Genomic DNA, 72,089 nt, shown 5'->3' on the forward strand with positions numbered 1-72,089 from the left:
GAAAGTGGAATGCTCTAGACTTGTGGTCACTACAGTATTCCAAGTTTATTATTAGTTTTGGTGAAACTCTAAATTTTCTATTTTTACTTATTATTAGAAAAGTCAATAAAAATGGGTTAAATTTAATGTTATCCGGTTCCGTAGTCCGGTTTAACCGATCCGACCGATTCGACCAGTAACCATTAAAGAGACGGGTTGGCCATCCGGTCCGGTTGTGAAAACATTGGTTTTAAACCATTTACTTGTAAATTGGTTGATTTGGGTTGGTAATCTTCTCTTTTATCTTTTCTTAAAATTTCTATTAGGCTTAACAAAAATTCATCTTACATGGAAAACAGGTCAATTTGTATAATGGATCCAACAAGAGAGTGGCAATTTTTGTGCCCTGGATCATTTTACTAAAAAGTTAGATTATTGCTGACATGAGATAATTTTTGCAACCATATACAGAAAATATCAAAAACTTTGATAACAACGTGTCTGAGTGAGCCCGGCCCAACCTATATATACTAAAAACTACTCTTATTGACAAGAACCTGTTATGCAATCCACATGCTCATTTGAAACCTCTATAATCATATGTCATTGCACCCTTACCTCATGTATTCTTCCATGCAGGAGTCTCTCTAGAGATCTGCAATTACGATAATTATGTCTCGGTGCTATTTATTAAGGGTCTAGACTCTTGGAAGACTAGAAATGGCTTGTTGCGGTCTATTGTGGGGTGAGGAAAAACTTAAGACAAGTAGTCAGCAAAAGATGGATTCCTTTTTAATTATTCAGCGTAGTCCTTTGTTCTGTACTAGATTTTTATCCCGCGAAAAAACCAGGGTTTAGTTCAATAGAATTGTTTTAATAAAATTGGGTAAAGAATTATTAAGAACAAATTTATTTGAAAGTCAATATCAATTACAACAAAAACTGAAAATGTACAAAAATTGTGTTAAAGTCGGATTTCATAAAAAGGAATTGGAGTTTAATCACTGGATGACCAACAAACTTTTCCTTTTATACATAGTTGCCCAGTAAACATTTTTATTGATATATATGCCCTACAAACTTGTACAATTTGTACATGGTTCACCAATTTTTGACCTATTACCCTTGATAGCCGGTTAAATGCATTTTTCCTTTAATAAAATTATGACGTGGATATTACGTGGAAGAAAAGTTAAAGAGTTCAGTCATCAGATTACCAACGAACTTTTCCATTTGTACATAGTTGCCCAACAAACTTGTAAAACTTTTGTACATACTTCACCAATTCACGCGGCTACCCTCTTTTTAGGTGACGTGACACTAATTAGTTGATAATGACGGGTACTAATAAGATATGGATTCCAAATCACCAAAGATGTATATAAGAATTAAATGTTCATTCTTTTTTCCTCAAGTTGGCATGAATCCTGGGGTGAAGGGGGGGATATCAATTGTTTGAGTAGTCCAAATCATTACAAGATCACCTAAAATGATATTAATCTGTAAACAGGTCAACAATTGGTGAACCATGTACAAATTTTACAAGTTTGTTGGGCAACCATGTACAAATGCAAAAGTTCGTTGGTAATCTGGTGATTAAACTCTTTAGTTTTTTTTCCACGTAATATCCACGTCACAATTTAATTAAAGGAAAATGCATTTAACCGGCTATCAAGGGTAACAGGTCAAAAATTGGTGAACCATGTACAAATTTTACAAGTTTGTGGGGAATATATATCAATAAAAATGTTTACTGGGCAACCATGTACAAAAGGAAAAGTTCGTTAGTCATTTGGTGATTAAACCCCAAAGGAATTAAACCATTTTGAAGAAAATATTTATTCACAAAGTTAATATCAATTACGTTTTGAATACCAATGAAAACGTGTTTGTTTTAAACTCTTTTAGTATCAAATCTATAGATTATTATCAGTATAATATCTTTGTAATAATTTTTATAAGTTTATTTGTAAACTATGGTTATTAATTGACTAATAAGTTGACATGCTTAATAATTATCACTTATCAGCAAATTTGAGACACTTCAATAGTTCAATGGCAAGTTATATGAAAGTTTGATAATTTAAGACTTCAATGTAGATAGAAACTCAAAGATCAAACCAGTAGTTCAATGGCAATCAACAATGTGCAATCGAAGAATAAAAGATTGACAAGAAACATGGGGTAGCACCATTAGATTTGTTTCAACTGCCCGCTCAAAGAGGATATTTTCTCGTCAACCTCATGTACAAAATATAGAGCTCACTCTCATATTTAACTTCTGCAAATGTCCACCTGAAATTCCAGTCCATCATGGATATAAATTAAGCATAGTAATTCAAAAACTCAAAATTCAAATTTGACAGAGTTTCTACTAGTGTTTGTATCAGCATTTTTACGTAGTAAAGGTTACCAATACAACACATATGAGCTCTAAAACAATTCCTTGAGCCAACTTTTTTACCCTTCCAAGTCATGTCTAAGAGAAGTATTGGAGTGAAGTAAATGACTGAAGGAAGACTGGTAACTTATTCTGACTGAAGTAATTCACTACAGGGATAACCGGTGACCATAATCTGAAGCTTCAAGTCTGAAGAAACTCACTGGAGTTATTCACTGAAAGTGTCCAGTGGTTACCTTCACTGGTGGAGGATTAAACCATGACTGAAGTGACTCACTGGTGTGTTCCAGTAAACTTCATCCATGGTGGATACTCGCTGAAGGTTATTACTGAAACGGGTCACTTGAGCTATGGCTAAATCTGGTGAGCTTCATAATTGGCAGATGCTTGCTCATAGCATACTTACTGACAGACTCCAGATTACTAACTAACACGTAGTGCATTGCTATCATGTTCATTTGTTTCTCTCATATGCTAATGCTCAAATACAGTTGACCCGTTTGAGATTAAACACTACCTAAACCGGCCCTTTTAGATATTTCGGATTCTTAAATAGATTTTGCTCCTGTTTTTCATATCTTATCTAAGCAATGTTATCAGGTGTTCAAGAAAGGTTTGCTGTTGACCAAAGAGATGTCAGCTGCTGAGAAAGCAAAGCTGTGTGAAGATGGGACACTAAAGGCACATGAGGATAAACGGTTGAAACATCCTTCAATGATGTCGGAAGACTCTTCTCCCCCTCCACTAATCATTTTGAATCTTGATGGGTTTCGGGGTTTATTGCTATTTGCTAGTAAGCCGGTGTCAATGGTCTTGGTACTTTTAGTGTCTTCAGTTTATATTCTCCATGAGAACTATTATGGAGAAAGTATGGAGACATTGAGGTCAGATCTTCTGAAATATATGCAAAAGTTATACAAAGATCTTCTTAAATACATGCCAAAGGTGATGACGTTGAAAAGAGGGTTCTAAAATTCCATAAAAGGAAAAAAAAATAATAATAAAATAAAAGGTAGCGAGATTTGAACATGTGACATTGCATACAATGTCAAATGGGTTCAGTAAAGAAATGAAAATAGGTTTGAGTTCAAATGCTATTTTTAAGTAAGGTATGGGTTTTGAGTCACAAATGGGTTTTGTCCGACCAGCCAATTTCTTAGATTTTGTAAATGACTAATGTATTATACAGTATATCATTACAATATAAATTTTACTTTATGTAAATTTAAATAAGCAGTAGGCAGTTTAGACCCATTTGCCCCATTACTCTCCTGCTACTCTATATTTTTTTTAAAGCTTACCTGCTTGACCCATTTCCAATTTTCCATGTATATAGATTAGAATTGCCAGATCTAATCTTTAATAAAAGCATGTTATATTATTGTTTAACAAAGCACAAATGGTAATCTATTTTGTACCTTTTCTCTCAAAGCATTTTTATTTCCTGTTCTGTCTGCATCAGTCTGAATCAACCGCACTACCCTTCCACTCCCATTTCCATTATTTTCATTTTCAGCAACTCCGTTATCACCTCCTTCAGCCGAGATAACTGTTACCCTTGCCACCCTCAGAAGGACCAAGAAGAATTGCTTTGGAAAATGCGATGTTAGTGCTCGTACTAAGCCAGCTCTTTATACTAAGGCATATCAAAAAATGGGGTTCGATGTTGAGCCCATATCATCATTTTGAGAACTACTCCCATTAGATGGTTTATTTGGCGCACCAATTTGAGTTAGATTGCAAGTCTGTAGCATAATTCAAAGAGTTAGAAAGAATGTATGAATAAACAAATTGATAGTTCCGTTGATCATTTCTGTAGCCATCGCGATCTTGCCTCATATCCGCAATGTTAACGAATGGAATTGAACTTTTTTGTTTTTCTTTTTATTGATTCTAATCGACTTACATGATATCTATATTTATACAAGAATTGAAAACTATATATGGAAACTTAGGTCTAAACCAACCGACTCTAATTATGGACCTTGGGCCTTGTTTCTTGATTCTTGATGCTGTGGGCTTTTAGTCTCGACTTTGTATCTTAGGGAAGTGATGAATTGATTTCTGATCCCACATTGTCTAACACTCCCCCTCAAGTTGAATATCGGGGTTACCGAAATTCAACTTGCCTAGACATTTATGAAACATAGATGTTCCCACTGCTTTGGTTAGAATATCAGCGAGCTGTTCATCAGACTTAACAAACAGAAGCTTGATAATTCCACTTTCTAACTTTTCTTTTATAAAATGACGATCAATTTCCACATGTTTGGTTCTATCATGTTGAACTGGATTCTCTGAGATCTGAATAGCAGCTTCGTTATCACTCATAATTTGAATGCTTTCTTTTGGAGCGAATCCTATTTCAGAGAGAAGTTTTCTTAACGACAACGCTTCTGCTAATCCTCTAGCTATACCTCTAAACTCAGCTTCAGCACTCGACAAAGAGACGACTTTTTGTTTTTTACTTTTCCATGTAACCAAATTTCCACCAACCATTGAAAAATATCCAGAAGTTGACCTCCGATTACTTTTGTCTCCTGCCCAATCTGCATCTGTGTATATTTGGATCTTGAGATGACAATTAGCTTTAAATAACACCCCATGACCTGAAGTTCCTTTAAGATATCTGATAATCCGCAAAACTGCATCCATATGATCTTCCTGAGGTTGGTGCATAAATTGACTAACCACTCCAACAGCATATGCTATGTCTGGACGAGTATGAGCCAAATAAATAAGTTTCCCTACCAACCTTTGATATCTATCTTTATCAGTGGTTTTAGCATCTGTCTTTATAAACAATTTCTGATTGAGGACCATGGGTGTGTCTGCTGGTTTGCAATCAATCATTCCTGTTTCAGCTAAAAGATCCAAGATATACTTCTTCTGACAAATAAAAATTCCACGTTTAGACCTTGAAACTTCTATTCCAAGAAAATACTTCAGATCTCCCAAATCTTTCATTTCAAATTCTGCAAACAAAGCTGTTTTTAGTTGATTAATCTCCTTTTCATCATTTCCTGTGATAATCATGTCATCAACATAAATTATTAGACATGTTACTAGATTCCCTCTATGACGAAGTAACAATGTATGATCAGAATTGCTTTGTTGATATCCATATTTCTTCATAGCAAGAGTAAATCTTCCAAACCACGCTCTAGGTGATTGTTTAAGTCCATACAAGGACTTCTTCAACCTACAAACTTCGCCATTTTTAAAATTATGGGAAAAACCTGGAAGAGGGTCCATATACACTTCCTCTTTTAGTTCTCCATGCAAAAAGGCATTCTTCACATCGAACTGATGAAGGGACCACCCCTGATTTGCTGCTATTGAGAAAAGAACCCTTACTGTATCTAGCTTTGCAACTGGAGAAAAAGTTTCTGAATAATCAATGCCATAGGTCTGAGTGTACCCTTTGGCAACAAGTCTTGCTTTATATCTTTCTATATCTCCATTTGGTTTATATTTGATGGTATATATCCACCTGCACCCTACCGGATTCTTTCCTATTGGAAGAATACACTTCTCCCATGTATCATTCTTCACAAGAGCCTCCATTTCACTATCCATAGCATCCTTCCAATTTTTTAATTGCAAAGCATGCTCTACTCCTGAAGGTATCTCTTCTGAATATAATTTCGCTGCAAATGCCTTTGCTTCTTTGGAGAAAACACCTTCTGCAATATTAGCAATGTTGTCTACTGGATACTTAGTAGATCGAGAACTCTTTTCTGGAGAATATCGCTTTGCAGGTATTCCTCTGGTAGATCTTGGTGGGAGAACATATCTTTCTGGAGCACTTTCAAGAGTGACCTCTGGAGCACTTTCAAGAGTTACTTCTGGATTAACATTTTCCTGCAGTGTGTCATTCACTGGAACATTCATATCATTAACTGGTTCAGAAACACTTACCTCGGATATCAGGTCTGGACTTGGGTTTTCACTTTGAGAGAAGGACTGTAAATCTTTATCTGTAGTCTGGACTTCTGATAGATTAGTGATATGAACTTCTGATGAATATTGAAGCCAACTCAGTGTGTCACTTTGTTCCTCCCCCTGACCACTGAATTCTTGAGAATAGTAATACTTGGTTTCCAAAAAATCACAATTCATCGTAGTAAACATACGACGAGTTTTAGGATTGTAACACCTATACCCTTTTTAAGTGATCCCATATCCCACAAAAACACATTTTTCAGCACATGGTTCGAGTTTATCACGAAAGGATTTTGGAATATGAACAAATACTGTACATCCAAATACTCTAGTGTGCAAAGTAAGAACCGATGGAAGCTTATGAAACTCAGAGAGGACTTTCAAAGGGGTTTTCATATCGAGGATCTTTGTAGGAAGACGGTTTGTCAAGTAGGTAGCAGTAGCTAAGGCTTCGGGCCAAAACTCTTTGGAACTAAGGACTCAATAATAATTGCCCTAGTCATCTCTAAAAGTATCCTATTTTTCCTTTCAGCTACACCATTTTGTTCGGGGGTATGAGGACAAGTAGTTTGATGAATTATTCCTTTGGTTTGAAACAACTGGTCCAGTTTTGAATTCACATATTCTCCACCATTATCTGTTCTTATTATTTTGATAGATTTTTGAAATTGAGTTTGAACCATGTTATAGAAAACAATGAATCTATCATAAACTTCATCTTTATTTTTCAAAAAATAAATCCATGTCATTCTGGTGCAATCATCAACAAAAATCACAAAATACTTGAAATTATTACCTCCAACAATTGGTGCAGGCCCCCACACATCTGAATGAACTAATGAAAAAGGAAATTCAACTCTAGTATTACGAGGTTTAAAAGTTTGCCTATGACTTTTTGCTAAAATGCAAGTTTCACAATCAATCTTTTTATTCAAAGGAAAAAGTTTCGGAAACAAAACATGTAAATAACTAACTGACGGATGCCCCAATCTTCTATGCCATAACCATGCTTCTCTTTCACTAGTCCCATGAGCAAGCATGACACTGCCACCTTGAGTAACTTCATCAACATAATACAGTCCTCCTCTCTCAGTACCACGCCCAATGATCCGTCCCGTCCTGATATCCTGTAACAAACAAAACGTTGGATGCATGAGAACTGAGCAATTAAGTTCCTTTGTCACATGACTTATGGACAAAAGTTTGTGAGACAAAGATGGAACATAAAGACAATTAGTTAAATTTATGTTTGGAGAAATCATAACAGATCCTCCATTCATAACATCCATTTTTCCCTTATTAGCAGCTTCAATATGAGTTTTCCTAGGTTTCGAAAAAACAGAAAAATCTGATATATCATAAGTCATAGTATCGGTAGCACCACAATCGAAAATCCATGACCCATTCGATTTAGAGTGATCAGATCGGGCCACGATCCCCTTTGCTAATGACTTTGGCCTAGTTATACTCCCTGGCCCAATATAATACCCGAGCCCAACACATGACCCACTAGGGCTTTCTATACACTTATTATTATTATAGGTAATGGAAAAAGATTTTTTTTGTTGTTTTATCACTCTTGAAACCGAATTTATATGTGTGTGTGTCTGGTATTGCTTTGGCCAAAAAACACACTTTCTCTTCTTACCATTCATCACCGAAAAACTTCCCCCATCTTCAACTTCGGCCGCCGCTACCCCACCGAAACCCTTCTCCTTTTTCCGGCCATCAATACTGCTGCTTTCTTTTGTGGGGCTAGTTCGAGCGGTAGAGGGTTTCCCTTTTTCTGATGGGTTATATCGACGGCCTTTATTGTTTTCATACCACCATGCCGGATAACCGACTAATCGGAAACACTGTTCTTTGGTATGTCTTTTCATACCACATTCATCACAAGTAAGATTCGATTTGTCATCTTGAACCACGGGTTTTTGATTGTCATGAACCCGATTAAACCTTTTGGTGGCGAACCCGAATCCATTTTCTTCTTTGACCATTAATCCGGCGGCAATACTGGACGATTCTCCGGCGGAGTGAGTTGCTCCCAGAATATTCTGGTGAGCGGCTTCTTTTCGAACGGTGGCGTAAGCTGCTTCGACCGCCGGTAAGGGATCGGTTCGAAGAATCTCTCTTTTGATAGACTCGAACTTCCGATCTAACCCATTTAAAAATTGGAATAGTTTCTGTTCAGAACGAATCTCTGCATACTTTTTGATATCATCGGCACACTTCATCGGGTTTGGATCTACACGATCTATCTCACCCCAAACTCCTTGAAGCGAAATCCAAAAGTCTTCTAATGCTTTATCAGTTTGTTTGATTTCATTGGCTTTGACATGGAGGTTAAAAGCTTGCAATTTATCTTTACCACTACTATACGTAGTGACCAAGGCATCCCATAGTTGCTTGGAGGTGGAAAACTCGGTCAGATTTCCGGCAAGGTTCGGTTCGATATTTTGTATGAGCCAAGAGAACACAATAAGGTCCTCTTGCTCCCAAACTTCATATTTTTCTGATGTTGTCTTCTCAGGAGGTACGTCTGTTAAGTGATTTTAAAGATTCTTTGATTTTCCGCCTATGGCGACTCGAACGACTCGAATCATTCGAGTCCACAAAGCATAGTTTTGACTATTTAACTTCAAATTAATTGTAAGATTATCGGAAAGTTTTGGAATTTGTGGTTGATGATTTGAATTGTTTTGTAAAAGATTAGTTAACTGTAAGACTGATTCTGAGTCAGAGCCGCCGGGTTTATCGCCCATGGTGGCTTAATACTGACGATGATGATTTTGATGATTTGTATGGTGAAACTAAAAAGTAGATGATGATGCCAGAATTAATCATGGCTCTGATACCATGTTAACGAATGGAATTGAACTTTTTTGTTTTTCTTTTTATTGATTCTAATCGACTTACATGATATCTATATTTATACAAGAATTGAAAACTATATATGGAAACTTAGGTCTAAACCAACCGACTCTAATTATGGACCTTGGGCCTTGTTTCTTGATTCTTGATGCTGTGGGCTTTTAGTCTCGACTTTGTATCTTAGGGAAGTGATGAATTGATTTCTGATCCCACATTGTCTAACACGCAACTCACTATTCTCTCTTGATGTGTCTCATAGTTTCCTTGATCATTCCTTAAAACCTTATTATAGGCATTCCTAGATCTTTCTCTAGCTTCTTTTATAGCAGTATTAAAACCCACAACATCAACCTCAAATCCCTCTTTCTTCTGCCATCAACTAGAATTGGACAATTCTATGCTTACGATGGAATAAATTAATGTTAAAAAGATGTAAAGGGACAACCCAGAAAAAACATTTCACACACCTTAGTCAAATCCAATGGAAATCCAAAGATATCCCACAACACAAATGCATCCTTCAACCAAGATATTGTTCAAAAAGAAAAACAAAAACAGACAACTAAATACCTAAAAGTTAATAGATTTACATCTAATAAAATAAATTATGCCCTTAGATAAACGAATGAAGATAAACATTCTAAAGCATATCAAAAGGTGATTAAAAAAGATAAGTGTGTGCAAGTCCCAACATATTTATCAATGAATATGCATTGAATAATCATCAAACAATAGGAAGAATAATAAAACACCCTGTCACTAAATTTCTTTCCCTTAACATCTTGAGGAGTCACTTCTCAACAAAATATATATATTAGAACCCAAACTTGAAAGTTACATAATTGTGTACATAAAATATAAAACAAGCATGATTAAGAACATGCATCTAGCTACTTGTGGGATCTATCTGTCCGCTGCGAATGTTGTCGAAATTCTCCAATGGTATCGATGCGGGACAGGTGATCTCTGCTACACACTTGTACTTATCTTGACTGTACTTTTCGCTAATTGCTTTTAAACTAGAAGCCGAGCTTTCAAAAACAAGAACACGCAGGGCCTCGACACATTCTTGTAAATCGGATGGCTGGTACCGGGTATAATACATCAACGTCAAATTCCATGGTTCTTGGGTAAGTAGAAATCTTGCTAAGAAGATAGCCGATGAAGCAATGAGGGAAGGAGGATAACGTAGCATATTATACTCGATAAGAGTCAACTCACATATGTACGATGCCAAAAACTGTAATTTCGGTTGATGATGGGCCAAATTATCCAATTGCGCAAAAGGAAGCAATAGCATTAAGAAACATCTTACCGTAGGAGCAGTCATCTCAAACTTCAAATAATGCAGAACAGAGAATTCCATTTGCAATACCTCATTTTGGGAGTACGTGTTATCGGTTATGTAGCAGAAATCTTCCACATGCGGTGCAGATATCTCCTCATACTTTGCATCAATCATCATACAAGTAACACCAAGCAACTGCAATCTTTCCCTGTCAATGGGAATAACCGAAAGGTATCGGTCAATGTAGTTGACAGCTAAAAACAAAGTTTCAGGCAGGAGCTTATATTCAATAGCAACCTCAACAAGCCAGTCCATTAGGATTGCACGCATGCACCGAGTGATGTCTTCCTGGACCATCTCCATGAAATCAACAGCAGGCCTTTTGTCTTCCTCGGACTCTCTAAAATTGTGATAGATGTCACAAGCCATATATATGGCTTCAAAAATCTGTTTGTGAATTTCACTGGCCATGGCCATAGGAGTTGGACGGTCCTTTAAATCAACAATAAACTTATCGTCATTAGTAGTAGTCCCCATCTCCATAAGTACTATCGATCGATTAATCCTTGACGAACTAATGACACCTACCTGCCTAAATATAAATTCGAATAATATATAAACCCACCCACGCTTTTAAGGCTGCTATATAGAATGAAACAAGTAACCGAAAAACTCTTGCTTGCTGCTTTTAAAAAATAAATCGAATGAAAGATATTCGATCGAGAGGAATAACTGAATAAGAGATTTATATTTACGAATGACAATTGTTTGCTTTTCAATGTATCATGATTTATTCTCCTAGCTAGTCTTTTTATATAGGAGAGGGAGGAACCCCGTACTTACCATATATAATTCTATTTCCTAATTCGATTTTTTACATAGATACATATAAAATTCGTTTTTGGAATATATAACTTGGACTACAAGCATATAAAAAAATACGTCTACAATGTTACCTAGTTAAAACTACAAGGGGTATATACTAATTTTGGTTATGTCATTGGTAATCCTATATCCATTTTATTATTTTTAATTTAATACATATTTTAAAAAAAGTTGTTTTAATACTTATTGGCGAGTCACAAGTTTCTATTTTGTTATTAAACTATCAAAAAATTTGTGCATATATATAGTCACTAGAAAATTTTAGTTATATCACCAAGTCACCAAAGCTTAATAGTTAAAATGTAGTATCAAGTTATTCATGTCTAAAAAAACTATTATTTTAACTTCATATATTTTATAAAAATCAACATTTTAATACATAGACTTAAGTATTAAATTATATAATAAATCACTTAGTGATAAGCTCTCTTTTAACTTCAAAATAAGATATATGTTGGTGAAAAAAATCAAAAAATTAACCACTTTGGTATGTCGATAAGTGGTATCATTAGTTAATTATATTTTTGACAATGATAATTTTATACAGTATTAACTAGTCCTAATACCTATACGATGTACGGTAGCTATATAAATTGTATCATAAATAAATTCGAATATGCCTCATACATGATCCGTGAGTATGAAATAAATTCAAGTTAAAGTAAATAGATGATCGAATTGAAGCTAAATTATAATAAACAGTAATAATAAACATAAAATATGTTTAGTTAGAGTTTTGAATTTATCTTAAATTTTTAAAATAACATCAAAATCGAAACTTGTAAGCATAGTAGATGACGACAAATAGTCTTGTGATTTCAGATCGTAAACTCAAAATTTTGAAATCCTCATGTTAATAACTTATCATACGTAATATAAGTAATATGAGTTGAAGAATTGAGAAAGAAAAAAAATTATTAGTGAGAAAGAGATTAATCAAATAAGGTTATAATATCTTTTGTATTAATAAGCCAAGAGTTAAAATTTATATCTAAGTCTAATAAGAAATTTGAATTTATATACAATTGAAAAGACTAATTTAATAAAATCAATTAATTAAAAATACACATGTCGATCAAAGATTACGTCACGTATCGTTTCAAGAACATTTCAATTCTATCTTAGTTTATTGGTAGATGAGATGTTAAAAAAAGGAAATTGACAAAGTAAATTTATAAAAGGGCTAAAACATTTCATTTCATCAAATATGACATCACCAAGTTTAATGAATAGTTAGATCATCAAGGTGAAAATCATCTAACGGTCAAAACTTATTACTTTAAGATTTTATTATTTTCTAAGAAGGTTTAACTTTTGTTAGAGATTAGATGTATTATCATCTTTTTATAAGCAAATTGTTAAGTGTTTGAACATAATCTTGTCTGTCTCAAACTGAATGTTTCTTTAGGGTGTTACAATTGCATCAACATGATAACTACTACTTTGAAACCTTTAGTGTAAAATAACTCTCAATGTCGTTTTATACGGGTTTTGGGTTCTAATACTATCTTCGATAGTGTACGAGGGAGGTAGAGATGTAGACAGTCTTACTCCTACCAAAAGTAGAGAGACTGATTCAAGGTTCTACACTTCTACCAAAGGTAAAAAAGGACCTCCAGCCTTCCAGAGCATTATGATCGAACTCTTAACCTTTGTTTCCAGAGACAATGGTTTTAATCACTTGATCAAAGTATTGTGTATAAACCAGAAACAATAACTTTAACCATTTCAAACCTCCGTTGTATATGTGTTAAAATATTTCTTTTTGTGTAGCTTAAAAGAGTGTTTAGTATGAGATTTTAGTGTGGTGATTAATATCAAAAGTGTTTAAATGTGCATCAATATTGTATTTTTAATGTAATGAAAGAAAGAAAAAACTGTTTAATGTCGTTTTTTGTGTGTTTGAGGTGCAATACTTTGACGGTGTATGTGGAGGTTAAAATTTTTAAAATGTAAGCAGACCTTACATCTACCAAGTTATAAAGATTGCTTCTAGGTTATACCTAAATGGTAGAAAAAGACCTCCGGTCTTTACATGAGATGAAGATCGAATAGGTCAGGATATTACCACTGATCCAGATTATGTTAGTATCATGTTATATTATTAATGTAAGACCAATAATTCAATAAATCACGAATAAATTGAGTTTGAATGTAGCGGGTTAAAAATGGTTTATACTCGGTTTTACCACTTTCATGAATATTTTTTCTTAAAACTAGTATGACAAAATATCCGCTAAATATATCCGTTTCAAAATAATTTTTCGGAAAACTGAGGTGATAACGGTTAAAAAGTAAAAAAAAAATAAAATAGAAAGGCCAAATTTGTGGTCTCTCAAACTCAAACAAACGTACAGTCAAAAATTCATTCTTTCCTTTTTCCTTCACCAACTCTTATCCAAAAATCTTTACTTACAAATCATCAAATGTATCTATCTTCCGAAGAATCACAACCCCAAATCGATTTCTACCAACCACCCAACAACACAAACATGTTACTCAAACAACAACAACAACAAATGTTAATTATGTCTGAAACCAACAACAATAACAACAGTAGTGGTCGGTCATCCGATCAACATCAACAAAATCTAAGAGGAGGACCTAAAAAACGAGCTGAAACTTGGATACAAGAAGAAACCCGGATATTAATAAGTCTCAGACGTGAAATTGATCGCCTTTTTAACGCCTCAAAATCGAACAAACATTTATGGCAACAGATTTCTGCTAAAATGAAAGATAAGGGTTTTGATAGATCACCCGCTATGTGTACGGACAAATGGAGGAATTTGTTGAAGGATTATAAGAAAGTCAAGTATGAATTTGGTGGTAATACTAATAATAATAATAATAATAAAATGTTGTATTATCAAGATTTGGATGATTTGCTTAGAAATAGAGTTACAAGTAATTGTGCTAGTAGTTATAGTAAGGGCGGCGGTAGTGGTGTATCGTCTCCTCCTAGTTGTTCTAAGCTCGATTCGTTTATTCAGTTTTCGGATAAAGGTTGATTCTTTTTTTTTTTTATTCTTATTGTTTTTGTGGGCCCTTTTTTTGTTATTCTTTGAGAAAATGTGTAAAGTTGTAGTTCATTGACTTGTTTGCAGGGCTAGAGGATGCCGGTATGCCGTTTGGACCTATGGAAGGTACATTGATGTTATTTGAATAAACTTTTACTTATGAAATTAGAATTATGGGTTATGTGTGGGTTTATTGCCAAGAAATGGAAATTAATAATACTATTTATCTTTTCTTGACTAAGAAAAGGCACTTGTTTCGATTTAACTAAAAAAATTTAGTGTCAAGTTGAAACCTTTGCTTCGATTTAACACCTTATATATTCATGTCTTTTTGGTGACTTATTTATTGTCTATGGCTATGGAACGAGGCATTAAGGACTGTTTGTTTAGATTAGGGTTTTTAACAAGCTGAATTGTAATTTACGGCATATGTATGTTTAATATATTATTAGATAACTCCTAGGGTTGTGCTTGCTAGATATAAAATCCAAAATGGGTTTTGGAAGAATATAAAATACAGGCATTGTTTGGGATAATATAATCATTAAAAATAAAATTCAGATAGTGATTGTGAAGTCTTTTAAGTATTGACCCCAGTTATTGTTATGCTAGTTGAAGTAAGTATTGGGCATTCAAGCTTGAAACAGTCTTAGCACATTTGCTAGATATAAAATCCAAAATGGGTTTTGGAAGAATATAACTGACCCATGGACGTCACTCTAATGCCGAAAGATGGTTACAAATAGGAAGTGAAATAAGGTTACTTTATATCATTCTAGGGTGAAATCATGAACACAAATACTTTACTAATGTAAGTAAAACAAGATAGTTATCAGCCTTAGCTGATACCGAGGGCATTGAAAATGAGGACTCACCGACTCAACTTAAGTATTTTTGTTTACATTTTAAGCCAATGAGCAGAGTGTATTCGGAGACCAACAGGCATGTTTTTAAGCCCGGTTATCGTCATTGTAAGCCCCGGTTGTTAGTTCATCAATACTGAGTCATTATGCATGGACTCTGTTAAGTTATAGGATTGCTATTCTGATTTTCGCATACATTATATGTCCTCTGTATCGGTGTATTTTAAGTCTTCGGTTCGTTTGAGTATTAATACCCAAATTGTACAGAATTTATTACTGCCATGGATTGTCACCAAGTAGATTAAGCATTACAAAGTGTACTTAGAAACATAAAACTGGACTTGCTTGCATAAAGTGGAGTAACCTATAAAGAAGGTACGTAGCTGCTTAAGGCCAAAAATCCAATCCAAAATTCATGTCGACCCAAAATGGTCTCACGTACCATTAACACCAGCAACATATGCAAATGGGTCAAATTGGGTTACAAATGTAAATTCTGGTTATAAATTTAAGTATGGACCCACAGATGCTCATTAAACTGTAGTACTTGGACGTTCACCTAAATGTAGTACTTGTGACCTTCCTTTCATTTTAAATACATTTGTTATGTCTTTTTGCTTTTTGATCTATAGTGTATTGGGTCTCTTTCCTCCTATCATTCTTTGGTGCTTGTTACCATTTTACCTTTTTTTCCATTGGTATAATTCTGTGTGAGAAAGTGAACACGATCATTGAGGTTCCAATCTGCAAAGTACAGGAAAGAGTAGTAGAAGCGATCAACCTTAGACTGAGTATACTAATTAAAGTTTTTGATAATTTTTTGAAGAGATGGAACTATGGAAGCCACACACACACCTACTCAAATAGTGTTTTGGCCTTTTATGCTGTTCACTCTCTTCTGTAACATTTTCATTCTGCGTATCTTTTCCTGACGACTTAAAAGGTGAAGTTTCTTCGGTGGTGAGAAATCTACTTTGTTCACTCATTACTGTATCTTTTTCCTTTTGCAGCTGTTTCTCCTGATACTAGCCATTTCATCCTCATGACACATTAATCGCACGGATTAGATCCATGCGTACCTTCTCAACATGATACTGCATTTCCTTTGTCATCTGATATCTTTTCCTTCACTTCTGTGCGCCTTGATTGTAGCTCTCAAGCTCGCATATTCTTTGGCAATACTACCAGATTCTGAAAAATCGATACTCTCATCTTAGGAACAATCGCTGCACTCCTGGAACAAAAGTAATCTTGGAACAATCTATTTCCATGTCAGAGGTGGGAACCTCATGAGTATAATTTAGAAGGTCTTTTAAGTCTTAGACTTTGTCTTCCTGAATCCTGACATGAAGTCTGACATCTTTGTCTTTCTGAGTATAATTCAGAAGGTCCCTTAAGCTTGAGAACTTTAGATTTTTGTACCTGAGGATGTAAATAAGGTATCATCATATTTTTTTCTTTTCATTATGAAGATAAGCCATCATCTGGTTTGTCGACAATTGATCATTTCCATCTTCAAGTGATCCATCATTCCATCTTCATGGTGGATTTGTTATTACAATGAACCATTTGGTGCAATAGGAATATCTGCTGAATCTTTTTTGATATATGTAATGTTAATTGACTTGTTCATATTTAATAGTTAGATTAGTCACAAGTTGAGTCATCCATATTTTGATGAGGCAATACATTGTTCGTTTTACTACATTCGTTATAATATTTTAGTATACCTACTTATTTTTCAACTTAAGTTACTACTGTGCCACAATACTGAAGTTAGATCCATTCTGATATTTGCAGACTTATAAATGTCCGTTTGACCAGTATAATAGTTGTTTTTTATTCACCATTGTGCCATGAGTGGTCTCCGTGGACAAAGAAGTGAGCCTGCAAGCAAAGTGGGCAAGTCTATTATGAGGTTCATTTGGGTTTTCGAATTGTACAGTGTACACCCACAGACTTATGCTTTAGCAATTAGCATCGATTGATCAAAAGTTTATACAGCTTATCGTTTTAGCATTTATTGCTATAGCAAAATAGTAGTGACTAGTTAGTATATTCAGTTGTATCTTTATTTGTATATCACATGGCAAGTATCAAATAACAGTATTTAGATTTATAGCACTGTTAAAGAACCATAATGCTGCAACATGTTACTTTATAGTGTTTAGTGTTATGATATTGTGCCCTAGTATCCCTTTTTTTCATAGGATGTCTCACATTTAGCTATATCATTTGCCTCTGTTTTTGACAGTTGATGCTTGCAAAGTGATAAATAACATATGGCTGTTTCATACTTCTTCCTCATGATCAATTTTTTATAAATTATACTATTTGGTGTTCAGATAATGACCAGTCAACAGTGAATCTTGAAACGCCTTTGGATAATGGTGGTGATCCTCTTGTCATCACTACAGATGAAGCAGTTGCTGCACATGGTGTCCCCCCTTGGAACTGGAGAGAAAACCCTGGAAATGGTATATACTTTATCTTCCATCTGATACAAATGATAGTTCTTGAATCATAAATATATGCTCTAGAAAGCGTGGTTGTGGTCTATTTATATGGAAGATGTTCAAGCGTGGTTATACTTGGGTGCCAATGGTTTGAGGGGGAAAAAAAGTCCAAATATGAAACGGCATGAAATTTTTGAAACGTTTAAAATTTATTTCATCCAGGGTATATCTAGACACGTAGTGTTCGTTTTTATGGAGCAACGGAAAGGATTACTTTTTTAACTAGAGTATATTATTATGACATGGTTTAGTGTGACCAAAAGATAAAAAAGTGTAGGTGGGTTAACTCAACTTGTGTTGACAAAGGTCTAAACTAAATCTTATTGACCCAACACAACCAACCTTCATGAGCAGATAGCTATGAACCATGTAGATTTCATGTGTAAAGGGCCCATTTTGTGACCTCTACTAAGTTCCTTGTATTAGAAACAAGGGGCTGAGTTTTCATGGATTGCTAAATAGATCCACCCTCAGCTTTTTAGCATCTTTCCTGAGCAATTTTGCAGGTGCTGAAGGTCAGTCGTCTTATGGGAGGATAATAACTGTGAAATATGGAGAGTACACAAGAAGGATTGGTGTTGATGGATCAGCAAAAGCAATAAAAGAGGCAATAAAATCTGCTTTTGGCTTAAGATCAAAACGGGCATTTTGGTTGGAAGATGAAGAGAGTATCATCCATGCACTAGACCGGAGCATGCCTGTGGGGACTTACAATCTTCACCTAGATGAAGGTACCCTTACAATGTGTATATATAGCTAACGTATCTCATGTGGATGTGGCAATTGCAACCGTTTACTTGTAAATTGGTCGATTCGTGTTGGTAATCTTCTCTTTTATCTTTTTAAATCTCTAAAGAAGACTTGAAAAAATTTCATCTTACATGGAAACTGGTCAAGTGTTATAATGGGTCAAATAGGGAGTGGCACCAATGTTATTTGTAATGCACAAAGCCCTGGATCATTTTATTATGAAGTTAGATTATTGGTGACATGAGATTATATTTGCCATCATATGTGACAATCATAGACAGAAAATTTTAATATTTTGGATAACAAAGTGTCTTGTGTGAGCCGGCCTGACCACTTAAAACCACTCTTATTAACAAAAACCTGTTAGCAACCCACTCAGTTGAAACCTCTATCATCGTATGTCATCGCACCCTTACCTTATGTATTCTTCCATGCAGGAGTCTCTATAAAGATCTGCCACTACGATGAATCCGGACGTACAGCAGTTCGTACTGAAGACAAAACCTTTTATACAGAGGAGGATTTACACGAGTTTCTGATTCGTCGCGGGTTGTCAGGCTTAAGAGAGATAAATGGGTATCGAAGTGTTAACAATGTGGATGATTTACGTCTCGGTGCCGTTTATCAAGGTCTGAGACTCATAAAGGACTAGAAATCATTTGTTGCCATCTATTTTTTGGGGTTACATTGAGAAATAAAGTTAAGTAGACAACCGAAGATGGCTTCCTTTTCTATCATTCAGTGTAGCTTGAAGCCCTGGATCTCTAGGAACTTTTTGACATGTATTTTGTGTTGTACAGAACTACAGATTTAGGAGTAACTTTTGTTAGCATAAGATCTTCGCAATTGATTGGCAATGACGAATGTGGAGTTGTTATTTAACCCTACATATTAAAAAAGATGTTAACGAGGAAGATCATGTTCTTTGTCAACATAGGTATTTGACCCGCTTTATAACCCTACTAATCCTTTATTACATTGTCATGCAGTTTTGTACATAAAATATAATATAAATAAAGATAAAAAATAAAAATAAAAATTAAAAAACAAAAAAAAACAGTATTACCCAAACATGAAAGAAACATAGTTGTGTACATAAAATATAAAACTAGAAGAAAAATATACATCCATAAGTAACAGGCTCTAATTATTCATTCGCTACATTTGGTATAATTGTAAGTAGAATGATACAGTATAAAATAACAGGCTCTAATCATTTATTCATAGTTGCGGATTTCTTCGATCTGTCATTACGACGGCTGGTAATGTCTTTGAAATTCTCCAATGGTATCGATGCAGGACAGGTGATCTTTGCTACACGTTTGTAGCTATGTCGACTGTACTTTTCTCTGATTGTTTGCAACTTAAAATGCGGGCATTTACAAACAAGCTCGTGCAAGGCCTTGACACATTCTTGTAAATCTGATGGTTGGTACGGAGTATAATTCCTCAATATTAAATTCCATGGTTTACGTGATGGCATAAATAAAAATCTTGCTAAGAAAATTGCCGATGCAGCAATGAGAGAAGGCGCATAATGTAGCATCCTATACCTGAGAAGAGACAAGTCAGATATGTAGCTTGCCAAATACAGTAATTGCATTGGACGAATGCCCATATTATATATATCCATTTGAGCATTAGGAACCAAAAATAGCCTTAAGAAACATCTTGCGGTAGGAGCAGTCATCTCAAACTTTAGGAAATCAAGAACAGAGGATTCCATTTGCAATACCTCATCGTGGGAGTACGTGTTATCAGTTATGTAGCAGAAATCATCCACCTTCGGTGCACGTATCTCCTCATACTTTGAGGCGATCATCATGCAAGTTACACCAAGCAACTGCAGTCTTCGAGGATCAATGGGAGTACAAGAAAGGTATCGGTCTATGTAGTTAATAGTCAGATACAATGTTTCGGGCACCAGCCTATAATATTCAGAAACTTCAACAAGCCAGTCTATAACGACTGCACGCATCCTCCGAGTCATGTCTTCCTCGGACTCTCTAAGATGATGATAAATTTCACAAGCCATGGTTTCAAAAAGCTTATCATGATCGATACTCCCCATCTCCTTATTGATCCCTCTTGCAATATTGTGATATTTAGTATACATATTATCAGCAGTGGATTGATAATAAGAACAAACAGAATTAATTCGAACGTAAACTTAACCCCTCACAATTTATGTTTATCGATCCGAATTAGATGAGAAATCTACAATGAAAAACCCTTGCGATTTAGAAAAGAAACCGAAAGAAGATATTCGAGAAAGGATAATATTTAATTACCAATGATCGACCTTTTTTGTTATTGTATTAATTGCTTTTCAATTGGATGGCTCCTCCGCCTCTTTTTATAAAGAGAAAGGGAACTCTTAGCTAGTTACCATAATTAAGTGGGTAATGATATATATGTCTAAAAATAGGCCTAAAAACATGTCTAATACATGATACTTAGATACCACTTATTGACTTTCTTAATCTACACCTTCAATCATGCTACATGTCAACCTTACATTTTTAGGCATATCCTTAAGCCTATTATTTAGGCATATCAATCATTTTCCTAATTAAATTTCCTAATTAGAGTCCACGTAAAATACATGTAAAACCAGTTTTCAGATTATTACTTGGACTCCAAGCATCCCGATGTTGTCTTAAAACTAACACGGGATCTCTAATCTATTAAATAAAAAAAAAAAATTTTGCTTACATCATTATTTGTAATTGTTATAAAATTTCTTATAACCTTTTTCGAATCTCCCCTTAAATATCCAATTCAAAATGTTATACCTTCATTAAAACCTTATTGCCTCATGAATCAAAAATAGTACATAATAATGTCAATGCACGATTGATGATGTTTCTTTGTCAAAGACAAGTAAAGAAATTATAACCTGTGATTTATGTGTGAGAATAGTTAATCACTGGGCTCGACTTCTAGGCAATGTGAGCTCCGATTATCAAGACGGTACATGATACCATAAGTTCTCATCCACTTACCCTTTTCTTTTGCAATGTTAGATGAAAGGATCAGTTTTTCGTACCATGGGGACTATAGAAATTTGAGAAGTTTATTTGATTATTTGGATATGTCCAATTTTAGTAGAAGAGAATTACGCCGCAAAACTCAAAGTACATACCCCAATACCGAAATGGAGAAAAAAAAATGGAGTTAAAAGCGGTTCAGACTTCAGAGGCCACATGAGCAGATAAATTTTGGTGATGAGACCTAAAAAGCATACAACCCATATTTGTCTAGTATTCGTTAACAACGGATCATACTTGATAGCTTTTAAATACATCTTTCAGCATACGAAAAGCAACTTTGATACTAACAACAAACAAGAGCAAACACAATGTAGCAACAAAGCAGACACAACTTCATCGCAAACACAAAAGTGTGAATCATCCAAAAGTATTGACAAGAATATATAAGCAGATATTAAGACCTTCCAATATTAACCGTAGATTAATCAAATTGCACTCAAGTAAAATAGGACAAACATTTGACAAGTAGCAAATGGTCACGGTCTTGTAACTCTTCTCACAGGATGGTAGGCACCACATAACACGATCACATGAGTAACGAAATTTAGTATACAGATTTATTGTGAATTCTGCTCAAGCAGTGAAACATCCTCTCATCACATGAAACTAGCAATGCAAAGAAAAAACACAAAGTAAATCATAATTCAGAGTAACTGTCATACTCCACCTACAATTCCAAATCACCAGCAACACCAGCTCCATATTCTCTTGTAACCACAACAAAAAGGATAAAAATATTTTCAAAGTTTCAAGTTCTAATTAAACCACCATAAACGATCGGTATAGGATGCGCAAGAGATGGGTTCAAGACGAAATCTGAATTTTAAGCATTAATCCACTCCGCTTCAATCAACAAATTCCTGTGAGCAAATACAAGAGGCAGGATAACTGAGAACATGTTTGATAAAACCATAAGATTCAATCAACCCCATGATACGAATAAAAAACCAATTTAATGAATCAATTTTAAATACTATGATCAAAAAATTTGATATTTATAAAAGGGCAAACTCACACTCCAGAAACTACACCTACATCCTTGTCCCAACTGGGACTCAATTCCTCGACGACTTTGAGTTGATGTAAACTTCTAAGAATAGAAATGTTTAGTTCTGACTACATAAATCCATTTGAAAGATTGATTTTTGGTACAATATTTGGGATTTTGGTTCATCAGTAAAGCCCACTTCACCTGAGTGATATTAAGTGTTTAAACCTCATCAATAGCATAAATAATGGCCTGACAGCCTGGAAGATGATAACTCATCAGATAAATAAAATAAACTATACATATTTTTCAGATTCCTAAATCTCAGGACTATACCATTCTATTGTAAAATCTTCATATATACCATAATGTCATTGATATAACCATGCATTTCTTATTTATCAAAACCCTAGCTTAACACTTCTAAATCGTGTCCCGTCACTTGGTCCTGATAATGTATTACCTGCTGAACATATCATATACACAATCTAAAAAGCCGTGTGGGTACCATGCATGTAAATTCCAAAGTCATATTTACACAAAGAGAGCTGAAATATACTTATTTCTGTTAGGAATAAACTGCACACACACACAAACACAAGAACCATAAAATAACAAGAAGGAAGGACACGAGAGATTTAACGTGGTATCTCACACTAAACTTTGTGAATTAATCCACAGGGGAAACTGGTTTTTCTTTATTGAATCCCACAACCCAAATTACATGTACAAGAGATAAGAGATTATATAGGCTACAACTAGAGTTGCTAAACTTGCTCCCCAAGTTTCCTAAAACTAGAACGGGCCTATGTAATGGGGTTGGCTGCCTCAGGCCTGCTTAGCTTATCAATAATTAAGGTCTGCTGCCTAATTAATGTCTTAACTCAAGCAGCCTTAACTGGGCCGTAGATAACACAATACCCCAACGATCTCCCACTTGCTGTCTTCGGACCTCAAACTGCACCATCGTCGATCTCTTTTTTACATCTGTAATTAGAACTCCTCATGTTCTTCAATGCGCCCTAGTTACCCCCGACCTTCTCATCAGATAAACCCGAAGGCCCGTCAAAGCTTCCACCGAGCTTCAACCCATCAGTCATGGTTGTCTTGGCACCTAACTCGTTCTTTGTCTCTACCGGCTCCCACCGAAACGAAGTGCCAAATCCTGAGAAATCGTGAGAACAAACACTCTCCTTTAAAGCAGATAATAAACTGGAGAAACTTTGAGAAACTTTAACTGGAATACTGGTTCACTTGAACTCACTGTCTTGAAGCTTTGACTGAAGTACAACACCCATGCTCCAACTGTCAAAAAATCCCTGACTAGTTTCTCTGAACCTTTCCTAGCACGTTCAACCTCAATCTGACCTGTAGCTCTGGGTTTGCCATCTGCAAAGCAAACCTTCTTCTGCCACGAGATTCTGTGAACTGGATTTTGTTTTTCTTCTGAATTGGGATGGTCACTCCCTCAGACGGTAAATTGACCATATACGTGAACCCCGTTTCTTAGCTCGAGCCATGACTAGAATTCACTTGATAACTCTCCACTGCTCGTTCCCGAACTTACCTCATGCCATGTTCATCCAACTGTCCGGCATAATCAAACTGTCCAGACTTGGAGTAACTAGGACTTTCAAAGTCCATGAACCGGCTGGAGTCTTCAAATCTATGTCACCCATGCCCTATACATCAAGAAATTCATGTTCGTCGGTCTTACGATTTCAAAATCCCCAACTTTCAGATTCCGAAGTGCTTCACTGCTGTGGGTAGCATTAAATGAAGCACTGAAATCTACGACACGGGAATCCACACTACTCTATACTCTGCAATCTCTTCTGAGTTGAAGTCTTCTGTAGTGTTCAGTTCTTTGAGATTTTCCAGGCATTGATTCCTAAAATGTCCCACCTCTTCTGATTATGGTGGTTCAACAACGTATCTTCATCGAACCAAAAACGAGCACCTGCTTCTAACGTTTTCTTTCACCTTGCTAAACGAGACAAATCCTTTAATGGATCCTTACTGCCTATTTTTCATGGAACACAACGGTCTCCCTTATCATGAACAAGGCAATCAAGGCCCGCAGAGAACTCAACATCAACAGGGTGCTGTTGACAAAATTTGATTTGATCTTCACTACCCAGTAATTCTTTCTCAACAACCACCAACCAAATAAAAAGAACAAGAGTTGAGCCTTCTGCAGAAGCCTTCTGCTTCGTCCCCTTTTTTTTCTAGCTAAGCGTGACCCGGTTCAAAGCCTCCTGCTTGATGAATTTTTCCCATTCGCTTCTGCTCTTCTGGTTGGAATGACTTCTGCCTCAAAAACAAATTCTCTTGCTTTTCTGTTCTTATACTAGGCACAAAAGAAAAAATAAAACTTCGTTTGAAGATATCTGATCAAAACAGTCCCACAAAAACAGACTTGAACACCCTCAGAGTCTCTCTCGTTTTCTGCTGTAAACACACTCCCGGAACAACCCCAGCTGTCCCCGTAACCAATTCTCTTCCTCTTCCTCCCGTTAATTCACCGACCGTGAAAAACCCCAATCTGCCAAATCAAGCCCTAATCCGCCCAACTGAAACCTGATCTGCCAAAGTCAGACCCTGAACTGCCCAAAACATTATCGCCGGAACCCTAAACTGCCCAATTCAGACCTTAATCTGCATAAATCAAACCTGATTCTGACCAATGCAGACCTAATACTGCTTAAATCAGCTTTGCCCGAGCTCTAATCGGTAGCTGTGGTGACTGATGTGGCTGTTCTTGTTGATGGCAGCTAGTCTTAGCCAGAACCCTAATCTGGGTGACGGATTTGTGTGATCTGTGTGAATCAGAACCTTGGGAGCCGTTAACCATGGCTCTGATACCACTTGTTAAGAATGAAACTGCACACACACAAACACAAGAACCAGAAAATAACAAGAAGGAAGGACACCAGAGATTTAACGTGGTATCTCACACTAAACTTTGTGAACTAATCCACGGGAGAAACTGGTTTTTCTTTATTGAATCCCACAACCCAAGTTACATGTACAAGAGATAAGAGATTAAATAGGCTACAACTAGGGTTGCTAAACTTGCTCCCCAAGTATCCCAAAACTGGAATGGGCCTATGTAATGGGGCTGGCTGCCTAAAAAAGATCAGGCCTGCTTAGCTCAATAATTAAGGTCTGCTGCCTAATTAATGTCTTAACTCAACATCCTTAACTGGGCCGTAGATAACACAATACCCCAACAATTTCTAACTTCCTACTTTTCTCAAACAGTACCATGCATGTAATGTAATGTCCTAATGAAACTGAAGCAAAAATAATAATATGTAAAACAAAGATTATTTTCTAATGAGAAAATTACATTTTTGGTCCCTCAAGTTGGCAGGATTTTCAGTTATTCCCCTTAAGTGAATTAATTACAAATAAAACCCTGAAGTTGGTCCAATTTTTCACTTTTTACTCAGTGACTAACAGCCGTCTATTAGGTCCGTTAAGTGAGGGGTAGATTCGTCATTTCATAATGATCCCTTCTTCATCTTCTTCTTCCAAACTCAAACACAAACTCAGATTCGTCAGGTTTTGCAGAAAACGAAATGTCAACTGAAATCACAGGGACCGGAAATTTGAAAATCATGCTGCAAAAATTAAAATCTAGATTTATCTTATGTTTCTTCGAATCAGAACATGAAACATGTTGCAATCGACTCAGAAATCAATCGCGCACGAACCCTAGCCAAAATAAATCTGGTTTAGACTTCGCCGGAAAAACTTGACTCGCCGTAAAAACTTGTTTGAATCGAAAATAAAGACAATATAAAGCAATAGCACTTCGAATCCAACCAAATTTAGCGAAAACCGATTCCGATCCAAGCAATTCCGAATCCAAAAATCCTTGTTTCCGATCTCAGATTTGTGTTTCGAGTGTGTGTGCTCGATGTATGTCTTTCAGTTGACATTTTGTTTTCCGGTCGCCGTGATTTTCAAAATCTGGGTTTGTGTTTGAGTTTAGAAAAAGAAGAAGAAAGGAGCGTGGTGAAATGACGAATATGCGCCTCACTTAACGGACCTAATAGACGGCTGTTTGTCACTGAGTGAAAAGTGAAAAAATTGACCAACTTCAGGGTTTTTTATGTAATTAATTCACTTAAGGGCAATAACTGAAAATCCAGCCAACTTCAAGGACAAAAAATGTAAAATTCTCTTTTCTAATTGTTTCTCTTTAGCCTTTTCTTATTTTTGAGTTGCATAGATGTCATTTACAACTTGTAAGAATTAAGATAAAATACAATATCATCTACATTTCTAATCACTTCATATTAAGTTGGAACTCTAATCTGCATTTCTTATCTTACCACATTGAACAAACGTCAACTACACTCAATCCTCCCAATCAAACATTTAAACAGATGAGAACAGATAATAGAAACGCATTGGAACATCTTCATATTATCATATATTAGAAGTAAATCAATAAATGGGTAGTTCTTCTATCATACCATATTTATTGTAACCTCATAAACACATATACGTTTATCTACATACAAACACGATAGTATACTGCATCCAAACAAAGAGGTCTATTCTTGTCTACTTCATCAAAAATCATTATGCATGTCAACTAAGTTACTATACTTCCATTGTCAGTAAGCTGCTCTGGTTTAGGTTCTCTAAGTTTCATTTGCTGTAATATTGTCGACACAATTTTATTTTAGAAATATTTCTATTTTTACTTGCATACTCGATAAATGAATTGGGATATACCTGTCAGTTTTATGCTTATACGAATCAATATAGCATTCAGAATGAAAACGATACGAAAAAAACGATATTATAAATATATGTTTAATAGAAAACTAATAATAAATGGATAAATATATGATTGAGCAAAAGTTGCATGACAATGTAATAAAGGATACTACATTTCCATTACAAGACAAATGTTTTGAGACAATAAAAATTACAAACATACATCTTGGATAAATGTGAGAAGAAAAACCGAGAGTTTTCACTCCACCCAATTTGCCAGGGAAGGATTCATTGCTCCCATTCTTTTTAATCCATAACACTCAACCAAGCAGGACATAAGCATTTGGAAAACATATTAGGGCAACACAACAAAGTACTACATAGTATCTTTAAAACACATGTCAAGATGCATCAAGAATATCAATCGAAAGCTTATCTTTATTATATTTAAAAACTACAAGAAATTCAATAAAGTGAACACCCCATGAGGTGAGACAACCAAATTTTAAAAGGATCCATGTCATTTATATGAAGTCTGTTAAGTGCCACATATTATATTACCACTTTTCAACATAGTCACAAGTTACTAATATTGAGTAACTACTAAACTATATTTCCAAGTGCAGCCTTAACTATAATCCAAACATATGATACGCTATCAATCCACAAACCAGCTTATCGTTTATTTCAAAACACTAACATTTAGTAACAGACATCATTACCGTATAAAGCATAAATAGAAAGAAGTATATATTACCAGTTTAACGAGACGCATTAAGACCAAGAAGCATCTGACTCCCACTATTTGGAAGATACATAACATTTCCACTCCTAGCCAAAGTCGAAGATATCTCCCTCGACGCCTCAATCCTCCTAAGCTCAATCAACCCCATTCCAGCAGCTGAAGTCGCATCAGAAATCAACTTAGCAGACTCACTCTCACCTTCCGCCCTAATAATCGCCGCTCTCCTTTCCTGCTCCGCTTTCGCAACAACAAACTTAGACCTCTCAGCCTCCTGTTGAGCCACCTGTTTCTGCTCAACCGCCTTAGAAAACTCAGCACCATACGACAAATGCGTGATCGCCACGTCATCAAGCACGATATTAAAATCCTTAGCCCTACGAACCAAACTCTCTCTAACTAACGCGGAAACCATAGGCCGCTCGGTTAAAAGCTGATCAGCATTAAACTGAGCAACAACCGCTTTCAAAACCTCGTTACCTATTGACGGAAGAACCTTCTCGTCGTATTCGAGTCCTAGGGTTTTGAAAATATTAGGCAGTTTGTTTACTTCAGGGCGGGATAACACACGTAATGTCAAATTAACCATTTGAAGATCTTTAGTACCGGAAATTGAGGAAAATGTGTGGGGCCTAGTACGGATATCAAATATAAATGGCTTTTGAAGAACTGGAATTAAGAAATGAGTACCTTCGCCTACTGTTTCGTCGATAACACCGCGAAAACGGTCGAATAGAACGGCGCGTTGGCCGCCGTCGACCGTGTAAAGAGATGAGCTGAGGAAAGTGGCTGACGCGCCGAAGAGTACGGCGGTGCGTGCCACATTTGTTAGAAAGTTACCAGCCATTTTTTATTGTTAAGACTTACGAGTGTGGAATGAATCACGAAATTGGGGAAGACAAGGGTTTTAGAAGTGAGAAACTGAAACAAGGAGGGGGCGTTTGGTGACTTTTTTTTTTTTTTTTATATCTTTGTTTTTCAAAAAAACATGAAAACCAATGAGTTATTTTCTAAGAAAACAAAAACAATGTTTTCTATTTTTTTATAGATAATTTAAAAATATCTTTTTTTTGTTTTTCATTTTTCATTTCATTCATTCTCCTCTCACATCTCTAACATGTTTTCTAGTTTTCTAATTATAATACGTTTTCAAAATTTTTATTTGTTTTCTAGGAAATAAAAACTCATTTTATTTTCTAAAAAATTAGAAATAAAAAACTAAAAAACATTTTTTACAACCAATTGACTGATTTTTGAACCGGATAAGTTGGGTCAGGTATGGACATGTAATATTGAAAAACTTATATAATTTATAAAGTTTATTATATTGAAATCCAAATTTTGTGTTAGATTCTTAAAATCACAAAATATTATCTCATTTTAACATTTACGGAAAAGCCAACAAAATAGAAGTTTTTAAATATGGAATATTTTTATAATTTATGCAATAAAATTTTACATGTAAACTTAAAATCATAACATATTACAACATTCTTCTTGAGAAATGAGAAACAAACAATTGTACTTGCATATTAGTTTACTTTGTTCACTTTATGTAATATATTGTTGAAAAATATTTATTTTACGTGATGTATTTATTTTGAGACAAATACATCATCGTATTTACATTGCTAGTTTATCCATAATATATTATAAAGCAAATTTACTTTTCAACTTTCAACATTTAATTTCAACAATATACACATATTAATGCATGATGTACCATACATCAATGCATACAACTTTCTCTCTGCTCCATAAATCATTTTATTCACTCTAATTTTTTCAAAATCTTTTATCTCAGAAACCGTACATCGATAAATTATAAAAATTATATGGGTGTTCTTAAAATTTCATGCTCTTTTATTAGAGATGTCATTCGATATATTTTCGATATTTTTAAATCCGAGGGTTGAGCCCGTACGAAGGCATTTGGCTATGACACTCTATGACATATAACCTCCTATGACCTATGACACTTTATGACCTATCACCCTCATCATTTTACCGCCACAACGTGCGGGTACTTACTCTCATTTTGTATAATGCATTTTCTAAAAAAAGTTAACTTTGCAAAATGAACAAAATTTCACGAAGAACAATTTAGGGAGACTTTTCGGGAAGTGCTTCAAGTTCAATAGATATAAATAAGTTTTGAAGGCAAAGAACGTGTGATGTGTTAAATGGTCGTGTAAGTGTGAAACCACTTGTTTGAATAAAAAATTGTTTTGAAAAGCAATCAAAGTTTTATTTTCGTATCTATATTTAACAATGTTCACACTCCTACAACCATCATATACATCATATGTCATTAGTCACCAAACCTTATTTACATCTACCGAATTCTAAAACACTTCTCGAAATGAGAAGTTTTTTTTAAGGTTATTAATGAGAATATGTACATTCCACAAATCGGGGAATCGAACTTGTTTGAAAGGGACATTACATAAAATGAACTAATATTGTAAGTACATTAGTGTTGTATTTGTATTTAAAAATTCAAAATTGTAAATTGTACAAAATGAACCCTTTTTTTTAAAGTACATTATACAATATGAATTATTATAATGATGTGTTTGTTCATAAAAAAAAAAAGAACATTACACAAAATGAACTTTTTCAGAATATACGTTACACAATTATGACTTTAACCCGCTTTTCTTTAAACCAGTACAATCCACCCATATTTTAACTAATCATTGCCATATCAATTTTACTATTTTCAAATCTCCAATCCACATTTGAAGGACATCACCTAACCCTCAAACCCCTTAACCCACACTCATTACTTCATAACAACGTTTGGATTTTTGGCGGGTTAAAACAGTTTCACAGCCGGCATGGGTTTAACCCACACCAACCCGTGAGGGTCGGTGGTGGTGTTACCATGTGGGTTAACTCAAACTGCGCCCTCAACCCGTGGGTAATGGCAACACCCCAAGTCGACATCCTCACCAAATACAATATAGATATATATATTTATTAATATTTAGTTAAAAAAAGCTAAGGAAGTGGGAAACAGAAAAGAGGTAATATTTTGCATACATATAGTTGAGCATTAATGCACATATTTTCTGCATCTCAAAGACATAGTAATAAGAAACATTTATTTGCATTACAGGCACATAGACATTTCACAACTAAACATCACAAATTTAGATGAAACAAGCATAGACTGAAAAGAAAAAAACTACTAACTAAAAGGTTAATCAAGTTGCTACGAAACTATTTTAAGTTGTCGACAGAACATAACGATCATAGATCTCATGCTCCTGTTGACCAGCACTCGAGCCTTCATAAGATACCCTCTGTGCACCAAAACACAGGAACTGGTTCACCGATGACTTGCTGTTCACCACCCCTTGTTCTTCACTAATTCCATCATCAAACATCTGAGTAGAGCTTGATGTACCCACAACATCAATTCCTGTATGTTTGTTATCTAACGAATTCTGTGATGATAATGATGATTTAGAAAAGGAATTAGAACGTGATCTTCGGTCTGAATGTGGCATTGCCTGCATAACACCATTAACCAATCCAGAAGCAAGTTTCTTCTTAACAGTTGGACTAGGAAGGTTACTTCTTGCAGCAAGTGTTCTTTTATTGCTTGGGAGTGATGATGATTTTGAGTATTGTTGTCTAAGTGAAACCGGGATTTCGTTCAAGTTTTTTGTCAAAACCAAACCTTCATTTCCTCCTTTAATCGTTCTGATCCACCGTAGGAATCGTTGCATGCCTTTCTGTTTACTCTTTTTAGTATTCTTAGATTCTATGTTAGAGTTTGAACTTGAGTCAGCTTGACTCAGCCCAGGAGAATGCATACTGAATACAGGAGTACCATAGGCAGTTGAGGAAGTACTATTCACTCCGGTGTGCAAAAACATTTCTGAATCGGAATGTTTAAAGGAAGTTCCAGGACTAGTACCGCCTCCATTGCCGCCCATTTTCAAATGGGAAGCAATAATTCTTCTTGCTGTATAATCTTGGCTACCGAGAGTCGCCCCAGCTGAGATCAGTTGTCTTGAGAGTAGTTCAGATGACGCTGATTGTGGGTGTTGCTTAAGAAGATCAAGTGGGGCCATACCCTTGTTATCACGAATGTTCACATCGAGTGAACCCACAATCATAAGTAGTTGCACCAAGTCACTATGTAGGTTCCCATTAATGGCTAAATGAAGAGCAGTTCTTCCTTCATTATCTGTAGCGTTGATGCATTCCTCAACTTTGAATGTTTTCGAAAAAACTAGTTGTTTCATGAGCATAATCTGGCGGTCAAGTCTTCGGAAAGTGGGAGTTTGGAAACCTGTTACCGCTTTGTGTAAAAATGTCTCTCCTAAATTGTTTCTTGTATGTATAGAAGAAGGGGATGCTTGGATCAACACTTCAACTGTTGATAGTTGGCCTCTGTAAGCTGCTATATGCAAAGCCGTGTTGCCTAGTTTGTCTGTAGAGTTTATTATTTCAAAAGATGAAATGAGATCTTTGACAACCTGCAGTTTATAACCGGTTCCAGTTATTTACACATATATGTTTATGTATTTATAGACAATGAAGATCACACATATATGTTTATGTATTTAAAGACAATGAAGATCAACAAGTATAACTTTTACTTTTAAAACAAATGAGTAAAGATTGTTCAACATGTTTTTTTGTAGAAAAACTGTTTGATAGATTAACTAAATACAGATAAGTCCTATAGTTGTGAATCAACAATAACTTCAAAATTTGGATATTAATGGGCTTGCCTGCTGTTATAGTCTTGGAATGTTCCATTAACAATTATATAACAAAACCAACACCATTTCCTAGCCTAAGTCACATAATGAGTATATTGAAGATGATCAATGTCTACTTTATTCAAATCCAATCTAACTGCAATCAACGTTGAACGTTACTATTATTATCATGGCACTACATAACACAACGAACATGTCTTATAAGTTATAAAGGATGGTCCCTCAACAGAAATAAAATGTGGTCACTTTTAAAAACCAATCAATGTTTATTTTTTGTGTTCTCCTCAACTTCAAAAACTTTAACTATGGTAAAAATTATGTTTAATTTTTGGGTTCTCCCTCAACTTCAAAAACCACAAATAAGACACTATTTCTATTTACTGTTTGAGAGACAATGTTACGGGGCGCTGTTAAAATGGTCTCTCAAGAGAAATAAAATGCGGTTGCTTTTAATTGTTGCTATAAAACATGGCAAAAGTGGAGCATAGTGCCTTGTATGGAGACTAAATGAAGTGCTGTACAAAATGTGTGCCGAAAATTTTGTTAAAATAAACATGGTCCCTAAAAAAAGTTGGCACGAGAGTGTAGACCCACTGTTAATTTTTAAAAGTACAAAATTTTAAACATAAACGAGCATAAAATACAACACCTTTCACAGCAAGGAAGTAAAAAGGCAAAATAAAAACCAAACATCATACTCAAAAGGCTGTAAGGCAACATGGGTGGGTTGGGTAGCAGAGCAAATCAGAGGTTGTGAACAGGTGTATTCAATTTGTTCGCTTTTTCTTTCTAATGTTACAAAACCTGTTGTAAAATTAAACCAGCCCGTTTAGATATTTAAACAGCTTATGATGATGTAAGCAGTTAAATCATGTCCTGATCATTTCAATTCATACCCCCTCTTACTCGTGACTTTATTAGTTACTTTCAGCTTATTCAACTGTTCCTGATCATATATAACAAATATGGACCGACCCATTACATGTTAAAATTACCCACTTTACAGGAAATGAACTCCGTCAAAGAAAATCTTACCTCAACCTGTCCTCGTGCAGCCGCAGTGTGCAAAATCGTCGAGCATTGAACATCTCTATAACCCAAAACATTTTCATCACAACAATCACGAAGTACCTCCTTCAATATCTTCAAATTACCACCTCTAGCCAACGCATGAACCGCTCTATTCTTCATTTCCTGCTTATAACCATACGGAATCTCCCCAACATGTTCATCCACCCGGCTCCCATTACCACACACGAACCGTGGAGACAGTGCAAAATCATATATAACCCAAAAAACCTCACTCTCTTTACTCCTAGCAGCCGCATACAATATATCTGTCACACCATACTCTCCTTCCCCAAATACTAAAAGCGGATCCTTTTGTAACAATTCTTGCACAAAATGCAAGTCACCAGCAGAAGCTGCAGTATACAAAAGCCACCCTCCATACCCCGACCCAATCAACGAATTTTTCCCTCTTTTACATTCACCCTCAAGTAACAATTTCTGGGCAACCAAAGACCGGTTTTTTGCCACATCATCAAACTGTTCTTCATCATCCCAAACAACCTCAAGGCGACGAATACGCCTTAAAGATGTTAACTTTATTAAATGGTTTCCGTCCATACGAAGCAGCTCACGAACCAAGTCATAGTGACCGTTCGCGGCTGCCCAATCGATGGGAGACACGTACCACCATTGGTCCCCTGTGCTCTCCCATCTAAGTGGAAAATATATTGGTGCCATTAATAACCCAAAAATTATTTCAAAACCTTAAATGGTATTATTTCACAACATCTCTGCAACAAGAAAAAAACATATACAATTATTTTTACTTGGCCAAAAAGTCTTAAAAAGGGGGAAGTAGAAAAAAACACAATCAAAGAATAAACAGCATGTGAAAATAAGCACTATATGTTGTCAGAAGAAAAAAAAATTAGTATAGCATGCTAACACTAGTACAATTATTATAAATATAACATTAAGACATAATTATGGTAACTACATGTAATAATTAGAACAATTTTTTTACTTTCTCCTACTCTAATCTAAACTACCCCAAATACCAAGAATTAAACTATGGACTAATGATTATACCCAAAATACCCCCTCCACCTGACCCGCACAAATTTGAGTAGTGAGTCTCGAACCCAAATGGTTGATCAAGATAACCCCGTTGGCAAATACTGTAAATGTTAATAGTAGTAGTAACATTCAAATAAAAAACAGTAAATATGGGGTGGGGTTTTGGTAATAATCATGATAATTGATTTTTAATAATGGTAACAAACAAGAAAGTGAAACATTACCTTATTACGCGTATTAACCTTCAATGAATGATTATTGATTAAGTAAAAAAAAAAAAAAGGAAACTTTTTAAAGAGCAAAGATAAAATGGTTGTGTAAATATATGTAAATGTTTAATTAATACGGGGGTGGGTAAATAAAATATGGCGGGAATAGAATAGTGATGGGAGAAAGATTCGGGGATGGTGGGTGGTGAAAACTGTAAAACTTGGCAGAAGAGAAAAGGTTAGTTTGACTGACGGGGAATGCTTGAAAAGAAGACAAAATGTGAAAAAATAATAGAGAATTCATACGAATAAAGTGAGAGTTGAGAATATCGAGAAATTGTTTGCCTGCATTGAGGCATTGTCATTATCGATCACGGGAGAATATCAATACTCTTCATCTTTGTTGTTAGCACGTCGATTTTATTATATACCAGTGCTTACACCCCGTGTGATGCACGGATAAATTATTTCTTTTAGCTTATAATAAAATTTTAAAAAATTACTATGTGTAACGGTTTGGTTATGATTTTCAATATTCATTACCCGCGGTTAACCGAACCGAACCGATGTCCAATATATTAACAATTTTACTAACTTTCTTTCACAATTTATGATTAGTTTTGGATATTCTAAGCAATTTATATATATATATGTATACTCTTTTTAAAAAAAGTTGTTAACTTTGTTTAAAATATTTATCAAAATATTAGTATTATCATATAAAAGATATTTTAAGTAGTAATCATGATATTCTTAAATAGAAACTTGCATTGCATAAATCTAACGTTAGAAAAAAGTAATTCAAAATTAAATAATGTGATGTATATTGACTATTATAATTGAAAACTTAAATTTTATATTAGCAATACTTTAATAAATGGTTAACCGAAAATAAAACCGAAATTAACCGACTTTTTCGGGTAACCGATTTTCGGGTAACCAAAATTAATGGTTCAAAATTTCTAACTAACCAAACCGAACCGAAACCCGAAAAACGGTTCAAAATTTCTAGCTAACCGAACCGAACTGAACCGTTCACAACCCTATGTGTTACGTGTTAATCCAGAACATTTAAGGTTGGAGGATGTGCCACAACTCTCGGCAATGTTTTTCCATATCCATGCCGTCCTCCGAATCAGATCACCAAATGATTATATATAAACTAAAACATCACTCACTGACTCACGTACGTGGTACCATTCACACACATATCTTTTTTTTTGAACAACAATTTCATTAATAGATTGTATCGGTTAAAAAGGGTACAAACAAAACCAAATTGTTACATCGATAAAAGTGGGTTTTTAGCTTTTAAGCCACTCGATCCAAGACAAATTCGACTTATTACATCTAAATGAGAACCAAAAATAAGATAAGCTAAATAACGTATAAAAAGAGACTTGTTTCTTCGTTGATGGTTACGAAACACCGCCTCATTTCTTGTCTTCCAAATGACCCATAGACAGCAACACAAAATCATCTCTATAACCTTCCTTTTGTTTTGGTTAACTCGTAACCCATCAACCCATGACATCGTGTCCCTTGGTGTTAAGTAAGCGAGCGAGTCTACCTCAAGCCATAACTTGTTTGCAAACAAACAGTGAGAAAAAATGTGGCACCCTGATTCCTCATTTTCAAGACATATGGGGTAGAGAATAGAAGGAACATCAAGATTTCTTTTCACCAAGTTCGTACGGGTAGGTAAGCAATCCATTGAAACTCTCCAAACGGGGATGTTAACCTTTCTGGGCACCGTGGAGTTCCATCTAGTTGCAGGTTGTTCACTCGATAAAGAAGCAGCATCAATGGCAAGGTGTAAATCCTTAACTCAGAAACTCGAAAACCCGTTAAAGTTCCAGCTCCACTTATCATTACAATTAGACCACGAAAATGTAGACAACATAGTTGACCAACGACTTAAACAAAGTAATTCGGATTATTTTCTAATCTAAAAGGCTAGGAGATTTCTTTCCTCGTACTGTTTTTATCTAACTCGCACAGTCTATGGGTGTTCATTATTTGGATTAACCGAATAACCCACCCAATCCATTTGACTTGTGTACTATTCGGATTGGGTTATTCGGATTTGGTTTGGTGTTTGGGTGAAACCGATTAAGGGAGTTCTTAAACGGTTCGGTTTTGGTTTAAAAGTTTTCAATTGGGGCCCAACCGAAACCCAATTAAACATTTAATATTTAATAAAACTATAATAACCTAATTTAAATGACATAAATATAACTTCAATTATTATAATAAATTAATCCAAATTTTCTTAATACACGTAGTTATTTGAATAACCTCACCATGAATAAAAAAAATGGTGTACATTAACATTCAAATTGCATGATTATTCATATATACTAAATTAAAACTTGAAAACTTTTTTTATTTGGGTAATCCAAAACCCGACCAAATAACCCAAACTTTATTTGGGTGGTTTGGATTGGGTGGCCACATATATAGATTGGGTAATAGACGGTTTATTAATTCTTAAAAAACCGAATAACCCAAACCGAATAACTCTATTCACCCAGAACCCGACCCAATGAACTCCCCTATCGCACACTACTCGACCAATTCCATTCCAGATTCCCATCTTCGAGGCTGCAAAACAGTCCCTTGGCCCTACAAAATTCTAAATATACAAACATTTTAGCACCTTTACCCAAAGGGCATCAGGAGAATTCACGAATCTGCATCTACACTTGTATAACAACGCCATATATAATGCGGCGAGCCTATTCCGAGGCCTCCATCTTCTTTTTTCGCTAACACTCTATCCCACTTAGTCCAATGAATCTTTCTTTCTTCAAGTTTCTTTCTTACCGTGGCTGGTAAAAGGAAATAGAGAAAGAAAGTAACTACCTAAGCTCGTAATATCAATAAAGCCTTTCATTTTGATAACTTCTTTGTGAACTTCTCAATAATAGGCATCCACAAACTTATTGTTTTCATGTGAGCCCCAATCGGAATCCCAAAGTAATTGAAAGGCAGTTTATCAATCCCATACCCCGCCAAGCGTCCCAACTTCTCAACCTCTTCTCCAGAATACCCACACCATACAACTTAGACTTTATAGTATTAATAAGAAGACATACATATCTTGTACTCTTCTTTGCGATGACCATCAAAGCCTGATATTGTCGCCTTCATTAACAATGTGTTGAGCAGATTCCCAGGTCAATGACTTAACCTTAATTGGAACAATGATAAGCGGTCATATTAATTATTCTTTTCAAGTTAGCAAGGTCAGGACTCGTCCCGGGCCATTAAATTAGCCTAATTATCTCATATATATACATGTTGAAGTACACAGACATTTAATATTAATGTTAAATACTCTTTTGGATACCCCATTTGAATATGCATTTACAAAAACATGAGAAGAAAAAAGGGTGGTAAACCATAAACATTTAACAAAAACATAGGAAAATACAAATATATGTAAAATCTTACCATACATGAAAAGAACCACCACGCATGAATTTTCCAACTAAGTTGATCGTCGGTAAAGCCAAAAAGTAACAGCAACCTGATGTGGTTTTTTTACACAAAAACAAACCAAAGATTAGATTAAATTATAAACTTTAAATTGTGTAGGCATCGGAAAACTTCAACACAATAAGGACCAATTATAAGTTAAAATTTCAATTAGATTACAAAGACCAAAGCCACCAATTGAAATGGAGATCGAGTCCATATACAAAAATAGTATAAAAAAAAACATTAGGCTTTAGATAGCATAGCAAACAAAAAAAAAAATTAAAAATTTTATATTTAACATCATAAGTTCTATATAGAAAAATATATTATAAAAAATTTGAAAGTTTGAATCATTAATGATCACACTCTTAATGAACATAGATTATACCAAGTGTGTCCCATAGAAATAACATGTTATAATACACAAAAGCTATTGACCATTTATTCATGTTATTGTAAATTTTTAAGTATCTAAAACACTATAAACAATTTCACCTCATATTAACTAACAAACAAACAAACTAAACGCAGAGAGTGATTGCATCAAAAAGATTTCCATGGACAAATCATCATACTTTAGTAATAGATAATGCATATATCCCTCTACTTTATTGCAATATCACCCAACTCGATCATACGCACAAAAAATAACACATAAGTTGATTTTTTTGAAAATAGCTCAGTTGCAATGATTCAGTAGTATCCTTGTGATATATATAATCATCTTAAAAATATCGTTAATAATGATGGATGGATCATTGGCGCTTTTAAACTAATAATCAAAAAACAATTTACAACATTATTAGGTTGTAACAAAAAATGACAATTATTATTATTATATATTACAATAAAAAAAACATAATCATCAAACTCCAAGTTCATGGAGTGTAGAGTCCCTGTCTAATTATCTTCACTTGCATGTTTATTTTACTTTTAATAATATTATTATTATAGATACAAATACATAAGAATCTTAATAGATCATTTAATAAATCATTTTGGACAGAATAAAATACCTTATATTCCAAATAAGACTTACATGAAATTACGGATACATATGGAAGAATTTCATTCTGTATGTGGCGTTTGCATTTCATTCTGTAACATATAACAAAATTGTGTTATTTATGGCGTTTGCATTGCATTTCATTCAATATATATCTGCACAGTATACAATATACAATACAACAAAACAAAATTGTGTAAACAAATAAGACCATAAATAATGATTACAATACAAACGATGAATACTTACATGTTCGTCCATCAGGATCATTTCAATACTACCTAGGTTATTAACATCTCTATATAGAGGTTGCAATTGCTTCCATAGCCGCAAAATTCTAACCGTTATCGTACATGGCTTATTATTTCGACGCAAATTTCTAATTGAAACATGGTTTAGTGAAGCCATGCTAACTTGGATGTTATGTGTTTATGTTTTGAAATGTGTTTTTGTTTTGAAATGCCTTAAAACTGAATGGAAGTGACCTTATATAGAGATAGACACGCAAGGAAGTAACCGCCACATCAATACACGAACGGTTACACTTTCAAATTTTCAAAAATTTTAACTTCTTGAAAGTATAACTAATCCGTAGACCTTGTATGGAGAAATATTGTATAGATTTTTGGACTTTCTTGCATTTTTAAACATGCCACATAGGCAATAACTAACAAATTTTGAAGTGACATTTATATAATGTAGGGATTATTATCACCTTTAATATACGGTAATTATATAAATTGTATTATAAATTTTTTATGAATATTCCTCGTACATAATTCGTGAGTATAAAATATATTGTGCTTAAAGTAAATTGATGGTCGAAACTAAATTATACAGTAATAAACAGTAATAATAATATAATATATGTTTAGTTAGAGTTTCGATTTACCTTAAATTTTTACAATCACTTCAAAATCATAACTTGTAAGCATAGTGGATGACGACAAATAGACTTGTGATTTCAGATCGTATGTTAATAACTTATTATAAGTAATATAAATAATAGGAGTTGAAGAGTTGAGAAAGAAAAAAAGGCAGTTTTATTAATGAGAAAACGATCAATCAAATAAGGTTATAATGTGTTTTGTATTTATAAGCTAAGAGTTAGAATCTAATTATAAGTCTAATAAGAAAATTGAATCTAAATGTACAATTAAAAAAGATAATTTAATAAAATAAGTAAATTAAATGAACACGTATGGATTAATGATTACGTCACGTGTTGTTTCAAGAATATATCAATCATATTTTAGTTTATTGATAGATTATTATAAGTATTATATTAGAGTAAATTATAAGAATGATAATGAAGTATACGAGATTACTTTTTAATACAATCCTTTGAATCTTTACTTCAAATCCTAAAAAAAATTCAATATAGAACGATGTGAATTAAAGAACTCACCTTCTCAAGATGTCTATCTCTATGCCAAATAAAATAAGATGGTTATGACATAATTATTTTTATTTGGCACCTTCAAATTCATTTGTACTAGACTTATGTCCGTGTAATGCAGCGGTATGGGAGTGATGATGGCAGAAGTGGTGGTGGTGACGGTGGTGAGGGCAGCAGTCAAGACGACGATAGGGGTGGTGATTGTGATGAATGTAAAAATAATTTATTTTTAAAGATAGTATTATAATTATTTTAAGTGTTGAGAGATGTACAATTTATTTTCGGTTACAAATCTCTAACTATGATTCTGAAAACACTGCCAAATACACTTCGCAATTATATCAACAAAAAGTTTGCATCATTTAACACTTTATCAGAATATGCCAAGGATATGAACTATAGCAAAGGTCGCGCGAGCATCTGCCAGCAAGTGCCAACTTTTTAAAACAGTTTCTAGCATTCTTATCACTAAATCAAAACCATTTTAGTACTCTTTAAACTTTTGTGGTATCCCAGTCCTCCTATGAGGGTCTTGGGCCTAGGGAGACCCAGGTTCGAATCCTAAGAGGGCAACTTCTATTTATCGTCGTCGTGCCATTTGGTGTATTAATAGGAGGTTTTCCTCCCTCCGTGGTTTCCTGAAATTCGAATGTCATTCTGCCCGAAGGATGTAGAGGCCGATAAGTGGAATGAACCGGTTCTGACCATTCAAACGTTCAAAAGAAAAATATCTTATCAGAAGACATCAAATATTTATAGTTTGATAATACTATCTAGGTATTTAAAGACTCCTAAAAAACCTCCTAAAACCTTTAAATCATGTGGATTTCACCTACTCTTTTTCCTATTTCCTAACTCTTAATTTTGACACATGTATGATTTAATAAGTCTGGGATGCAGTCTTTGCCTCCCTCATCAATCACCTATATTAAAAATCTAAAACCTTTTATCTAGTGGGTAGAAACATTTCAAGTCAAATGATTAACATCCGGTTAAAAGAGAGTGTGAGAGATGGGTCAAGATTGTCTTCAAGTTCTTTAACTTCAAAGTTTTCCTCAAGCCTCTGTCGTCTGAAGCCTACAGCTTCTAAGTTCTAACCATCATGGTTCGATACATTCTTCTCACCAACACCGGAAGCCTTCTCGTCAAGCCCATAAGCAATAGCAGCTGCAGTTGGCACATCCATAATTCTCATGACATTAAGAGCAGAGATAACACCTGCATTCTTGGTGGCTTGACGCGGCAAGTCATTGTAGTAGGCAAGGATAGTAACCACCGCATTTTTAGAATACAAAAATATATATTACCAACGATCTTCTGCTAATTGATCCGTTTCCCATCACGTCAATACCATCAAGTGTTGCCAGACTCGAGTTACAGTGTTAATTTGCTGTATTTACCATATCAATGAAGAACATATAGTGTTACAGGATGGAGTCGACAAAACATAAATGCCTGGAGAAAAGATTCACGTATATTGTTCATGAGCATCTAATAAGTTGGGAACACCAATTTATTGAATTGTTCAACTATATATGTAGTATCCAAAGTTCCAAACGAATTAAACCTTTTATATGTTCTAAGCTAAGTGAGACAAAGAAGTTTGCTACTTCTTCCTCAGGCAGCATGCCACCGATCGATCTTGCTAGCATATGGATAATAAGGAGGCATCAGAATATAGTTACATTTTTCTGTGATCATGTTCAATTTTTAGCTGAAGGAAAATATGATATAAATACCATGTGATTTAATTTGACTCCGAATATCACTTACACAAAATAAAGTTTCGGATGACATTTTTATTGTATTATGTGAGATCTTGATCCCAATTATGTGATTACTCCTTTCTTAAATAAAAATATTCATGGAAAAAAAAACACAATATAAACTTTAGATGAAAAAAAAGTTAGTGGATGATTAATACCTTACTTAAAAAGCAAGCTTCGAACCACCAAAATTAAACCACTTGGTAGCAAATGGATATAAATTTGCATTACGTTTTGATCATCATGTATATATAATGACATATATATTGAGCATGAGAAAACAACACTTTTGGCCCATCCTATTTATTTATCTATCTATATTTATCTAATTGTAAAGTGAAAGACAACTAGGGGGTAGACACGAACTTCCCCATTTAACTTATAAACACCTTCCTACATAACTACACGAGTTCTGAAAACTAACATAGACTACGAGATGTATCCTCTAACCTTTTTCTTGTTGAATACACGAATTGTATGATTAAGTAAGATGGGCTATAGCCCAATATGTTTGTAACAGCAATTATGGCCCAAGATAATCACATAAGCAATAAGCTTCTTTGAGTTTTAGATGGAACAACTATGTCCCGCTCCGTGTCCAATACACGGGAGTTTATAATATTATCATTATCAATATAAGATATAAATTTATTATATTTATAAAATTTTGTTTACTACTTTTATTAGCTGATCCATATATTAAAACTTTGAATTTTATATTAGAATATTTTTTCAGAAAAATGTGTTCATTAAAATTATTTTACTATGACATAATTAGTATTTATTTTTTAATTAATTAATTTGATATTTATAAGATAAAACGTATTATTAGTATATATATATTAGCTATTATTTTGTTAGATATGTATATAAGCTATTATTTTATTGGATATGTGTTTATTATTATTTTTTATTTACTATATTGAAATTATTAAAATTGTAAATTTATGAGATATGTATAATTATTATTTTATTGAATATATATTAGTTATTATTTTATGTGGTATATATTAGTTATTATTTTTGATTTATTATGTTAGAATTATTTGTTAAAAAGTGTAAATTTGTAATGGAAAACAAAAAAGTGTAGATTAAAGTCAAAATTGAAAATAAAAGTCAACATGAGAAAATCGAGAGATGTGATTGGTTAATAAGTTATTGTAGCAGCTTTGTTTAAGTATATTACTAGACTACATTTTAGACTCGTGTGATATATATGGGTTTTAAAAAATTAATATATAAGACAAAAAAAATGTTACACTCAAAATATTGATACATTTTAGAAATTTGAATATAATGTAAAAATATACTTAAAGGAAATTGAGATATTTAAATATAAATACTGAATGATAAATCACGTTGATGGTGTAGCAGAGTATACAAACTCTTTCATATAAACAATATCTTAACTTTGATTACATAATTGATCGAGTTCTCATTGATATCTTATAAAAGAGTAATTTTATTTTTGTTAACCATGATTGTTAAGAACAATAAAAGTAGGAGCTAGTTCATGGGTTTTCAATAATTTTGTCTATTGTGATTATATTTGTAGGTTTCAGTTTATATAAGAAAAATTTGTATTCTAAATATAATTTAAATTTAATTACAAATAACAACAATGATTATCCCATATATATAATCTGATTACTGATAAGTGATGATTAGAATTCTCTTCAATGGACTAACAATGATCAATTGTATTCATTTTCTTTAAAAATAGTCCTACTATACTTTGATATGTTTTGTGTGTATTTCAGGTTTGGCTGAAAATGGTGTAAAAACATGAAGAAATGTGACAAAAGTTTATGAAACCAGTAAAGGCCGTAATTGTATGGTTCTGACCGTAAATTTATGGTCCAAGCCGTAAAAACTAGACATGATGACTTTTGCTTGGAAGTTGGAGGCTTAAATTTATGCTCAAAAAATAAAACGGGGCCGTAATTTTATGCTCCGGGCCGTAATTTTATGGCCAATGTAAGTTTTGGTCGATTTTCATCCAGAGAAGAAAAAATGCTAGGCGCGAATTATGGTGACTTATTACGGCCCACTATAATTTTACGGTGGTAGAGCCGTAGTTTTATGGCCCAGTCGAAATTTAGGGTTTTAGCTGATTTTGAAGGGTGTCGAGTCTAAATATTTGGGAGGACTATGTAAGGTAAAAAATTTGAAGATTCACACATCTTTTTGGCTGCAATTGAACAGAAAAACCTTAGAGAAAACACATATACACCATTGAATCGTTCATAATCATTCCTTCCATCATTTGATTCATGCAGCAAGGATTTTCTACATCAACCATTGACGATCTAAAGATGGAAATGTCCGGGTAAATCTAGGTTATCTCTCCCGATGAACAATTGTTGATTATTTACTTGATGAACTTTATTTTCAGTCGTGTAAACATTGATCTTGGATTGTGATTCATATGACTGATTAAATATTATTCATTATTATTTGATTTGAATTTTTCCAAGAATATCTATTGCAAGATAACGGTTTGTGCCGAGTCCATTAGCTTTAGGGATTAAGACAGGTCCTATAATTAACATAGATTGTGCCCAAATATGTTCTTGTCAGCTAATAAAAATTAGACTATGTGATTTTGAATAAACATTCGGTAAAATTTATCAAGTGAATTAATGCGACTATTGGGATTCGGGAGGGATGATTTTTCCGATTACAGTTTACAGCTTATAATTTACTTCTTTCTTATTTAGTTTAAGAGAAAATGTCACAAATGGTCCCTGTAGTTTGTCACTTTAGCGTTTTGCCCCTTGTGTTTTTTTTGTTGCTACTGGTCCCTGACTTTTTCATTTTCGTTGCCAGAAGTCCCTGCCACTAACTTCTGTTAGTTTTAGCTGTTAATTGTGTCATGTGTGATGCACATGAGGGTATATTGGTCAACTTCATCCTTTTCCTCATCTCTATTAATTTTCAATCATCATCATCTTCATAAGCAAAAACCCAGATCATCATCAAAATCTTAAATCACATAACCCACAACTTTTAATAATTCAACCTAATAATTTTATAGCTACAACCATAATTTCTATTTATCCGAAAATATTATAACATCAATAATGTAACACCCCGCTAAAGCGGAATATACGGGATGCACAGATAAGCACAATCGCACACAGTACAAGTTCCAACACAGCCATTACATTAAAAGAGAACAGAAGTACGAAAGTTATTACAGAACATATAATGTACTCAGAATAGACAATAAGCAGAAGACAGAACAATTGTCTTTTAGAATCAAGTCTTGAACAGAATTAGCAAGGAAAGTCTTCGCAGCTCCTGATCTTGTACGCTCGAACAATCGCCAAATGAGATGAGCTTAAAGAGGAAGACTCCTATGCTAAAGATCTATAAGTCTAGCCTGAAAAGCATGTAAGTTGAAAAGGGTCAACTACAAAAGTAGTTGGTGAGATTCACATAATGTACGTTTAGTTTACATATAAGTATATATGTATAATAAGAACAGGATCACACGAACAAGATCATAAGTTTTGTACGTTGAACCAAAGTACTTTGTAAATAATAAGGACTAGATCAAGATCTGCAGGTTGAACATAAATACTTTAATATAATAAGAACTAGGTCAAGATCTGCACGTTGGACATAAGTACTCTATAATAGAATGAACAGGACAAGAACATATAATGAACCTGAGATATAAGTGGTCACTGCTAATCCGATTGGCCAAAACTGAACTGTAATGTAATGATGTGCTCATATAGCTCAAGTACGTTAAATAAGGTTTAGATCAAAACAAAACAAGTACAAGAACAAGTAATATGCATCCTCCAGAACTGCGGAGAATGAGGGTGGGCCTACCCTAAACAACGCTGTCCATAATTACCTACGGTTCAATCCCTGAACTGTGGGATATGAATTGATAGCAGTGAACAAGAACTGGACAAGTACAAGTATGAACTAGAACATGATAATGAACAAGTACAGTAGTATAAATGTATTTAAGATCCTGCTCATTCAAGACTTAAATACTCTTTTAAATAGTTTAAGAATCATATCATAAGTAGTTCAAGATCATAATATAGTACGTAAAATAGTTCAAGAACATATGTACAAGTACAAAATAGTTTTCATGCTTTTCAGTCCCCGATAAAAGAACTTGAACAAAATGTACGAAAGGGGGATTAGTGAACTCACAGTGATCTGGTACAAGCACGATTTATAAGCACAGAGAACAAGCACAGGGATAGATAAGTTATATCTATCAAAATCCAAGCACGTCTTGATGGAAGCCTAAGTACATGTCATTCATCATAAATAAGTACGTATATTAGTTTATGTGATTAATTAATCACTGAAATGTCCTTGATGAACTGATGATTTGGTCCTTTGAAGATCTTTGAACGTTTTGACTCAAAAGAGTTTAAATGAACTTTAAGTACATGAACTGGACTCAAACTGAACGTCTTGGAACTCACACATAAGTACTTATCGTGTTAATGGGTTGAACGTGTCTTTAATAATGAACTTTAGCCTTAAGAACTCAATTTAGTTGTTCATAGAACTCATACTTTAATAATTAAGATGGAACATGCCTTTAGTGTACTCTATTAAGGTTTGCACAATGTACGTTGTTTTAGATCGATTCATGAACTAGCTTTGATGTTAATACGTAGCCTTTGGTGTGATTGATCGAGTGATATTGATGTTATGAATTGGTTTGGTGATCAAGTACATGTTTAGATTGTTTAAGGTTCAAGTACAAGGAGTTATAGATCAAGTTCGTCTAGGGTTTTGGTACAAGATCATCCCACTAGACATGGCAAGATCGTTTTGGCTGACTAAAGTTCAAGATCGTCAGGTGCAAGATCGTCTTAGGTTCCACCCTGGTCAAGATCGTTTTGTATATAAGGTTTCAAGATCGTTTCATATTTATGATAGTTCAAGATCGTCTCAAGGTTAGAGCTCAAGATTGTTCTAAGGACATTAGCCAAAGTTGTCCCATTCCAAGGACAAGAACTAGTGTACACGATCATTTCATGAACAAGTGTTTGAGCAAAACCGATCCAAAGGATCAGTTACCCATTAAACGAACCAACAACATCACAACACCACACAAGATCGAACGAACAAGCTCAAAGTACCAATAGGCTGCCTAGGAAGATCTTGGGACAAGATCGTCCCATTCCAGAATCGTCCCACTGCCCAAACAGGCTGAAACAAGAACAAGAACACTATACGAAGGTCTAGATCGATTCCAGGACTTGTTAGTACGTAGAACTTAGTACATATATGCACAATAACATTAACCCTTAACACTTTTAACGATTTCAAGACCATCTATAACATGAACAAGGCGTGGCACATCAAGAACAAGTTTTTCCTTCACTTTCAAAAATGGGTTTTGTAAATTAAAGCATGTTATGACCCAAGTTTGTTCACGCAAATGTCATTAAACACATTTAGACACAAACCCATTAATCATTAACAAGATTTTCAATCAAAATTGGACCAAATCATCAAGAACATGAACTTGAAAAAGTACACTTTTAATTTGATCAAAAACTCATAATTTGTTATTGTTACCTGAGATTTGATTCCAGAAATATGTTTTGATTATCACAAGGATGCTAAAAGTACAAATGATTTTGGTTTAACAACCCAAAATCAAAAGATGATTTTTGTGTGTGTGAATGTGGCTGCAACTATGTGTTTTAGAGAGAGAGAGGGATGGAAGGAAGAAGATGAATAATATGATTTTCTCTCTCTAAGGTTCTCCATCATTTCTTTATATACATTTCCATAATAAATGAACTCCATAAATGCAAGGACCATTTGCGAACATTTTGGACTAGAACTTTTATGAACACGAACGTTTATGAACCGAACTTCAATATTTCATTGTACATAATCATGAACTCGTCACATAAATCAAGATTTAAGATCAAATTGATCTTCATATAAGCACATAATTTAGGCCTAAAGCACGTCAATAACTTAGATAAATTGAACTGTCTAGCCGCTCTATCGGCAAATGTACGTTTTCAAGAACTTATTTAGAACATTTTTAAGACGGTTGTTACAAATAAGTAATTAAAATCCCAACTCATATCACATATAAATACATATTAATAAATATAAAATTAAACATATAATGCTACTAAAAGAAGAAGAATCCAAGGATGTTAAAAAACACATATACATATATTGATGTTAACAAAAATGCCACAATGATCATATACGCTGCCAACACGAATTACCTAATCCCATCAACAAGTACAATCTTTCTTTTACTTGTCCAATAAATCCATCTTTTTTTATTGAAACAAATCAAAAGCCAAAGCAGAAGTCCTATGAGAAATTAGAAACTACAAACATACACTCATGTAATAGTCACATATTGCTATTGAAAGTGTCGAATTTAGCCTTGAAAACCAACTGATTTCATGGAGGCATTTTATCGAACACCTAGTGTGCAACTTTCTACCACTCATTTCTCTATGAAATTGGACCTAATGATTTGCCCAAATGCAAGAGTCAACCAAAAGAAGAAGTAGGATGAGATTTATTTGCATTTTTATTTCAAGTTTTTGATAATTTACCTTGTTCTTGAGTTTTTGAAGCCTTAAACTATACATGGTTTCGATCTGACATACAAGGATGAACTGTTGCGTAGAAAAGAATCAACATTGGATGGACCAGATTGTGAAGAACACCAAACGAAGAATACCAAAGGTTATTTGGTTCAACAATGGAAGACTTAAATTGGTGGGATCTTTGGGGTGCTTTTTCTCATCTTTTTTTTTTTTTGGTTTTTAGGCATGATTAGATCTGAAATTGAGAAAAAAACATAAAAGAATTAAGGATTGAAGATTGAAACAAGTTTTAGCGAAGAAATCAAAGTGTATCTCTTTCTCAATAAATATATTATTACTATATTTAATATATAAAAACGTATAAAGTGTATATATATAACTCTTTTTATCACGTATAGTCCATGTAGCTGTAAAACGGACGATTATACCCTCGCATGGCCAACACATGAAGCTTTTTAATGGCCATTTTTAATATAAGTTAGTGACAGAGGCTTCTGGCAACGAAAACGAAAAAGTCAGGGACCAGTAGCAACGAAAAAAAAGCACAGGGGGCAAAACGTTAAAGTGACAGACCACAAGGACCACATGTGACATTTTCTCTTAGTTTAATTTGCATATTCGTTTTAGTTTAATATAATTAGTTTTCTTATTATTCTCAAACCAACCAAAATTGTTCAAACTTGACTATAACCACAGACGCTCTTCTTGGGAACGATATTCACTTACCTTATCTAGTATAAGGTATTTAGATTTATTTTTGGTCGGTACTTCGACGTCGATCAATTACAATTGCTAAGAATAACAATATTACAATTAATTTTATTACAGTTAATAATATAAAATAATATATTGATATAAATATGTAACCTCCCTAACTTTTAGCTATATTTTGTTATTAGATAGACATTATGTAATAAAGTATTAATTATTTTTAAATTGGGTTAAAAGTGTAATTTGATGATAGAAAATTAAAAAGTGTAAATTAATTTAGACATATGTTGATTTTATTAATTTTAAGAAATTGAGAGTTGTGATTAGTCAATTGAGGTTAGGTCAGTTGCCTTTTAGTATATGAGTTTTAGGTAAAATAAAACAAGTATTAAAGTAAAAAAATAAAACAATAGGTTTTTATTCACTGAAGATCACCGTGCATCATGAAAATCATCGTGCATCAATTGCTTCGTGAATCTTCAAGCATCAATTTAACCATGATCTAAGTGTCAAGATTATGTCTTATTTGTTTTACTTTAATACTTGTTTTACAATACCCAAACCCTTGGTATATATTAAGAAAAGATATGCATGAGAGTAATTACTTGCAACACGGAGGAAATTTATGTATGTAGGAAAGTTAATAACTTGCAGAAGTTGTTTTGGAAAACCTAGAATATTGATCTCTCTTACTAAATCTTAAAAGCCAATCATGTGTGGAGGAAGTTAATTACCTATTCGCATGAAAGTTAAATGTTTGTAGTGCAAAGGGAAATTATGTTGTAGGCTAGTTAATGACTTGCAAAAGTTGTGTTGAAAAACCAAGAATATTAATCTATAATCTTTAATCTTTTTCCCTAATAACATATATACGCAATTAAGTTTTTAAACAAATTTCGGGAATTAGGCCGTGCATAAAGAGACAATACATATCAAAAACTAAAATAAATTAAATCTATTCGAAAGTTATATTACATTGTATCTAATTATGAATATATATTGCCAAAAAAAAAAGTTCATGCGAGAACCATTTGAATTGGAGGAACTACGAGAACCTCTAAACTATAACTTGTGTTCATATGTAAATGTATATGTGAACAAATTCGTTCACATATGAGCATATGAGATTATACTTAATAATTATCATGTTCATATTTGAACAGTTCCCACATGAACCTTATCCTATATATATATATATATTACCCTATCCTATATATATATGTGTGTGTGTGTGTGTGTGTGTGTGTGTGTGTATGTATTTTTTGGGAATTCGATTGGTCATGTTATTCTATATTTTATTTATTATCAGATATATTTTAATATGTGGGTATATTCAGGGGCGCAGGTAGCTAGGGGAGGCGCCCCCCCAAAATTTTTTTTACGATGTAGGGAGTATATATTTTTCGTGTATAAAATTTTTGATATATACGGTTTCAACCCCCCATTTTAATTGTGAAATTTTTTTTATATACCAAGCAATAAAATTGATCCACTATATTTTACATAAGCCCATTCAAAATTACTTAGCCCAAACTAAAACCCATAACTAAAACCCATAACCTAATTATTTACTTAGCCCATTAAATAAATAAAAAAAAAACAAACCGACCTAAATAAATAAATAAAAAAACAATCCCGCTCCCTCCATCTCTATTTCCCCCCTTCTGTTCTGTCCTCTACCAAGCGCCACCCACGGGCCACGACCACCTGACCTCCACTAGTCCACCTGCAGTCCGGCCTCCCGCCGCCGCCCGCTCCGGCAGTGGAGCCGCCGCCGACCACCAGGTATGTGTCTTTTTTTTTTAGTTTTATTTAGGGTTTTAAATTTTTAATAGAAATTAGGGATTTAGTTTTTAATAGAAATTAGGGATTTAGTAAAATTAGGGATTTAAGTAGAAATTGTTAATTGTTAATTGAGAATTTGAGATAGTGTTTTTGTTAATTTTTATCATATTGGGTAATCTTGTTAATTGTTATTGAAATTGGGGTTGATTTATATTTATTAACTTGATTTGTTAATTATTATTTGCAATTTTTGTAGTTGTAGGACAGATTTTAAAAGAAATAATGAAGAACAAAACCATAACTTCGTTTTTTAAAAGAAAGAATCAAGAAGAACAAGTAGAAGGAATTGATGATGAAGAACAACAATAAAGTAAACGTCAAAAAGCTTCAACAAGCGAACCGGTTATTGGTCCGGATACTTGCAATCAACAAATTCCACAAGCTAACATCAATGAAGTGGTTGTTAGTAGCCTAGAAAGAGATCTTGCTAAACGACTTGAAATGTGGAAATATCCGGTGGCTAGCATATATATCATTAGGAGTGTATCAACCTAATCTTGAAGTGTATAAGCCTAGAGGTCCAAAGAATAATCTTCATCGATTTAAATATGTTTGGTTTGGTATGTTTCCTAATTGGTTAGATTATTCTCCAACAACACACAAGGCTTATTGTTTTTTATGTTATTTGTATAAGGATAAACCAAATGAGCAAAGTGGTCATAGTGCATTTAGTTGTGAAGGATTTGACAATTGGAAAAAGGTTAATGATTGGAATAATTGTCCTTTTTTGAAGCACATTAAATCTTCAACACACAAAAAGGCATTTGTGTTTGCTACTAATTTAGTGAATAAAGAAGCACACGTTGAAAATTTCATAGAAAAAGAAAGTGAAGAGCAAATAAGGAAAAACCGTTTAAGATTGAAAGGTACAATTGATGTAGTTCATTGGTTACAATACCAAGCTTGTACTTTACGAGGACATGATGAATCTTCCAATTCAAAGAATCAAGGTAACTTTCTTGAATTGCTAAAACTATTAGTTTCTTATAATGATGATCTTGTAAATGTTATTTTGGCAAATGCTCCTAGAAATTGCAAGTATACATCTTTCGATATCCAACAAGAAGTTCTTAGTATTATGGCAAATAAAGTGAGAAAGTATATACGGGAAGAAGTGGGGGATTCTTGGTTTTGTGTCATGGTTGATGAGTCACGGGATGAATCCAAAAAAGAGCAAATGGCCATAGTCTTAAGATTTGTTGATGCGAAAGGGGTGATACGGGAAAGGTTCTTGGATACAGTTCATGTAGAAAATACTGTTGAGGCGACTTTAAAGGCTAGTTTGTGGAATAGACTTTTGAATCAAAACTTTGATACTGGAAAAATTTGTGGTCAAGGTTATGATGGTGCTAGCAATATGAGTGGGGAATGGAACGGATTACAGGCACTCGTTCGGCAACATAGTCCTTATGCATATTACATTCATTGCTTTGCTCACAGGTTACTTACTTTTTATTTTGGTTCGTTCTTTTTTTGGTTTGACTAAATACTGATAATCTCATATGGAGTTGAATATTTTTTTTATTTTTTATTTTTACAAGTTACAACTTGCCTTAGTTTGTGTCTTAAAGGAAGTTGATCCAGTACACGAGTTCTTTGATAAATTAGCTTATGTAATAATTGTGGTTTGTGCTTCTAGTAATTGTCACAATGAGTTACAAAAGGCGAAGGCAATTGAGATTAAAGAATTACTGGAGTTGGGTGAAATCAAATCGGGAAAAGGAAAAAACTAGGTCGGGACATTAAGAAAGGCCGGGGATACACGTTGGGGTTCCCATTATAATTCCATTTGTAGTTTGATTAACATGTTTGGTGTCACTCGGGCTGTTCTCAAGGGAATAATGGACAACAAAACTAATAATACCCGTCCTGAACGTGGAGATACTCAAGTGGCTTATACTCACTTGAAGTCATTCGAGTTTGTGTTTGTTCTTCACATGATGAAAGAGGTGATGCAAAAGACTGATGCACTTTCTCAAGGATTACAAAAGAAATCCCAAGACATCCTTAATGCAATGGAGTCAGTTTCAGCCACAAAGGTTAGTTTAAATGATTTTAGAAACAATGGATGGGATTCTTTAATTGAGAAAGTTATTTTTTTTTTTTGTCAAAGATATGACATAGAGCAGCCCGGTATGAAGGCTCCATATAAATCTACCCGGTATCGGCCTCGTAAAAATGATCTTCATGTTACATTTGAACATTTTTACCGAGTAGATTTGTTTATGGAGACATTGGATAACCAAATACATGAGATGGATTGTAGATTCAGTGAGCAATCAGTAGAGTTGTTATCTCTTGGTGCGACTTTATGCTCAAAACAGATTAATATTGGTGACATTGTTCTTCTTGTTGAGAAATATTATCTTATGGACTTTACTGAGCAGGAGAGAAATCAATTAAGATGTCAATTGGAGACTTTTCAAGTTGAAAGGATAAATAATGCCAAGCTAAGTAAGGTAGCAACCCTTTCTGATCTCTGCCAAACTCTTGTAGAAACTGGGAAAAATAACATGTACGATTTGGTTGAAAGAGTGTGTCGGCTACTCTTGACACTTCCGGTTTCGACTGCAACAACAGAGATGGGATTTTTGGCAATGAAGATTCAAGACTCGCCTACGTAATAAGATGTCTGATGACAATCTAGCAAACAGTATGGTGATTTACATAGAAAAAGAAATTGCTAGCAAGTTTGATGCGGAGTCCATAATTGAAGAATTCAAGGAACTTAAAGGTTGAAAGGCTAAACTCTAATTTCTTTAGTTAATCGAACCAGATACCAACCGTTTGTCTCATTTTTAGTTTTTAATGTTTACTTTGTCTTGGACAACCATTTAGTTTTTTAGTGAATGAAACTTTTATTTTTATAATAATAGTATTTAATTTTTGATCCAACCCGAATCAAATCACTGACCCGAATATATTACCCGAAAAATAACCTTAGGAAAAAAAATTTTAGATCCCGACCCAATACTAAAAAATTTCTAGCTTCACCACTGGGTATATTATTAATTAGTTGAAAATCATTAATAGAGATGGTGTTTGGGTTGCTTAACCGTTGATATAAATGTGAGTGAGTTGTTGATTATATAAAATAATTTATTAATGAGAATTGATGATCATCACAGTTTTAAAATGCTTTCAATTGTTTTTTTTTTTGAAAGGTGAATTTCGCTTGAAAACTTCGTATCGCGATTCGATAGAAATGCTTTCAATTGTACATCATAAGTTTATATGCAACGCACCAAATCTTTCCCACCACAATCTTGCAATTTCTATAGCATCACTGTCTTCAAAAAGCTTACCTCATCAATGGAAAAAGTAGCAAAAGTTCCAAGAAAGCATAGTGAACCTGTGTTTTTGTATTTTAGTAGACAAACTAAACATCTACTCGGTATAAAAACCAACCATTTCAATCATGAAAACAACTTTACTTCATCCCCGACATCCAACGGACGGGTTTAAGCCCTCGTTCTTAATAAAATCGCTTTTCAAATGTCAATGACTTCAATGACACCCATTTATTTAATTAATTACGTCTTCAAATTTTTCTAAACTCTAAGTACATTATATTAGGGTAAGGTTTATGTGAGAATCATGCATATTCGAATATAAGTAATATTTAAGTATAATTTAATCATATGTGAACGAATTTGTTCACATATATTATTCACACACATATATATATATATCAAATATAATATAAAGATTCTCATAGTTATTTCAATTTAAATAGTTACCACATTAAAAGTTTTTTATTTGTATATTAATATTAATCATCAATATAAGTGCAACAAAACTAAATAAACTTGGCAATGACTTGTGCTTTTACATGTGCTCTAGATTCGTAGGTCCGAGACATGGTTCAAGGTTCAGCCATATAGAGTAAGTGCCAAATCAAGAAGCGTAAGGGCCGATCCGCATGAAAAGTCAACCAAACTATATATTCTTAATATTATTATTTGATTGATGGTGACAATAAGACTACATGGGATAAATTGAAGAAATGGTTTCAAGGTTCATGACTCAAAGTAAGTATCAAAATCTTGAAAGAAAAAGAAAACATTTTTTTATTTTTAAGATGTATACATAAACACACAACTTAATGGTAAGAAGAAATACATAACAAATAGTCAAAAACTATTTAACGATAGAAACCTAACTGATCGATAAACATTTATATGTACATCTCATTACACGTACAAATTAAACAAATAAATAATGGTTACTCATATTTTGCAAGAACGTTTTTCAATTATAAAAGTGACCTTCTTATAACATGACCTTTGAATCATGAATGGGATTATATTTGTAGAGATATCACAATTTTAAGAACCTAGCTTTTCCTACAAATAATACCCTTATAATTAAAAAATTACAAATTTAATTTTTAATACGTAAAACGAAATTTAATTAATACTTTCTTTACATATTCGGTCAAACATTTAATTTCCGCTATTAATTCATTTAACTTTTTTTTTTGAATGATTATACACTATTTTTTAATCAATAAGTATAGAAATATATATAGTTACAGGGAAAGATAATTATAGTACATGCATTAAAAATTACACATGTGTAAGTTAATTTATTGATTAAAAATATATATAGTTTTTAGAAATATATCTATACTATATTATAAAGCAGATCTTCCTGTTTACATTTTAAGTTTTAACATTTACTTTCCCAAAATGACTATATATCAATTCTATATCTACCTACCACCCTTTCTCCCTCTTCAAATCTCAACCAATCATTTTTTTTTCTCTTCTCTATAAATCATTTATTCCTCAAATTCATTCAAAATCTTTTATCTCAAAAACCGTACATCGATAAATTAAAAAAATTATATGGGTGTTCTTAAAATTTCATGCTCTTTCATTAGAGATGTCATTCGATATATTTTTGACAAATTTTTAAATTCGAAGACGGAACTCGTACTGTTAAGGCATTTAGTTATCACACTCTATGACTTATCACCCCCACCATCTCACCGCTGCAACGCGCGGGTACTTACTCTCGTATAATTATAGGGGAAAGATAATTATAGAAATATATATAATAATTTTTTTAATATCTGTATTATAAATAACCCACCCCTATATATTATATATCTATATCTATCTATCTATATCTATCTATCTATATCTATATCTATATCTATCTATCTATATCTATATAATTATTAAAATAGTAAGAATCTTAGCATTTTAAAGCCTTCTTCCAATTTAAAGCTAGCTTTAAACATTGCCACATAGGATTTTGTTTTACGTGACATCTTCATATTTTTTTTTGCTATATTTATCTTAAATTAAATAAATTACTAAGTTCTAAATAAGAAAAGTATATTAAAATGTAGGTACGTATTTAAAAAAAAACACCCCCTATATTAAAATTAGATGCACTAGATCTAAATTTGGTAAAGATATATGACAAATTAATACAGTTTATTTGGTCATCTAGAATTTTGGTTCTCTTTTAACAACTAAGCTACAATATCGCTTAGTATTGGCAAACTAAATCACGAGAAAGTCATCACTACTAAATCAATTAATACTTTGTACGAAAAAATCATCATTAATAAATCAATTAATATTTTGTACAGTTATTAACTATTTTTATGTAGAGAGATCATATCATTCTATATGTAGTCATTATATAGAATTAAAAACGTCATTAATATCCAATGTCATTAATAGGATTGTGCTCTAGCTAATTTTTAGTCATCATTAACTTTTTTTATAACATGTCTCATCTATCATTACAAGTAAACATTTATTGATTAATATCCGCACTCTCATCCATCATTACAAGTAAACATTTATTGATTAACATCCACACGGGTAAAAAAAATCAATATCTAATAAAACAGTAGGAATCCTAGCGTTTTAAAACCATCTACATTAATTCAAAATATCTTTAGACTTTGCCACATAGGATTTTTCTTACGTGTCACCTTCATATTTTTTCAACAATATATATTTATTAGATATATAATAAATAAAAATATAATAAAATAATATAGATATATTAAAAAAATTAAAAAAAATAGACAAAGATATTATCGTATCTTACAAATCTAGACAATATATATTCAAATATATTTATTGATATAACCTAAACCTAAATGTATAAATTGTTAGGCCTTTTTCTATTCGAAACCAAGGCAAAGAAACCAAATAAATTGGTTTGTTATTCCAACCGTAAAAGTAAAGTCAAGAGGATTGTCGTGATGATAAGTTTCTGTCATTTATGAATTCAAAATAATATTTTTTTAATGATATGATTTTTTTCCTAAATGTATAAATTCTTAGGCCTTTTTCTATTCGAAACCAAAGGGAACCAAATAAATTGGTTTGTTATTCCAACCGCAAAAGCAAAGTTAAGAGGATAGTCGTGATGATAACTTTCTTTCATTTATGAATTCAAAATAATATTTTTTTTATATTTTGCGAGAACACTTTTCAATTATGAAAGTGACGTTATAACATGACCCTTGAATCATGAATGGGATTAAATTATAAAGCTACCACAATGTTAAGCACCTTTTTCTAAACATCATACCATTTTAATTTATAATTTACAAAAGAGTTAATTACAGAAATCGTCCCTGTCTTGGACACCAGTTTTTTGTTTTCATCCCTAAATTTCATTAATTACACTTTTAATCAAAAAATTTTGCTTCATCAACACTTTTAGTCCAAATCACTAACAGTCATTAAAATAGTAGTCACGAATTTTGCACATGATGGGTATATTAGTCTTTTCCTTGACACAAGGACCAAAAGTGTAAACACTTTCCTTGAAACAAAGACCAAGAGTGTGAACTACACTTTTGTTTTTATATTTTCTTCGGATCTTTAACCTTCTACAAGCTTTATCATCATCATTAACAATAAATCAACAACATGAAAGATAAAATCCAAAAACCCAGAAATTAAAACACAACTATTAAATACATGAATTCTACAAGTAGATGGATGAATAATAAAACCCAAATAATACTACTATGTTTGATAATACTAACAATCCCTAAATTAGATCTCTCTTTTTCTCTCTGAACAAGATATGTTCCCCGCCACCATCACTTCCTGCCACCACCACTTCTGGCCACCAACACTCGCACCACCCCCATATACATAAATATAGATGTAGACCTTGAATGTAAAGGTAGAGATGAAATGTTGATCGGTTTCAAACCAACACCACCACTCGCATCCACTGCTGAATCTTTGCTACCCACTTTCATCTACTGTTGCCAGCCTCCACCTCTCCTGCCTCACCCCTACCCATCCACCCCTTCTATATTTCATACTTTTCTTTTTATCCTTTGTGAAAATCATAGATGCTAGCTTTTCATTTCATAGTCAATATTTATATGTATTGGTAAGATAGGAAAAGGAAATTCAAATATTGCTATGTTGATTTAATGATGTTTGCTATGTTGATTTAAAGATTTGGGAATCTTTTTTTGCTGGGATATGTTTTTAAGATGTATATATGGACATATAGATATAGATATGGATATATATAAATTAAGATTATAGATCGTATGTGTTGATTTGGAAAGCTGAAAAATATTTTGTGGTGGGATGTGATTTACATTTGATGATGATGGTGATAGATATAAATGGATTTATGAATTAGAAAAAATATAAATGTACTTAATTAATTAGAAAACAGAATACTTAAATTAACATAGTTACTTGCACTTTTGGTCCACATGTATGGAAAAGATTAAAATACCTGTCATGTGACCTCACATTTAACGTCTGTTACTGATTTGGACCAAAAGGTTGACGGAATAAAATTTTTTGGACTAAAAGTGTAATTAATAAAACTTAAGGACGAAGCTGAAAGTTGTTATCCATGACAAAGACGATTTCTGTAATTAACTCTTTACAAAATTTGATATGTGAAACAATTTAATTAATGGAGAAAAGTTAGGTAAAACATGCAGTACCTATCTTAGGTAAAGCAGGGGTGATTATGTAAAATTCAGGGGGAGTTATGTATGTTTATTAAATTCAAAAGTTTAATATGTAAGTTTTTTTTAATGTGGCAATACCTAAACTTAGATAAAGTCTGTAGTATGGATCATTTTCTCTTAATTAATACCTACTTTTATTCATTTTATATCCACAATTAATTCTTTTAAACTTTCTAGTGAAAGATTATTACACTTCATGCATTATAGATCAATAAGTATCTCAAGCCGATCGATATCAAGGTTCAGAATCGAACCTGGGTGCAATATATCAAAGGAAGTGCACGTACCGTCCTAGCTACAAGCCAAGTTGTAATTACAACTTATATATTTTAAATTTTAATTATGAGATTCACAAATGTATATGTCAACAGTGGTGTAGCTTAAAAATTTGTTTGGAATGAACCAAATCATTAATAATAAGTTAAAAGTGATATATCAAATTTAATATAAACGTTAAAAAATCGAAGTCCAGAGCGAGTCATGCCTCATCCAACACCTATGTGGCTTCGCCACTATATGTCAAAAAAGAATAAAAAAAAAATTTAATTTTAACCACCAGCAAAAATTACCATAAAAAAATGGATCCCATTGGTAGATCGAAAGCAGTTAGTTCCGCCATATATATCATTGCGTGGCCACGCGCGATACGTACTGGTTTTTTACAATGTCAAATGAATAAATTAGTTTATGGTAAACAATTTTTAATATATATTTATAAATTTAGAAATGAATGAACTTCAAAAACAAATGATAAGCATTTATTTATAAAACTTAATAACCATTTACATTCACAACAAGCTAGAAGAAGATTACAAACAACATGAAAAACGTACGTACATGAAAACCAGCTAGTTATTTAATTAATTAATTTACAACAATAAAGTAGTCATCTTGTGCTCCCAATGCTCATCAACTTGTTATGGCTCGCAACGGAACTGGTGGCTGATCAGCTTGCCATGCTTTCAAAATCGTCATGTGGCTCGCATGCAGCTCATCCCCTGCTGGTGACTCATCGTCGTGTGACTGGGAGGACATGTCTTCATGCTGAGCAACTACTTGGGCTTCTATGTCATATGGCTCGTCGGGCAACTCATCATGGTGATGAATAACTTGTGTTTCCTCCGCTTGACGATGGTTTAAAAGGCAAAGACATTCAAGAGCAGGGGTAGCTTCAAGTGTTTGATATAACCACCAAAAATACAGTTTGAAAAGTCTGTGAAGTAAGTCATCCAAAGGAGACTCACATAAGATTAGAATGGGATTCACAATCCAAAAGTGTGTTGTGGACATGAAGATTAAACAAAAGAAACATAGCGTCGCTGAGATTGACAGGTCTAATGCATGAAAATGCACTAGAAAACGGATTGGTGGCTCTAAGCAAACACGAACTTTTAAGGAAAAAAAGAGACAGATGATGGTGAAAATGAATGTGTAATGTGGAAATGGGAAGAGACGATTTGCAAGAGGTAGAATAAAATATCGCAAATCCATCCTCAATTGATAATGCATTATACTCATTATTTGCCTCTGTGATGTTGAGCAGCTAGCTAGTATATATACACACTTAGTATATAGGAATTAATAAGAAACGTCAAAGGGCTTATACGAAGTTTCCTTTTAATTTATTGATAATTCAGAAATAGGTCCAAGCTTCAGGGTCCAAAGGTTGGGTTAAATGGAGATTTTGGTTGAAGCAAAGGACGTAAGTTAATTGGTTGAAAAGTCAAATTATCACTAAATAATTAGAAAAGTAATTGATCAATATTTATACTGTATTAGTTAGCATTCATCATATATACGTGAAACATGGCATTATCTGTTAGAGATTATGCATTCGATACTCGTTCCATGTAAAGGTTGGAGACTTTTTTTACTATTTAGGTAAAAATTGAAAGCAGCCTCTGTACTTAGGTAGGGGTAAGGTTTACTTATATCTTAATATCCCTCATATACCGTTGAGGTATTGGGGCTCAAAACCCGCAGAAGACGGCACTGAGCATTTTTTTTTTCTTTTAACTTAATTATCATATTGTACTATATATGGTGATATATATTTTTTTAAAAATTTGCTTCAAAATGCTAACGTACTAATCGGACACTGTTAATCGAATACAATAACATCATTTTTTTTGAACTAAATCACGTACGATAGTATGTTCTTTCATATCGATCAATTTATAAATGAAAATTCATTATATATATATATATATATATATAGTTGTCTGAATAAATTGTCACTAAACTATCTAGGTAATTATTCATGGGACATGCTATAGAAACTCCTATTTATTAAGGAAACCCTATGACATTAATTTCTAGTCAAATTTTTTATTCATTTATGTTTTCAATGTTCTATTAAAAAAAATTATATCAAACATTAGCATTAAATACAATATATTAGTTATGTTCAAACATTACATTTAATGATTTAATACATCAAATTAAAACTAATTAGATATCTTTATATATATTAATAATATTAACAATACAATTATATAAATTTTATGTTTTTTTTAATTATTATCATTTTTAATCATTATTATTATTTTATTTGTTATTATTATTATTATTATTATTATTATTATTATTATTATTATAAGTTATGTGAAAGATCAATGGATTGATTACAAAGCTAAGACCAAAGCTTCTCTTTCAAAAGTCAATCAGTGTGAATATATAGGATATTAAAATATTTAAAAAAAATAATTATGTTAATAAAAGAAACCTATTATAAGTACTCTCATATATACTAATATGAATTAGTTTATAAGTTTAATTTTTTTTTTCGCCTATACAACGTTTAGATTTATATGATCAACTTTGTCCGCATGAAAGAGTTTTTATCGATGTAAGTAATTTGATATTTTAATGTCATTATATTTGGTATTGTTTTTGAATAATTTATTTTTTTGAATTATGTTACATGTTTGATTTTTACAATTTTTATATAAAAGAATAATATGTATACCATAACATCAAAAAAAAAAATTTTTCTAATTTTATTTCATTAACACAATATATATATATATATATCTTAATAAGTTTTTTTTTAATAGTGGACTTTTATGGAAAAATTTTTTTATTAATAATATTACTCACACAATTATATATAAAGATAAAAAAGATATTTATATAAACTATTAAAAAAAAGTTTCTTAAAAAATATATATGTTGTGTTAATTAATGAAATATAGTTAAAAGATGGTTAGATTAGAGAAAAAGATAATAAATGAGATATTTAATGATTAGGAAGAAAAAAAAGATATTTAATGAGATAATCAGTTAAATTAATGATTACATAGGTATGTATCTAGTATATTGGGGGTTTCTTTAGACACTCTTTTATTCATTTGCACATGATAATTTAAGTGCATATGAGGATGCATTTATGGCCATAGGATTATTGAAATCCATGGTCCAAATTTAGTATTTTCATTCATAAGAAAATATATACGGAGGGGTATTTTGGTCCTTTTGTAAAGAGAAAAAACACATCTTCATTCGTCCCCTACCCGTGACAACACAAAGTCACACACTCTATCTATTTCTCTCTCATTTCCGGCAACAACCACCTTTTCTAATCAGACTATCATCTCCGACCACCATGAAATTGTACTGCTTTGGTGAACTTACCTTCATCGCCACTCTGCCTCCGCAGTAACTGTTTTGCCACCGTATGTTCAGGTTTTTCTACAAAGTTTCGTTACTCATGCACTTATTTTAGTATTAATTTTTGCTCAGGGTTAGTTAATATAAGGTAAGTTGAAATTATTTGATAAAATAAATCAGTTTTATTGAGAATTTAAGTTAAAATCAATTCGATTTGGATCAATTTGATGTGTAGCCTACACTTTGTGATTGCGTGCCAACTGTTTGACAAAATGCTTGAGAGAATTTAAAGTTGAACGTAGCTCAGAGGTCAATATTTGTTTTGCATTATTCTATTCCATCACCAATGTGTTAGCATACTTTTTCCAGAGGTCCCTTAGTGATGTCAATGTGTGTCTACTAGTGGTTTTAGTGGGTTAGCTTGTGCTTACAGGTTAAAATCTCGTTTTTATTATTTCATCAATCATTAACAAGCCGAAAATTACATCACAAGGTCATATGCCTTCTGGGTCAAATGCTCCTCCTACAGGGACATGATTGGCATAAGTGAAGCTTGAACGAGACAAGATAACGTAATGGAGAATCTAGTCTTTTAAACCGAGGGTTAGAGACCTCATTTACCACTTCTAGTTTACTTGGTGATCATTTGAATATTGTTAGGTAATAGAGGCAATAGAGGCAATCCCGGGGGTATTGATTTTGATTGTATGCTGGATAGAAGAGAATAGTAGTCTTGAGTTTATTTCTTCTTATCCATTAGAATGACTATCGTGGGATTGATATATTTCTATAGACTTTATGTAGCTTGTACACTATCAACCCTGCATTTGCATTTTTTGCGAATGTGAATCAGGAAAATGTAACACTCATTAAGATTTTAGCACATAAAAAGTATCCTTTTATATTATATGTTAGTCGTTTACAATTTATGTGGTTAAGAAATTATGAAATTCATGATTTATGCGGAATTTAATGATAGAAATTAGAGAGAATTGGGAGAAATTACTTTGTATTATTGAAATTACATTTTTGTACAGATAATACATTATATATTATATAGAGTAAACGACATAAATCGTCCCTGTAGTTTAGTCAAATAGTCACGTTTCATCCTTATACTTCAATAACGTCATGGATCGTCCTTTATAGGAACAAAAACTTCATGTTTCGTCCTTTGACTATTTGACCGGCAACCCACTTCCGATAGCCTCCCCACATGACTCTCATGTGAGGGTATTTTAGTATTTTCCTAAACATAAAGGACCAGAGATGATTGTTTTACTGATATTTGGAAGATATACATACAAATAAATGACTGATACACATCACCACCACTAACTTTCATCTTTAATCCAGAAAAAACCCTAAAACCAAATACACATCACCTACCTGATCTTTATCTTTTCATCTTCATCCAAAAACCTAAAATCATATATGCATACCTAATCTCTATATCTAATAGTTCTATTCCAAAGTAAATAACTTTCAAATCTTAACCCACAAACCACACATTAAAATTCCAGCCGCCCTTTTTCCTTCTATCCATCATTCCATTGTCAATTTTATGGTAGTAAACCAGAAACAAGAAAGAAAGAAATATAGAGGTATAAAGGAATTAGATCAGTAATAAAATAATATCCATGGTGGTAGGTAGTTACGGATGCGCGGCTGAAAAATTGGGGAGGAAACGTTGCAGTTGCGGCGAGGGGTTGCTACGGTGATGAGAAAGGAAATGAAGCAGCTACAACCGTTGTTGACTGCCGCCGCTAATATGCTATCATCATCTCTTTTTTTTATCAATATATATATATATATATATATATGAATCTACACTTCTTTTCTTTTATATGAATTTTCCAAATAGATAGGCAATGAAAAGAAAGAAAAAGGCGGCTGAAGTCTTTAGCATATGGAACGTGATTTGTGATTTTGATAAGCAACTGAAAGAATTTTGAGTAGGTGGAATTGTATGTATTTTAATTTTAATTTTGGAGTTTATGAATCTATTTTTGTGTGTATACATAATTACATATACATACAGATCTTGTTTTTATATATATAGTGTGATGATGCTTGAACTTTGAACATTAGATATAAACATAGATACGAAAAAATTAGCTTTTTTTAAATAACTTATTTTGTTGTTGTATATACATATATAAAAACTGGAAATCAGTTTTTTTTATAATGAAGATGATATAATATAAATACATAATATGATCAAGTTTGGTCCTTTATGTTTAGGAAAATACTAAAATATCCTCACGTGGGAGTCACGTGGGGAGGTCATCGGAGGTGGGCTGCCGGTCAAATAATCAAAGGACGAAACATGAAGTTTTTGTTCCTATAAAGGACGATCCATGATGTTATTGAAGCACAGGGGCGAAACGTGACTATTTGAGTAAACCACAAGGACGATTTATGTCGTTTACTCTATTATATATATATATATATATATATACAAGACTTATAACCGTTTTCCCTAACTAACTTAATATATTTATAATATCAGTCCCTCAAGTTACAACTTGTTACAAAACAATCTAGAACTATATATTTCACATCCTTCCCTCAAGTTGGAACTTCTTCTAAACCTTTTTTCTTGCTCAAAACAGAATGCTGAGCAGATCCAAGTGTTTTAGTCATCAAATCTGCCAATTGTAGATTAGTGGGAATGTAAGCAATTTGCAAGAAACCTTCTTGAACTTTATCTCTTGTAAAATGACAATCAATATCCAAATGCTTTGTTCTATCATGATAGCATGGGTTAGCTGCAATTTGATGAGCTGCTTTATTATCACAAAACAAAGTTAAAGGAATCTGAACATGAATATGCAGATCCTTTAACAAATAAGATAGCCAAATCAGTTCACATGTAGTAGCAGCAATGTTCCTATATTCTGCTTCAGTTGATGATGTAGAAATAGTAGCTTGTTTCTTGTCTTCCATGATATCAATGAATGACCTATAAAAATGCAATAACCAGTGAGTGATCTTCTTATCATACACAAGATGCCCAATCATCATCACTAAATCCGATTACCTTCAAATTATTTTGTACTGGATAAAACAAACCTTTTGAAATGGAACCTTTCAAATATTTTAACAAATGTATAACAACATCCATGTGAGGCATCTTTGGACTGGACACAAACTGGTTGAAATGTTGAACAACATAAGAAATATCTGGCCTAGTCATTGACAAATATAGAAGTCTTCCAATTAATCTTCTATAGGCTTTAGGATCAGACAAACTCTCCCCTTTGTCCAAAGACAACTTAAGATGAGTAGGTAAAGGAAATGAAACAAGTTTAGCATCTAAAAAAAATATCTTGCCAGTCCCAAATCCTTTATGGTGAATTTCTTATCTAATTTTGCCTTGGTATATTGAATTTCTCTTTCACAGTTACCTATAACCAGTATATCATCAACATATACTAAAACAATTGTAATGTCCTCTCCCTGGGTTTTAACAAACATGGAATAGTCATGTTTAGACTAAAGAAAACCTAAAGTGACCAAAAACTTAAACAATTCTTGATTCCATTGCCTTGATGCCTGCTTCAAGCCATATAAGGATTTATTTAATTTGTAAACTAAACCAGTTTGATGTCCTTTATATCCATTTGGTGGCAGCATATATATCTCTTCATCAACAAATCCATGTAGAAAAGCATTATTGATATCTAACTAATGAAGAGGCCACCCCTTTGCAGCAGCAATAGCAATCAAGACTCTAACTATTGCAGCTTTAGCAACAGGAGAAAAAGTGTGTTTATAATCCACACCTTCCTTTTGATCAAAACCCCTGATCACTAACCTTGCCTTATGTCTTTCAATTGATCCATCTGAATTGTATTTGATCTTGTAAACCCATTTTGAAATAATAGCATTATGACCCTGAGGTAATTCAGTCATTATCCAGGTGTCATTTTGCTCTAAAGCTGTGAGTTCTTTCTTCATTGCTTCCATCCATTTTGGAATTTGTGCAGCTTGAGCATAATTGGAAGGTTCTTGTTGAATCGGAACATGTGCCAAAGAAGCAACATATTCTATTGGATATTTTTCAAAATCAGAATTTTTGAAAATTAGGTAATGGGGATGTGAAATTGAACAAGAGGCATTAGACCCCTTTTTCTTAGGCACTACAAAATCCTTCAACCATTTTGGTGCATTTAGATTTCTTGCAGACCTTCTCAAGGGTGGATGAACAACATTCTCTTCTGAATTCATCATACTAATACCAGACACATTTATTCCATCATTATTCTGTGAAACTGGATCAACATCTCCCTGAACTGAAATCTCTTCACTGACATGATTAATTGTGGAAATGTTTCTTTCTTCATCCTCAATGAAAGGAACATTTAATATTGGAGATTTAACATTAATCTTATTATGTTGTATTTCCTTAAAAGGAAAAATGGTCTCATTGAAAATAACATCCTTGCTAGCAAAAATTTCATTTGAATCCAAATTATACAAAAGATAACCTTTTTGGCCAGAAGGGTATCCTAGTAAAATACACCTAGCCCTTCTTGGATCAAATTTGTCTTTGTAAGGTTTTGTATGAGCACCATAACATAAACATCCTATTACTCTCAGATGACTGTTTGAAAGACACTTTCCATGAAGTACTTCATAAGGAGTTTTCCTTCCTAACACACTCATTGGCATTTTATTAATAAGGTTTATTGCTGCTAAAATACAGTGCCCCCAAAATCTCTTTGGCAATCCTGCAGTCATTCTAATGGCTCTTGTAGCATGCCATGTCCGTAGGTGATGAAAAATCTTTTGAACTCATATATGAACTCAATGTTTTCCTTAGTTGCGTCACCTTTTCTTTGGAGGGTTCTGATGGTGGGTTGGTGGTATTGTAGTGTATAGCTTCGGCTTGCGTTTATTCAGGATTTTTGCGGATATATATGCCATGTGTGACGGTATTTAGGATGGTTGATCCGGGCTCTTGTTGTTGGAGATAGTACTGTTCTTGATGATCTTCTTATGACTGTGTTATCCTTTGCAGAAAATGTGTTTAGTCAACATATTAATGTTGAATCGTCATCCGAAATATATTTGAAGTTCATTCTTCTGTTTAGCTTTGCACAATAAAACTACTTGTGCATATTTCGCCATGTTTAGACTGTGTAACCTGACCATCATAGGTTGTTCCGAGAGTTTTTTAGTGCTTGGAGGGCCTTGTTTTGTTGGTGTAGGATGTGAAGACAGACTTGGGCCCTTCAGATTCTTCAATGTGTTGATGTGTACCTACGTACCTACGTAAGGTCTTATAGTAGTGACAGAGATGTGTACCTTCCAAGCAGCTTTGTTGTCGGAAGGTTTCAGCTTCGTCGTCTTTTGATGTGATCGTTGGTTGCGGTTGTTATGGCTATCTGCTGTTTGAATGCTCTTCCTTTAGCGTGTGTTTTGCAATTAGTGCGCCAATTGCTTGGTATAATCTTCTGGGAGCTTCACAGATTATGATATAGCCTCCGCTTGTGTGTAGAGCCATGCCAGAATATCGGAGAGTAAGTATGATATGGTCATCCGCCTTGACCGTCTTTGTACACGTATTGGCTTCGGTCCGTGTATTTGAAGATGACATCTTTCTTGTTGATATAATATGTTTCGGCTAGAGGTGAGATGTAGTCTTGGAAGAATACCATCTTCCATTTCTGTTATAGCCAAGAGTCACTTATTCTCCTTTTCCCGTTATTTTATGACAAGCTTGGGTAGGGTTGAATACATCAATGCTTCCAACGATCTTTTATATTAATCATTGCAATATATTATTTAGCTATCCCATCGAGAGCGAACACTTCTACCCAGATATATTATCCATTAATCCCATCGTGAGTGAACACTTCTATCGAGATATATTATCCAGCGATGCCATCATGAGCAAATTCTCTACCGATGAACTCTAGGGATTTAGAAGCCCAATGCGAGTTTTAATAATTCCTTTTCTAAGTGATATTCCGCCTTTTAATTATGGCTTTTCCATGTGTGCATGCTGTCCCATATCATGCTTGATTATTATCCAGGATGCCCTTCTTATGAGCTCACACATACTATCAGCTAACTTTCATTGTAAATTGGTTTTGCCAATTTGTATCACCACATCTCTTGATGGCATGCATACATCCTTTTTGTAGATTAGTAGTATTATCATCCATACTATCACCATGCGGCACATGATTTTAGTGCTTATGCATAATAAACCAAATAGTAGTATTCGTGAGCTAAATCATACACGAGGGAGCGAAGCGACTTGCAAGTTTCTACTTTGGCATAGTAGGATGCGACGTAGCATAGTTGGTCGGTAGCACGTCGATGTTTGAACAAGGGATCGAAATGATACATGAGAGCAGGGTCGTCATTTTTTGCACGTTATACTTGATTGTTCCCTTCGATAACTCCCCGGATAGTCAACTACGGCTCTATGGCGGGAGCTGGGCAATAACGTGATACTTTTGTCTTCTTTCTCATTCTTTCTAATCTTTTTGAGATCAGATTTAACTTGTTCAGTGGTTTGCAAGTGACAATTTGAATCATAACTTGCGGCGACACTTCCGAGTCCTTTAAACATCCGTTCTAGCCAAGAGCGGGTATTAAATTCCCCATTTATGCATGTATTAGTCACTCCATATGGTCTGCTATTATGATGGAAGAGCGAACTCATGGTGGTGGGTAATGGCTGAACGTTAATAGGGCCAAAAATCGGTTTTTCGTCATTTTTTTCAAATACTCCGATGAACTGGGTCTTCCATCGCTTGGTTGCTGAGTTTTGTTTGCACCATGTTTAACATCAATCATCTTGAGCTTAGCCTTTCGAAGGGCTTGGGATGTCAGCCGAGTTTTAATTTGTAGTTATATATATAGTGCTCAAGACGATAAGCGAAACCGGCCGGTTACGGGCCTTCATAATTGTTTCTCTGAATTTCCTCCTGGATCTTGCGTAAGGTAACCGCCTAGGATCTTTTCATGGCCAAAGTGTGCCATCATACGTACGGCTTGGTCACGGCTATGTCGTCGGTTTCTGTTTTTTTGAAATTAAATGGCAACATAGCACCAAATCGATTTTTGTCATGAACCAAGGTTGTGATCTGTAAACTCTTGATCATTATTCAGGACACCCTCGCTCTTTTTTTTTCCATTTTTTTTTTTTTGCAGACTTTGAATTGATATTGGCGAAGTAAATTGTACTTTGTCGTGTCACACTTGAGTCGTTATGTAAAATTAGTTAAACTTTATATAAAACTTGAGACTAACACGAGATGATTCAACCACAAGTTCACAATATACCGAAATAGCCATATGATTGATAGATAAATACTTACAAAAATAGTTTATGCATGAAATAAAATAGATTTAGAATAAACACAAAACTAATTTTGAACAAACCCCTAAACATGTAAAACGATTACATCTCAAGAGAGTATTGTGAGATAATGGTAAGAAAATAATTTTGGGAATGTTAGAATCCCTAGATGGGTATGGCTGCGTATATAAAGAGCAGCAAGAAACAAGTCCAGTCCCTCAAGTATAGAAAACACCATTCTAGTCCCTCAGCTTCAATATTCTATTTTCTTACAGCTTCAGCCCTCCATCTTCAAGTATTGACAAAATCCTCCCAAAGCATACCTGTTACTCATCATAGAGAATAAGTGTCCACATTTAGGTTGCTAAAATAACACCCTCCCACAACTTAAGTGTGGAAGGGATTATAAAGACCAAGACTATCACTGAACTGCTTATGCAAAGACACAGACCTTTTGTAAAGATGTCAGCCACATTTTGATCAGAGTTAATTTTTACAGTTTCAATTACCCCATAATGAATTTTTTCTCTCACAAAGTGAAGATCAATCTCAAAATGCTTAGTCTTTTCATGGAAGACAGGAATGACTCCTATTTGTATAGCAACTTTGCTGTCACAATGAATTTGAATGGGAGCATGCCTTTTGATTCCAAATTCCTCAAGAACTTTTAGAACCCAAATAATCTCACAAGTGACAGCAACTAATGCTCTGTATTCAGCCTCAGCTGAAGACTTGGAGATAGTGGCTTGTTTCTTATTTTTCCAAGAAATGAGAGAACCTCGAAGAAAGAGATTGTACCCAGTGGTACTCTTTCTGGTGGTAATCTTCTTGGCCCAGTCAGAGTCAACAAAGGTAGTAAGAGCAAGAGAATTGTTTTCTTTAAATAAAACACCTTTACCTAGAGATCCCTTAAGGTACCTAAGCACCCTCATAGCAAGTCTTAGGTGAGAGTCAAGAGGATTGTGCATAAATTGACTGAGAATATGCACAAAATAAGCTATATCAGGTCTGGCCAGGGTCAGGTAATTAATTTCCCTACCAGTTTTTGATATTGACAAATACTTTCTAAAAGTTTGTCATCAATAGTGGAACCCTGAGGAACAGGATTGGGTTCCATGGGAGTTTGAGCAGGTTTTTACAGCCTAGAATGCCAAACTCACTTATGAGATCTAAAGCATACTTCCTTTGAGACATGGAAGTTCCATTTTCAACTTCTATAACTTTAATTCCAATGAAGTATCTCAACTTCCCTAGATCTTTTATAGAAAACTTAGAGTTAAGAAAGGACTTACATTGATTAATTT

General features: G+C 33.6%; 6 protein-coding genes across 6 annotated transcripts; 2 read left to right on the forward strand and 4 right to left on the reverse strand.

Moving 5' to 3' along the window:
* Positions 1-10,082: 10,082 nt before the first annotated feature.
* On the reverse strand, positions 10,083-10,913 carry LOC122587636 (cyclin-A1-1-like). The gene has a single exon (XM_043759808.1). The coding sequence runs from the start codon at positions 10,911-10,913 to the stop codon at positions 10,083-10,085; it is 831 nt and encodes a 276-aa protein (XP_043615743.1).
* Positions 10,914-13,727: 2,814 nt separating this feature from the next.
* On the forward strand, positions 13,728-19,432 carry LOC122588801 (trihelix transcription factor GT-4-like). Its single transcript, XM_043761008.1, has 5 exons — positions 13,728-14,375; positions 14,477-14,515; positions 17,598-17,729; positions 18,275-18,499; positions 18,956-19,432. Exons 1-5 carry the CDS (start codon positions 13,796-13,798, stop codon positions 19,168-19,170), a joined length of 1,191 nt encoding a protein of 396 aa, XP_043616943.1. The 5' UTR covers positions 13,728-13,795; the 3' UTR covers positions 19,171-19,432.
* Positions 19,433-19,559: 127 nt separating this feature from the next.
* On the reverse strand, positions 19,560-20,589 carry LOC122588802 (cyclin-A1-3-like). Its single transcript, XM_043761009.1, has one exon. It carries the CDS (start codon positions 20,587-20,589, stop codon positions 19,732-19,734), a length of 858 nt encoding a protein of 285 aa, XP_043616944.1. The 3' UTR covers positions 19,560-19,731.
* A 1,378-nt stretch (positions 20,590-21,967) lies between these two features.
* LOC122588934 (prohibitin-3, mitochondrial-like) lies at positions 21,968-28,961 on the reverse strand. The gene is made up of 2 exons (XM_043761154.1): positions 28,054-28,961; positions 21,968-22,431 (listed from the first exon to the last, which is right to left on the reverse strand). Exon 1 carries the CDS (start codon positions 28,883-28,885, stop codon positions 28,058-28,060), a length of 828 nt encoding a protein of 275 aa, XP_043617089.1. The 5' UTR covers positions 28,886-28,961; the 3' UTR covers positions 21,968-22,431; positions 28,054-28,057.
* A 2,128-nt stretch (positions 28,962-31,089) lies between these two features.
* On the reverse strand, positions 31,090-34,529 carry LOC122589951 (ankyrin repeat domain-containing protein 50-like). The gene is made up of 2 exons (XM_043762282.1): positions 33,816-34,529; positions 31,090-32,531 (listed from the first exon to the last, which is right to left on the reverse strand). Exons 1-2 carry the CDS (start codon positions 34,527-34,529, stop codon positions 31,269-31,271), a joined length of 1,977 nt encoding a protein of 658 aa, XP_043618217.1. The 3' UTR covers positions 31,090-31,268.
* A 6,551-nt stretch (positions 34,530-41,080) lies between these two features.
* Positions 41,081-53,598, forward strand: LOC122587637 (zinc finger MYM-type protein 1-like). Its single transcript, XM_043759809.1, has 3 exons — positions 41,081-41,177; positions 52,447-53,305; positions 53,505-53,598. Exons 1-3 carry the CDS (start codon positions 41,081-41,083, stop codon positions 53,596-53,598), a joined length of 1,050 nt encoding a protein of 349 aa, XP_043615744.1.
* The last annotated feature ends 18,491 nt before the right edge of the window (positions 53,599-72,089 follow it).

This window comes from Erigeron canadensis, chromosome 2 (genome assembly GCF_010389155.1).
Source record: "Erigeron canadensis isolate Cc75 chromosome 2, C_canadensis_v1, whole genome shotgun sequence".
In the NCBI taxonomy this organism is placed as follows: Eukaryota; Viridiplantae; Streptophyta; class Magnoliopsida; order Asterales; family Asteraceae; genus Erigeron; species Erigeron canadensis.

Excerpts from the sequence above, each read along its gene's own strand:
- LOC122587636 (XM_043759808.1), bottom strand. The coding sequence starts at position 10,913 with ATGGCTTGTGACATCTATCACAATTTTAGAGAGTCCGAGGAAGACAAA.
- LOC122588801 (XM_043761008.1), top strand. The coding sequence starts at position 13,796 with ATGTATCTATCTTCCGAAGAATCACAACCCCAAATCGATTTCTACCAA. Across the intron at positions 14,376-14,476 it reads TATTCAGTTTTCGGATAAAG|GGCTAGAGGATGCCGGTATG; the intron begins GTTGATTCTTTT and ends ACTTGTTTGCAG. Across the intron at positions 14,516-17,597 it reads GCCGTTTGGACCTATGGAAG|ATAATGACCAGTCAACAGTG; the intron begins GTACATTGATGT and ends TTTGGTGTTCAG.
- LOC122588802 (XM_043761009.1), bottom strand. The coding sequence starts at position 20,589 with ATGGGGAGTATCGATCATGATAAGCTTTTTGAAACCATGGCTTGTGAA.
- LOC122588934 (XM_043761154.1), bottom strand. The coding sequence starts at position 28,885 with ATGGCTGGTAACTTTCTAACAAATGTGGCACGCACCGCCGTACTCTTC.
- LOC122589951 (XM_043762282.1), bottom strand. The coding sequence starts at position 34,529 with ATGGCACCAATATATTTTCCACTTAGATGGGAGAGCACAGGGGACCAA. Across the intron at positions 32,532-33,815 it reads CTGCACGAGGACAGGTTGAG|GTTGTCAAAGATCTCATTTC; the intron begins GTAAGATTTTCT and ends TATAAACTGCAG.
- LOC122587637 (XM_043759809.1), top strand. The coding sequence starts at position 41,081 with ATGCAGCGGTATGGGAGTGATGATGGCAGAAGTGGTGGTGGTGACGGT. Across the intron at positions 41,178-52,446 it reads GGGTGGTGATTGTGATGAAT|ATTATTCTCCAACAACACAC; the intron begins GTAAAAATAATT and ends CTAATTGGTTAG. Across the intron at positions 53,306-53,504 it reads ATTCATTGCTTTGCTCACAG|TAATTGTCACAATGAGTTAC; the intron begins GTTACTTACTTT and ends TTGTGCTTCTAG.